The sequence below is a fragment of the Macaca nemestrina genome, chromosome 18, assembly GCF_043159975.1.
Source record: "Macaca nemestrina isolate mMacNem1 chromosome 18, mMacNem.hap1, whole genome shotgun sequence".
NCBI classification, from domain to species: Eukaryota; Metazoa; Chordata; class Mammalia; order Primates; family Cercopithecidae; genus Macaca; species Macaca nemestrina.
This window is the reverse complement of record NC_092142.1, coordinates 3,170,352-3,238,267: the sequence shown is the minus strand read 5'-3', so window position 1 is coordinate 3,238,267 and position 67,916 is coordinate 3,170,352. Positions and strand designations below refer to the sequence as shown.

Genomic DNA, 67,916 nt, shown 5'->3' with positions numbered 1-67,916 from the left:
CTCTGCAGGCCTCGGGGAAGCTGCTCCAAAGCCCCTCAGGACCAAGTGCTGGGGGCCATCATCTCCCAGCTTCCAGCCTTTCCCAGGCCACCTTCCCATCCCCAAGGCCCCTCACCCCAGGCTGCAGCACATCAGGGGCCATCAGAGAGGCTGTCCTTCACCTGCCCCTCCCACATCTTTCTTTCTGATGGCTCCGATGCGGGAGGCAGCCACAGAAGGCTGGGGCTGAGGCCAGGGAAGGCAGCCAGTCCCACCTGGCCCGACCTGGCCAGTGGCTGCAGTCCTTGAGTGCCAGCTTGTCTTACTCATTCCAGCATCAGCCCTGCCTGGACTCCTCCCAGGGCCCCTCTGGACCTGGGGGATGGCAATCGCTCTCTCTGGAGTCAGGCCCTGAGCCTTCTCAGCCCTCCTGACTCCCTGTCACCTGACCTACCTTGCAAACAGTCTGTCCTCTGTGAGTGCCTGCTGCAACTACCAGACCCTAGGCCTTCTTCACTGCCCCTGCTGTCCCCCTTAGCCCCTGCAGCTGCTCCCATACTGAGCCCCAAGCCTTGGCCCCTTACCCCTCTCCTCTACTCCCTGGGCCCTCAGAAAACAGCTGTCAGTCTCCCAACCCCCATTCTTGTCCCCAGCCCATTTCCTCTGTGGCCCAGGGTCCTGACCTCACCACTCCCTGCTTCTGCAGAGCCCAAGGCAGGACCTGTGGGTGCTGAGGACCTGTTGTGGGACAAGCCAGGACAAGCCTGAGGTGCCTGTCCTCCTGCAGGGGACAGCGGAGCAGGGCCAGGGCCACCCCAGGGGGAGCTGGGAGCTGGGTGCAGGGAAACGGACAGACTGGCCCTCACCCTGCTCTTGGCCACTGCCTCCCCGGGATCCCTTCCCGGGTCCCCTCCAGCCTCACCTTCCTTACCCGCCCTTTCCAGGGGCTGTCCCTGCCCTCTCCCTTTGGTCCCTGTGGCCCTTTCTAGAAGGAAAGCTTGATTTCCTCCCTCCAAACAATTCCCTGCTGCACTTAGGCCTGCCCTTAACTGAGAACCCCATGCCTCAGTCTCCATCCCCAGAGACTCCTCATCCTCGCCGACTAACCCGGCTGCTCAGCCCCGACCATGCACCACCTGTGCTGTCCCTGCTGGAGCAGCTCACCCACCTGGGGCCCCTGATGGTTTCCCCACGCTTGCCCTGGGCAGGAGGCTCCCTCTGTTCCATCACTGGCCCCCATACACTCTGGCTTCAGTCAGCCTGGAGGGGCTGGATAGCAGCTGTTTCCTGGCCCCACCCTTCTCTATGCCAGGAATGGCTTCATAGCGAAGGTGTGGCTTCTCTGGAAACACGTGATATGGGCCTACGCCGAACTTTCTTCTCAGGTAATCATGATATTTCATTTTATTTTGTGTATTTTTTACCTGCTGTGACATCGAAGCGGTGAGAATGCTCCTGGTTCTGAGGCTAAGGGACAGAGTACTGGCCGCTGGGCGGGCTTTCCTTGTGGCTGGTGGGGAAGGAACTTGGTGGAGTCTCAGGTGGCAGGGGCAGTACCAGGGACAGAGAGGAGGGGGCATCCAAGACCCCATAATGTCACCAACCAGGAATGTTAAGAGGAGTCTGAGCTTGTTGTGTGAACCCAGTTTCAGGTCCAGCCCCTGCACCAACCTCCGCCTCAGGGTCTGCAGTCCTCTCCAAACTCATCATTATCGCTGCAGCCATGACTTTTGGTGGAAGAGCCTTCCCTTGGGAGTTTTGTGTCTGAGGCCAGCAGTCCTGGGAGGCTTTCTGGAGGAGGTGAGACTTGGACCTGGGAGGGTAGTGACCACAGGGCAGCCTAGGAAGGGCCCCTTGAGGGAAGCTCTGGGAGGTTTGGGGTCAGGCTTCTCAGAGCTCAGGACGAGGCTCCTCTGCCCCCTTGCAGGCCAGGGACAGCAGGAAGGGGAAACCTCAGTGATCCAGGTGAGTTTGTCCCAAGGACTGGGGACCACATCGTGACAGAAAAGCAAAGGAAGCTGCCAGCCAATGCCCTCGAGCTCAGATGAAGCCACCTCCTCCCTAAGCTAACTCTGACTCTAGCCCCTAGCAGGGGGTCCCAGGTGGAGCTTCTTGGTGCGGAGAAGTAAACAGTGACACTACAGCAATGGACCTACTGGCCACCCCTCACACCACAAGCCAAGCCACGTGCCCGGGGCTGTTCCATCAACAGAGAAGCTTCAGCTGCCTGGGAATGCTGTGTGGCCACGGCCTCCACCGTGCTGGCCCTAGGCACAAAACGAAGCTGCAGAGTTTCTTTCTTTTTTTTTTTTTTTGAAGCTGCAGAGTTCTTAGAACCACATGGTGAAACCCTCTCTCTACTAAAAACACAAAAATTAGGGCTGGGCGCAGTGGCTCACACCTGTAATCCCAGCACTTTGGGAGGCTGAGGTGGGCGGATCATGAGGTCAGGACATTGAGACCATCCTGGCCAACATGGTGAAACCCCATCTCTACTAAAAATACAAAAATTAGCTGGGTGTGGTGGTATGTGCCTATAGTCCCAGCTACTCAGGAGGCTGAGGTTGCAGTGAGCTGAGATCACACCATTGCACTCCAGCCTAGCGACAGAGCCAGACTCTGTCTTTAAAAAAAAAAAATATTAGCTGGGTTGGTGGTGCACCTGTATTTCCAGCTACTCAGGAGGCTGAGGCAGAAGAATCGCTTGAACCCAGAGGTGGAAGTTGCAGTGAGCTGAGATCACACCACTGCACTCCTGCCTGGGCAACACAGTAAGACTCTGTCTCAAGAAAAAAAAAAAAAAAGATTCCTCAGACCCAGGAGGCAGACACTGGCAGCAGGGAGTCCATCCCATGGAGCTCATGGAGCTGCTGGCCTGGGCTTAGCAGGTGCCATGTCCAAACCAACTAAGGGCTGGATCATGGGCCTTGGCAGAGGGCCGGGACACCTGGCGTGGGGGGAGGGCACCATAATCTAATCCTCACAAAGATGCCACTGGAGTGGGGGCCAGGAGACCCAGGGCCTGGATAGACTAGAGCAGTGAGCAGAGGTCTCGGACAGGCTGGCCTGGACCCTCACGATGGCCCTGTCCCACAGAGTACAGGCTCCATACCAGATTCTGCCCTCTCTGCCCTTTGCAGGGACCTGCTGGTGGCCTCCGGGCAGTGACTTTGCCCCTCTGAGTTCTGTCTCCCAGAGGCCTTGGACCCTCCTCCCACCCTCTATCCCTGGGTTGGTCGGAGGAGCCAGGGGGAGACATGAAGGCTCTCAGAGCAGAAGTGGCCAGTGTAGGCCTCATAGTGAGGGCCGGGCATGCCGCACACGGGTCTAGGCTCTGGGGTACAAGGTCCCAGAGGGTCCCCCAGCGCTGCTCCTGCTGGGCTTGGGATACCAGCCCATGGATGGCGCCTGAGGGGTCCACAGACGCCTTTCTCGTGGAAGGGAGGCTTTGCATTTTCTGTGCTGGAGATTATCCTTCATTCTAGAGCTGTGCAGCAGCCAATACTAGGGTATGGCGTAGCTGTGTTAGGAGGAAGGAGATGATTTCACTGTAAGTATGCAGCTTATTTAGGAAAAGTGTAAAGCGTCCTTAAAACTTTGCCGGCCAGCTGGACGCTGCAGGAGGCTCTGCTTCTCCAGGCAAGGTTGTGGAAATGCCTGACAGGACCGCAAGCCTTCTCCTGAGGCGCGTGGTTCTGCCACCAGCATGTCCACAGGCCTTCGCAGAATGGAGGCCCAGGGTGCATGGAGCAGGGAAACTGCTGCTGGCCACAACCCCTTGGCCGGGATACCCCCACCCCAGCACTCTGTAGGTGTCTGGACCAGGATCTGCCCCTCAGAGGACCCCCACCGGGCTCCCGCCCTGATGCTCTGAAATCTGCTCCCTCCTGTACGACCCCGTGACCCTGTCACAGGACTTCATCCCAAGTCACCTCACCCTGGCTCCTCCACCATTAAGGTCCATGGTGCCCCCATGGGCTGCCAGAAGTCATTCAGGGGGTGGGGCATCTAGGGAGTGTGGGAAAGCCGGGCCCCAGTCCTCATACCTCACCAGGTGCCAGCAATGGATAAAGATGGAAACATCCAGAGTGGCCATCCAGACAGTGGAGGAAAATCTGGATGGATTCCTTTCTAGTTTGGGAGTGGGGAAGGCTTCCTAAGCATGGTACAAAGCCAAGATGATTGCTTTCACTACTTACGAACTGAAATCTTCTGCAACAAAAATAACAAACACCATTGGTAAAGCGTAAAGGGATGCTGTCAACTGGAAATAAACATTTGGCAGGTCACATGACAAACAGACCCAGTTTCCTGGATATTTGCAGGCCTTTTGGAAAAAGAGAAGAGGAAGGCTAAAGACCCCAAATAAACAGAATGAAGGGACCTGCGGCAGGGAGATTCCCTTGTGAATGCCACTACCCCCTGGTGAAGGGGAATCGAGGTAGAATGGAGGATGCTACTGCTGGTTTTCAGATGGGGAGAGTGTCCTGAGGATCTGGGGCCCCAGTGTGATCACAAGGGCCTGGAAATGTGCAAGGTCAGGCAGGAGCCTCAGAGCATGGAGAGGCAATGGGGGAAAGCCGTGTCTGCCACTACTGGCTTTGGGGATGAAGGCAGCTGGGAGATAAGGGTCTTAGGCAGCATTTGAAGCTGAAGGCAAGGACATGGCTTCTCACTGAGAGTCTCCAGGAAGCAACGCAGTCCTGGGGCACATGTGTTCCAGCTGGTGAGACCCCTGTTGGACTTCTAGCCCCAGAACTGTCAGGTCCGATGTTGGAGTTGTTTATAGCCACTTGGTTTGTGGGAATTGGCTGTTGCAACCACAGGAATCTCACGTGGGGGCTGCACACACAGTTCATAGGAAAGGAAAGTAAAACGACCTCTCTTGTACAGAGGATCCTCAGCCTCACTTATAACAGGGAAACGTAAACTTCTTGGGGAGAGGGGCAAAAAGCAACATGCCCTGAACTAGTCATGGTGACTCATGCCTGTAATCCCAGCACTTTGGGAGACCGAGGTGGGTGGATCACTTGAGGTCAGGAGTTTGAGACCAGCCTGGCCAATATGGTGAAACCCTGTCTCTATTAAAAATACAAAAATTAGCCAGGTGTGATAGCATGTGCCTGTAATCCCAGCTACTTAGGAGGCTGAGGCATGAGAATTGCTTGAACCCGGGAGGCAGAGGTTGCAGTGAACCAAGATCGCGCCACTGCACTCCAGCCTGGGCGAGAGAGTGAGACTCAATCTCAAAAAAAAAAGCAACACGCTCTGGCAGCAAAGTTTTGTTGAACAGGCATCTGGGCACCACAGGCAGGGAACAATTAGTACCTGTCTGTGGAGGGCAGAGTGACCCCATTAACCAGATCACAGATGTAATTATGCTGTGACAGAGATGTCCCTCCCAGCCAGGGCAGTGCAGCATGCTCCCGACACAGCTTGGCCTGTGCCATAAGGAAGGCAGACAGCCACAGTGGGGTTTGTCCAAAGATACACAAGGCATGGGAGAAACCAACCCCAGGCTGACCTCCTGGGGTGAGATGGGTAAGGGGGAAGGGCAGCAAGCCAGACTCCTCCCAACACGCTTTGTATTTTGAACTATTTGGAGTCACTCCCTATTAGAACATTTTCTGCTCAAAACACAGTGACTGGTCTGTCATCAAGTAATGGTATTGGAGCCAGCCTTCTCTGTGGGCAGCAGATTGGGCCACTCAGGAGTTCACAAGACCTCCTCAGCCCCGCAGGCACCTGCCTGGAGGGGTCTCTGCGCGGGGTATTCCTGGGTAGGCAAAATCAGCCACATTGGCTTGGAGGGAAGCTGGGGCTAGAGGAGGCAGGAATTGCGGCTTTGTATCACCGAGGAGGACATGAGCACTGACCACTGGAGCTGACCTGGAAGGTGCATAGGGCTCTGGGGTAGACCCAGTCCTGGCACACAGGGCTTCAGGCACTGGAGACCTCACCTAGCAAACCCCGCACAGCACAGATGGAGAGGGAGTCTTTAGTGTACAAGGGTCGATGAGACTCCTGCAGGAGCGGGACTGCATCTTGGCCTCCCTTGTGTCTCAGCCCCCTACTTCCCGCCCCTGCCTGGCTGTGCAAGCTCTCCTCTCCCCACATCTGCCTCCCACTGCTCCTATACCCCAGGTATGGAAAGGTCCCCTCTCCAGGGCCCCCGAGGACTAGAATCCACATTTGCACCTACAGCCTTGAGTGGTGCTGGGCATGCAGCCCACTAGACGATCTTCTTCCCAGGTTTAGGCACCTCGGGCACCCAATCCTGCAGACAGCAGCATGCTGAGCTGGGGGAGTGAGGACTCCCCTGAGGCTGTGGGTGCTTGTTACTTGCAGAAGGGCACTTGGAGGGATGGGCTCGGGCCCTGTGCCTCCTTAAGAGGCCCATAGGTGCGGATTTGTGTGTTGGGACCATAAGCTCTGACTGCAGACAAACAGAATTTTAAAAACCCCGCTCACAGAGAGCTAAGCTGACAGCTTCCTAGCTCCTAGAAAGAAAAGCTGAACTGTGTGAAGGCTGCAGGCACTGTGCTGAGCGCTGTCCCTGCTGAGGGGAAGTGCATCGTATCCTGGCCCATGAGCCAAACCTGAGCCAAACCTGAGTCACAAACGTTTCCACAGGCTCCTGGTGCAGCATCGAGGTGGGGGGGTGTCCGGCTACGGTCACCAAGATGGAGCAGGGAAGCCGTCAGGGCTCCCGGGCGCTGCCTGGATGTGTCTGCCATCCACCTGCCCCCGGATCTCTGCACCCACCTACCAGCCTGATGACTATGCAGCCTGACATGGTGCCTTGAGCACCAGGAGAATGCAGAGCTCCTTTTTTTTTTTTTTTTTTTTTTTTTTTGAGACACAGTCTCGCTCTGTAACCCAGGCTGGAGTGCAGTGGCATGATCTCAGCTCATTGCAATCTCCACCTCCCAGGTTCAAGAGATTCTCCTGCCTCAGCCTCCAGAGTAGATGGGATTACAGGCACTCACCACCATGCCCAGATAATTTTTGTATTTTTAATAGAGACAGGGTTTCACCATGTTGGTCAGGCTGGTCTCCAACCCCTGACCTCAGGTGATCCACCTCCCTTGGCCTCCCAAAGTGCTGGGATTACAGGCATGAGCCACTGCACCCAGCCGCAGAGCTCCTCTTTATTCTGTGATTCATAAGTTAATCATGTCATCATCCAGGTGGGCCCAATTTCATAATTAATGAATTTCAAATGAATTTAACTCATTTCCTGTAGATGGGCATTAGGCTTTTTTTCTGGGGGGGCGGGGACAGAGTCTCACTCTGTCACCCAGGCTGGAATGCAGCAGCATGATCACAGCTCACTGCAGCCTCAACCTCCCAAGGCTCAGGTGATTCTCCTGCCTCAGCCTCCCAAGTAGCTGGGACTACAGGTGCATACCACCATGCTCGGGTACTTTTTGTATTTTTAGTAGAGATGGGGTTTCGCCATGTTGGCCAGGCTGCAATTTTTTTTTTTTTAGATGGGGAGTTTTACTCTTGTTGCCCAGACTGAAGTGTAATGGCGTGATCTCAACTCACTGCAATCTCCTGGGTTCAAGCGATTCTTCCGCCTCAGCCTCCTGAGTAGCTGGGATCACAGGCATGCGCCACCACGCCCTGCTAATTTTGTATTTTTAGTAGAGATGGGGTTTCTCCATGTTGGTCAGGCTGGTATTGAACTCCAAACCTTAGGTGATCCGCCCGCCTCGGCCTCCCAAAGTGCTGGAGTTAAGGCGTGAGCCACCGCGCCCAGCCTGCATTTTAAAAATCTGATGAAGGCCGGGCGCGGTGGCTCAAGCCTGTAATCCCAGCACTTTGGGAGGCCGAGATGGGCGGATCACAAGGTCAGGAGATCGAGACCATCCTGGCTAACACGGTGAAACCCCGTCTCTACTAAAAAATACAAAAACCTAGCCGGGCGAGGTGGCGGGCGTCTGTAGTCCCAGCTACTCGGGAGGCTGAGGCAGGAGAATGGCGTGAACCCGGGAGGCGGAACTTGCAGTGAGCTGAGATCTGGCCACTGCACCCCAGTCTGGGCAACAAAGCGAGACTCTGCATCAACAACAACAACAACAACAACAACAACAAAATCTGATGAAGTTGTGCCAATAGTGCACGAACACGGACGTCTCTGAGTGGCTCCAGTCCTGCAGGGACACTCTGAGGAGGCTGCACTGGAGGGGCTCCTGTTACGGCTCCTGTTAGTGGCTGCTGCAGAGTGGGCTGAGACATCAGGCAGTTGAGGAAACATGTCTTTATATATTCATTACTTTATAACTTTAAGTGATGGGTTTGTCTGATACATCTTTTATGTGTTTTTTTTAAAGAGGTAGTTTTACATACAAAAATGCCAAGCTTGGCAGTCATAATTCAGTTGGATTTTCATAATTTACTTACTTTTCGTAGTGATGGGGTTTTGCTATTTTGCCTAGGCTGGTCTCGAACTCATTGCCTCAGTCAAGCGATTCTCCAGCCTCAGCCTCCCAAGCAGCTGGGATCACAGGTGTGCCATTGTGCTAGGCTTTGAAATTTTGTAAATTTCACTCTGGGAGGCCAAGGCGGGCGGATCATGAGGTGAGGAGATGGAGCCCATCCTGGCTAACATGGTGAAACCCCATCTGTACTAAAATAAATACAAAAAATTAGCCGGGCGTGGTGGCAGGCACCTGTAGTCCCAGCGACTTGGGAGGCTGAGGCAGGAGAATGGCGTGAACCGGAAGGGTGGAGCTTGCAGTGAGCCGAGATAGTCCCACTGCACTCCAGCCCAGGAGACAGAGCAAGTCTCCGTCTCAAAAAACAAAAACAAAAACAAAGAAATTTTGTAAATTTATGCCTGTAACCTCTTTGAAGAGAATAGGAATCTTAAGAAAATAAAATGAGTGCTTTTCTCTGTTTTTTTAAGAGTTGGAGGGGTGGGGAGAGTCTCACTATGTTGCCCAGGCCTCAAGCATCCCAAAGTGCTGGGATTACAGGCATGAGCCACCACACCTGGCCCCAATTAGTGCTTTGAACGCTGTCTAAATCCTTACATCACAGAGAACATCCCTCCTCCTCCCGCAGGAAAGAAAGGAGTGGCTGGACGGTATCGACCTCACCAGGTGTGCTACACCAAGGCCAGAAAGAGCCGCTGAAGGAGGTGGTGCCCACAGGGCTTGGACACGGGACATGCCAGCTGCACATGGAAGGCCATTTCTCACAGCACTCTGCTTGTCCTGGACACAGGAACCAGATGTTTCAGGGGCTCAGAGCCAAGTACTTTTGGGGTCTGGGTACTGCACAGAGAGGGCCCAGGCACTTGTTCTGCGTGCCGTGTACCCCACCACGCCTGCGCTGAGGACCAGCCTCAGTCCATCCTGCCCAGAGGGCTGGGAGCACACATTGGGCCTGGAAGCCAGAAGTCCTCTCAGAGACACTGCTTGCAGCCCTGTGGGAGGGGATGGATGGGGGCTAGGGTCTCCAGATAAAACGGTAATTCGAGAAACCCTCCCAGGCAGCTGGGAGGTGGGAGGCTATGGCATTAACCCCAGGGAACTGTTCTTCCTGAAGGTCTGGACTCCCTCTGGAGGGCAGGATGCTTTTGCAGACATGGTCCTCACCCCTCTACTCTGTTCCCATCCTCCCTGGCACCTGTTCTGGCTGGTAATTGTCTAGTTATTTGTAATGTAAGCTCCGGGAAGTCAGTGTGCAAATGGGAGGGGCTCCACTCACCAAAGACTTCCCAGTCCTGGGCCCCAGGCCAGGCGGGTCTGGAGAAAGGCTTGCACCACAGGGTCCCTCACCAGGCCATGGAACTGGAAGCTGAAGGCCCACACAAAGCCACTGCCTGGGAGAAAAAGCATAGGCAAGTGTGCCCGTCATGGGTTGTCACAGAGCGTTGGGAAAAGAAGCCACGGGAAGGACCAGCCCTGGAAGATCCGACGAAGGAGTTGTGATGTCAACCTGAAGGTGTCTGGAAGAGTTTTAAGCAGTTCAGAAGTTTGCATTTCAGGAACATTACTCCGAGGTGACAGCCACTAGGATGTCAACGATGGCTGTCTCTGGGGGTGGTGCCCCTGTGCGCTTCTTTTCTTTTTGCTGATCTGTGTGTTTTCTGCAGTGAACGTAGTTTACCTGTGCATGTCACTTTCCTAGGGCTGCCATAACAAGTCACCACGAACTTGGTGGCTTCAAACCAAAAAAGTGTGTTCCCCCACAGCTCTGGGGGCCAGAAGGCGGAGACCAAGGTGTGGACAGGGCTGTGCCCCCTCTGAAGGCTCTGGGAGAGGATCTGCAGGGCCTCTTCCAGCTTCTGGCTCCTCCTGGAGATCCCTGGCATGGGCACCGCTCCAATCTCTGCCTGGGTCTCCTACGGCCTCTTTCCCCGGGTGCCTGTGTTCTCTTGTCTTCTTGTAAGAATGTCACTCATTGGATTTAGGACCTACCCTAAATTCATGATGATTTCATCTTCAGATCTTTAACTCAACTATATTTGCAAAATCCCTTATTCCAAATAAGGTCACCTTCTGAGTATCTAGGTGGTTGTGAAGTTTTGGGGCACCACCATCCACTGCACTACAATGAATAATACAAATAAAATTTAAAGGGAAATTAAAAAATCATTCTAGGGCTGGGTGCCATGGCTCACACCTGTAACCCCAGCACTTTGGGAGGGTAAGGCAGGAGGATAGTTTGAGACCAGGAGTTCGAGACCAGCCTGAGCAACACAGGGAGACACAATCTCTACAAAAAACTACACCCACCTCTATCAAAAATACAAAAATTAGCTGGGCGGTGGAGTGCACCTGTAATCCCAGCTAATTGGGAGGCTGAGGCACAAGAATTGTAGTGCGTGGAGATCGTGCCACTGCACTCCAGCCCGGGTTAGGAGTGAGACTCTGTCCCCAAAAAAGAAAAAAAAAAATAGACAAAAGACACGAAGAGAAATTTCTTCAAAGATGCACAAATGGCCAACAAGCACATGAAAAGATTCTCAGCATCATCAGCCATTAGGATACTGCAAACCATGTTTTGTCACTATTCACGGGCATTAAATGTGCTGATGCACGCACTAAACAGTTCATAAAGATATCAGTGGGGGTACAGGAAAGGGTCTCATTGGAGGTGCTGGGGTCTTTAACCAGTAAGGCAAAGCCTTTGCCACTTTGCTATGCCACTCCCAAGGTGCGCCCGGCTTACAGAAGCACCATCCACAGATGCAGAGTTCAAGCACTCAAACCAGCGATCAGAGCTCCTGCAGGAGCTGGGGGTGGAGGGGGGAGGGTCTCCCGGCTCCAGCATCTGAGATGAGTACATCCTCCCACGGGCAAGTGAAAAACAAAAGTTAAAGCCGGATGTGGGCCGGGCGTGGTGGCTCACGCCTGTAAAATCAGCACTTTGGGAGGCTGAGGAGAGCAGATCACCTGAGGTCAGGAAACTGAGACAAGCCTGGCCAATATAGTGAAACCCCGTCTTTACTAAAATTTACAAAAATTAGCCGGGCGTGGTGTCACACGCCTGAATTCCCAGCTACTCGGGAGACTGAGGCAGGAGAATCACTTGAACCGGGGAGACAAAGGTTGCATTTAGCCGAGATCACGCCGTTGCACTCCTGCCTGGGTGACAAGAGTGAAACCACGTCAAAACAAAAGAAACAAAAAAACAATTGCCAGATAGGGTGTTGTGCACGGCTAGTCCCAGCTACTTGGGAGGCTGAGGTCGGAGGATCGCTTGAGCTCCATATTCGAGAACAGCCTGGGCAAGACCCTGCCTCTTAAAATCACGCCCAAATCGTAATATCAAATATAAATCTTTGCACTCAAACGGACAGTTCATTACGTGGCACCGCGTCCTGTTGCGGATCAAGGCCACCTGAGTTGGTTAGGACAGCTAAGCCCACGTCTTGGGCTGCTCGCCAGCGGTGGGGCTAGATATGACCTTGTGCCCGAGCAGCCCAGCGTCTTACAACTCTGCTGTGAGGGACGGGGGCTGATTATCAGGTCCAGAATCACGAGTTTAGAAACATTAACAGGAAGTACGGTACCGAAAAGTGGAAAACTTTAAGGTGCTTATTATTTTTCTCCTGACTTGTTCCTGCATGTGCCGCTCCACGGGTATCACGTCCCGGGTCCGGTGGGACCCTGGCCTGGCTGCCCTACCGGAAGCGAAGCGAACTGCACCCCCAGGGGCAGCCGTCGGGCCTCAGTCCAGTCTACATCGGGAGAGCGTGGCCCATGCCACAGGCAGCTGGTTGGGCCCCTGGTACAAGTCTAGGGCCTGCAGCCAGGCTCGGGGGCTCCGGGGGTGCCCGCTGGCTGGGGTCTGAGGCGGCTTCTCTCGGGTAAGAGAAGGACGACTGCTGTGCAGCCGCGGGCTCGCTCGGGAAACCCACACTTACACAAAAGCGGCAGCACCACTGTGCCTAGGCTATCGACTCCCAACATGGGGAGACAAAATGGCCGCCGCGCCCAGAGCCGAAATTACATCCGGGCTCCGCGACACGTACGAACCACAACTCCCAGAATGCTCTGCCTCGACGGCGGGAGGCGAGACTCGCTCGGGCCCCGCTTAGGTGGCGCTAGGCCCTGTGGCTCCTCCCGGCAGCGGAAGGCCTCCGAATACGCGGCGTCTTAGGTCGCTTCCTCCATTCTTCGTTGCACTGGCCAACGGGACGCTTAGTCTTTTGGCAACGTGGTGAAACCTGCCTTGTGCCTGAAGAAACGATAATTCCCGTTGTGGTTTCGGCGCCTGCGCAAAAGGCTGCGGGACGCACTCCAGTTCCCGGCAAGCCCCGCGACGCGCGTTTGCGTGCTGACGCACGGAGTTAGTCGTGCTGACGTGCATCGCGGCCCAGGCGGGGTGCGAGTGGCGCAGTCGGAGCCCGCTGCGGCCCCTGAGGAAGCCAGGAGGCGTCGGCGTCGGCTGAGGCGGGCGGACCGGCGAGGCGAGGCGGCGGCCTCAGGCCCCGAGGGACTCGGGAGCTCGCGCAGCGGCGGCGGCAAGACCTCTCCCCCTCGGAGGCGGCGGGCGGAGGCGGCGGGTGAGAGGGTGAGGGAGCCAGCGAGCCGGGTGGGGGAGGGGCGGCGGCCTCGGCGCGAGGCCAAAGCGCGCGGAGAACGGCCCAGGCCGCCGAGCTCTTCCGCGCGCACGCGCGCTCGCCGCCCTTCGCTGGCGCGGACACCTTCGCCTCCCTTCCCCCTTCTCGCCGTTCCTGTCGCGCGCGGGCTTCGACCCCCCCGTCCCTCCCCCATGACAACGGCGCTCGCAGCCGCCTGTACTGGGGTTCGCGAGCGCCCTTGGCGAGGGGGGAGCGCGCCGCCTCGGCTTCACTCCTCCCCACCACACGTGCGGCCGAGGTGGCCTTCCCGCAGCTGCCGCTTTCGGCCCTTAAGTGGCGGGGAAGGGGCGGCGGCGGGGGACGTGCTCCCGGACCCTTGCCCCAGGCTCTCGATCTCTTGTTCTCGGGCTTCTCTTCAGCGTTGGGCTGCCCGTGCCAGGGGCCTCCCAGACTGCGGGACGCCGCGCAGCCCCCTCCCCCATTCCGCAAGGCCGAAAATAGGCCCCCGGCGCTGCGAGGAGGGCCTTGAACTCCGTGGGCCCGGTTTAAATGGTTTGGACTGTGCTATCAAGCCTTTGAGTTGTTAGTGGCGGGGAGAAACCCCAGATCTTAAAAATTGTGAAGGAAGTGAAGGCATTCAGTTTACATTTGTAAGGTAAACTGTTCCTTTTTTTCTTACACTTTTTTAACATTTCCCGAGAATTCGCGTTAAAACTAAGGAGGCTTCTGGAGACCTTCGTTGGGAAGAAAACGCCAGACTCGTATATAAGTTTTCTGGTTGGTTTCAGGCGTTATTTGGCACACAGCTCTTCTGAAGCTTGGTTTCCACTCGCCTTCAGTTAGGACGAATCTGGATCAAAATTTCAGAATGTTTTGTTGCCTTTCATCCTAAGTGCGTGGGCTTAGGGCTCTTCTAAAGCTACTATTTTAGCTTTCTGGGTTCTTTGTGTCCACTCAGCCGCGCTGGAGCGCCCCGGTGCTGAGCTGGCTGTGCTTCCTGAGGTCCATTTTCTTGGACAACCCTTGTGTCCCCTTTTGGTACCGTTTCCTTTTTTGCATATTTTAATGTTGAATTTAAGGATGTCTTTCTACTTCCTTGTTAGCTTGGCACTCTGATAGTTTCCCAACAGAAAAGGGTCTTTTTGTCTTTCTTTGTACCTTTTATTTTCTGCTTTTACCTTGGTTAACTTTTGCATATCCGCTGTCTATGGCCCCCACTTTAAGAGTTTTATAAAATCGTTTGGTTTGGTGATTTGTGTGTGGTGTCGATGTTCCTACTTTCCGTGTCTTAGCACCCCCTTAGATGCTGTGGGGTCGTCGTATTTTTTTGTGAGGTAGGGGTGGCTCATTCCCTAAAAGTTCTCCGAAACATTGTGACCTAATATCCTTTGCTTAGCACCTACTGGTTTTCCTTTTTTTTCTTTTTTTTTTTTTTTTTTTTCTTTTTGAGACGGAGTCTACCTCTGTTGCCAGTCTGGAGTGCAGTGGCGCGATCTCAGCTCACTGCAACCCTCCGCCTCCCGGGTTCAAGCGATTCTTCTGCCTCAGCCTACGGAGTGGCTGGGATTACAGGCACGCGCCGCCCCCCAGCTAATTTTTGTATTTTTAATAGAGACTGGGTTTCACCATGTTGGCCAGGCTAGTGTCGATCTCCTGACTTGGTAATCTGCCCACCTTGGCCTCCCAAAGTGCTGGCATTACAGGCGTGAGCCACCTTACTCGGCCTGGGTTTCCCTTCGCTTTTCCCTTCTTAGGGAGTGGGAGGATTTTTGTGTGAGGTGGTATGGAAGTGTGGGTGAATGGTTGAGCTGAAGAATTAATTGCAGGTCAAAGACATGCCTGCAAGGGAAGCAGAAATTTGGTGGGGTAGGGAGAGGCAAAGAAGGACCTAGTTTTAAACTGTGGGGAGGATTGGAACTAGAAGATGAAAATGAGGATTGGGGTGTAGAGAAATTGATTTTTTGAGTCACAATGTTTTTCATTTTTTCCTGGATTTTTGCTTGCCTTTTCCAGGTTTAGTTTCCTCTGTCACCTTCTACTTTCGATATTGGGTCTGCTACTGGGATTGGGTAGGGACCCATCCTTAGTCTAGGGTGAGGAAGTATGGGCTAGCACCCTTCTATATACTCTGTGTGCGTGCATGCACTAGTATATTTTTCCAAACATTTGTATGATGCTTCTTCATTCTGGAATTTTCTAAATGCATCCTTCCCTTTTATCCAGTTCTTTTACGTCTTTGATCACTCTCTCCACTTTGTCTATTCCATAGGGTTTTTTCTGGGTAGTTTTTCCTCATACGTGTATGTTCTAGGAAACTATCTTGGAGAGGATAAGGATGAGAAAGAGAGTATGTGTAGCCAAGGAATCTCACTAGAAAAGCTGGGACTTGAGAATTTTTCAGAGTCACATCAGGGTTGGGACTAGTTGAAAGGCTAGAACTTGGGACGAGGCATGGGGTTAACACAGGAAAGAAGGAAGCGGCAGGGCTGGGAGAAAAAAAACTAGGAAGTGCTATCCAGGGGATTGGTGGGGAAGGCCAACAGTTGGAGATTAATGAAAGTGGGGTGTAGAGAGGGTTTCTAGATAGATTTAGAGCAAGGAATATGGAGAAGGTATGGGAACGGTTGGAACAGAGACTGATTTGATGTGTTTAAATAGAGCAGAGTTGAAAGCAGATAATATCTGACAGCTGGCAAGACTTGGAGGAACTGCAAATTGTAGTAAATCCTATTGAGAGGAAAGAAATTGGAGGAATTGGAGGAATAAAAGATCAGGATGGTTGATAGGATCTTTAAATATTTGGAATCAAGGAAATGGCCCTTACCTGGGAGGTGAAGTGTATGAAGATTATCCAAGGTTCATGTGTGTTTCTGATGTGCGTGCTGACCTTTAGTTGGGGTGTGAGGCTGCACATTCTGAACCAACTAGTCTGCTGTTCAGATACCTAGGGACTGTGTAGTTTATTTCGTATTCATATAGGGTGGTCTGAAATCCGTAGGTCAGTTTTTGGGAGAGTCTTTGGACATGGAGTAGAGGCCCTTGGGTGCCACAGATCTATGTCTGGTATTTGTTGTGCCCAGGAGGCCTTGGTTGGTTACTAGAGGTTAGAAAGTAGAGTAGTTGGTAAGATGCTACTTGTGCATTTTGGGGCCAAAGGAAAATGAAAAGGGACAGTGTGGAGAGATTTTAGAGGAACAAGATCCTTGTTTGCCTAGGGTGGAAAAAGAAGAAAATCTAGGTGCAGGGAGGGATTATTTAGAATTCTGTGCAAGGGCATTGAGAGAAAGGTTGTAAGAACTGGGCTGTGATTTGGTAGAAAGGAAATTTGGAAGGACGAAGAAGTGGTTTTTTTGGCAGACCAGGAGGATGGTGGAGTATTATATAGTGAAGACTTAGTGTGAAGATAAATGTTGAAATAGGGATGAAGGAGAGCAGGGACTTGGGTGTGGGGTGGTAAGTGGTTAGTTTGGGGCCAGGGGCCTGACCCGTGTCTCCCCGCTCCCCCTCAGGAGCGGTGGTGCCCCCCCCGGGCACGGGGCCATGTACAACGGGATCGGGCTGCCGACGCCCCGGGGCAGCGGCACCAACGGCTACGTCCAGCGCAACCTGTCCCTGGTGCGGGGCCGCCGGGGTGAGCGGCCTGACTACAAGGGAGAGGAGGAACTGCGGCGCCTGGAGGCTGCCCTGGTGAAGCGGCCTAATCCTGACATCCTGGACCACGAGCGCAAGCGGCGCGTCGAGCTGCGATGCCTCGAGCTGGAGGAGATGATGGAAGAGCAGGGGTGAGGGAGAGCTGGGGGAGAGTCAAGCACTGAATGAGTGCAGAGCTGGGGGTGTTAGGTGGGATGTAGGGAGCTTAGGGTGGTTGAAAGAGTCCTGGCAAGGAGTTGTGGTAGGGGAGGAGGCAAATGAGCTCTAGAGAATTGAAAACAGTTAAGGGACAGTGCAGAGTGGGAAATGAGAAGGCTGTGTGTCTGAGGCATAGATGGGAGCCTGAGGGATTAAATGGAGGCACATGGGAGAAGGGAGGGGCCGTTGAGGAACAAAAATGTGTTTCAGGGGAGAGATGGGAAAGCAGAGACCAGATAGAGGAGCTAGGTAAGCTGATAGGTGTTGTCATTGGTAGAAAAGAAGAAGAATGGATATAAGGATTGAGACCTTGGAAAGTAGCATGGGCAGGAAAAGAGGAATTAGAAGAACATTTGAAGAGGGAATCATGGGCTGGGAAGGGAAATTTTGGAAAAGGAGCACATTAAGGCAGAAAACTCTTTTAGAGCAGTGGTTTTAAACTTCAGCAGTGGTGACCCTTTTATACAGTATCCCTCACTTTGGAATCCCAGGAAATAAAAGGCACGTTCTTGTTGAAGTTGGGGAGGAGCACTTGAAACCCTGCTTGCTTAATTTTTTTCTTTTGGCCCCTGAAGTGTAGCATATTTAAAATCCACTGTTCTAGCGGGAGTAGTAGGTAGAGGGAAGAAAGATAATGGGAAAAGATTAGACTGAAGAGAAGGAACTTTTGGGTGACAGCGAGTGAAAACTTCTGTGTGTGCATGGAGAGGGAAGGGCCCCTTTTGGGAATGAGGGAAATGGAAACCTGGGACTGGGGAAAGTGTCCTGTCAAGCTTAACCCTGAAGGGATTTGTTCTTCAGGTACGAGGAACAGCAAATTCAGGAGAAAGTGGCGACCTTTCGACTCATGTTGCTGGAGAAGGATGTGAACCCTGGGGGCAAGGAGGAGACCCCAGGGCAGAGGCCAGCGTGAGTGTTGCACTCTCCCTCGATGACTCTGGACTCTACTCTGGCTGCTGGCTGCCGCTCCCGTCCTTTTCCTTACGTGGGACTTCCTGCTTTCGTCTGCCTTTTCCATGTCTTATTTGGCTCCTGCTTATACTTGTGTTCTGAATATGGCTCTGTCCTTTATATTTCCTTCAGACTTTTGCCCTTCTTTTCTCTAGGGTCACGGAGACTCACCAGTTGGCAGAATTGAATGAGAAGAAGAATGAAAGACTCCGTGCTGCCTTTGGCATCAGTGATTCTTACGTAGATGGCAGCTCTTTTGATCCTCAGCGTCGTGCCCGAGAAGCTAAACAACCGGCTCCTGAGCCTCCCAAACCTTACAGGTATACAAGGCCAAGAAACCACTGTCAGCTTCTTTTCTTGATTGTAAGATCCTTGCTCTATTTTTTTCTTTTTGTGGACTGATTTCTTCCCAAACTCTTCAGATTTTGTTTTTCTGAAGTTGAGGTGTCCAAGAAAATTTGTCCAAGGGCTAGCCACAGTGGGTCACGCCTGTAATTCCAGCATTTTGGGAAGCTCAGGCAGGAGATGACTTGAGGCCAGGAGTTTGAGACCAGCCTGGGCGATATAGTGAGACCCCCTTTCTACAAAAAGAAAAAAAGCTGGGTGGTGGCACGTGTCTGTAGTCCAAGCTACTTAGAGAGGTGGAGGCAGGAGGGTCTCTTGAGCCCATGAGTTGGAGGTTACAGTGTGAGCTATGATGCTGCCACTGCACCCCAGCTGAGGCAACAGGGCGAGACTATTTTTAAAATTTTTTTAAATATTTTTTTGAGACTGTCTTTTAAAGAAAAGAAAGGAACGTTTGTCCTAGTGCTCATCTCTGCTGCTTTTCATCTTTCCCCAGCCTTGTTCGGGAGTCTAGCAGTTCTCGCTCACCAACCCCAAAGCAGAAGAAGAAGAAAAAGAAGAAAGATAGAGGACGGTAAGTTAGTTGGAAAGTTACTTTGCTAGCCAGAGGACCAGTCCTGTGGTGTACTCTCTCTCTGGAAGTGGACAGTTCTGGCTTCCACAAAGCAGGAGATAGTTGTCAGGGAGGAGGGAGTTACCATTGAGGCCTCACCTTGAAGAAATATCTGAGTTTTGCAGTGGGGACGTGTTGAGTTTGCAGTGTTGCCAATTAAGATCAGCCAGCAACATTTTGGATTCTGGAATTTCCTTTTTCATTTTGAGGTTTGTTGACTTAAGGAGTTACTTGTTGGAGAAGAAAGAAAGAAGTCCTGGGCTTAGGTCTGGGGCATTAGTGCTATTAGGATGTTCAAGTGTTTTAGAAACCTTTTTAGGGGAGAGATTGTAAGTGGGAGGGCCAGGAAAGAAGCCAAGCAGAATGATCTTGCTTCTGAATCCATCTTTAGCAGGTCAGAGAGCAGCTCTCCTCGACGGGAGAGAAAGAAAAGCTCAAAGAAGAAGAAGCACAGGTACGAGGTGTGAGTACTTGAGTGATTGGAGAAGGCTTGCTGAATTCAGGCAGAGGTGTTTTTTATGTTTTTTCTTCTCTTTTTTCCGACAGGTCAGAATCCGAGTCCAAGAAGCGTAAGCATAGGTAAGAGCTCTTTAACTCATTGGGGGCACAGTGGCATGTAGAGTGGTGATTTCTTTTTCTTGAAGTGAAGCTCAATACCTTGATCTTTCTCCTGTTAACATTCCCTAACTCTTTCCATTTCACTTTTGGTTTTATTTCCTTTTTTAAAAAAGTTACTTTTAACAATCTTTCCTTATTTCTCAGGTCTCCCACTCCAAAGAGCAAACGTAAATCTAAGGACAAAAAGCGAAAGCGGTGAGTGAATTTGTGGGGAATTTGCTTAGAAAGTAAGTGAACACCACCTTAGTGGGAAGGGGTTGAGTCAGTTATGTCCCTAACTGGTAAAAGGTTGAGGGGTAGGTGAGGAAAATCCAGGGCAGGTACAGCAGTACCCTGAGCTGTGGCGGTGGTCTTCCTTCAGGTCTCGAAGTACAACACCAGCCCCCAAGAGCCGCCGGGCCCACCGTTCAACTTCTGCTGACTCTGCTTCCTCCTCTGATACTTCCCGCAGTCGGTAAGGGGTAGTCCAGGAGGAAGGGAGGGAGAGGGAATGATGGGTTAATTAATTTAATATTTATTGAGCGCCCACGGTGTGCTAGGCGCTGCACAGACCATTCGGAAGACACGGTCCCTGCCCTCTAGGAGCTGACAGGCTAAAGCAACAGGATGGACAGACATATACATTTCCCCTTCTCTTTTTTTTTTGTTTTTGTTTATTTGTTATTTTTTGTTTCGTTCTGATGTATATGGACTGCCAGAATAGGGGGGGTGGTGGTTTGTTCGTGGTGTCTGGGGGAGGAAGGAATCCTTACCCTGGCTTCCTTAATCGGGGAAGGCTTCCTGAAGGAGGTGGGCTCAGAGGTGAGTTGTGAATGAAGCGGGTAGGGAGTGGGCTGGGTGGATGGTTTCGGGATGTTTGGGGGAGGTGAGTGAAGGGGTAGAGGGAGAACACTGTTTGGGATTGTGTTGGGAAGAGAAGAACCAAAGTGGACTGTACTTGCATTTCAGTGAATGATTTGAGTTATGCGACTAAGCAGGCTTTTTGGAAGAGGGTTGTACAGTTGGAAAAGGTGGATGGGAGTTGGGGAGGGGGTTTCCTCTTCTCCCTTTGAGCTGATTTCCTTCCTCTCCCCCATCCTCAATTAACTCCTGCAGGTCTCGAAGTGCTGCAGCTAAAACTCATACAACTGCCTTGACTGGGCGAAGTCCTTCCCCTGCTTCAGGGCGACGAGGGGAGGAAGATGCACCTTTTAGTGAACCAGGTACTACCAACACACAACGGCCTAGTAGCCCGGAGCCTGCTACAAAACAGCCTAGCAGCCCTTATGAAGACAAAGATAAAGACAAGAAGGAGGTATGTTCCTGAGTTGGTGATGTTCATTGGATTGCAAGTATATAGATTTAGGATAAACTTGTGACATGAAAGGGAGAGGTAGTAACTTACTAAAATAAATTCGGTTATTTTTTCTGCATTGATCTCCCAGTTTTCTTACTGTATCTGCAGAACTTGTGGTATTGTTACTAGACTGAATTGTGAACCCTTTAGAATCAAATCTCACTGGATACTAATAGGTTTTATATTGTATCTTGTTTATACACAGAACTGGAACAAAAGTTGTATTTTATCTGTGTACGCCGTGTAATGCCTCTAGTTTCTTTTCTTTTTTCATTAAATGCTCGTTGTGTCTCACTAAAACTTTAATCCATTGGGGTGCCACCAATAGTTTGAATGAAACACTGGAATAGTCTTCAGTAGTTTTCTTTTCTAATTTTAAGCATTAATCATTTCCTCTTGCTTTAGTGATTACAGTGTAAATTCTTGGCCTCTGTCATCAATTTTCCATGTCATCCAGGGTTACCTTTCCAAATTACAAGTTGGTTGACCTCAGAAACTTAACTGCTTCCTTATTGCTTTTGAATTACATTTAAGGCTTTTAATAATTTGGTCTTTTTCTCATTTCCTGTACTCTTTCCATCCTGGTCTGCTTTTCTACTCTTCAAACAAATCATGTTTTCACATCTTTATTCATGTTGTTTCTTTTCCTTTAATAGAGTTATTCTTTTTTTTTTTTTTTTTTTTTTTTTTTTTGAGACGGAGTCTCGCTCTGTTCCCCAGGCTGGAGTGTAGTGGCCGGATCTCAGCTCACTGCAAGCTCCGCCTCCCGGGTTCGGGCCATTCTCCTGTCTCAGCCTCCTGAGTAGCTGGGACTACAGGCGCCCGCCACCTCGCCCGGCTAGTTTTTTGTATTTTTTAGTAGAGACGGGGTTTCACCGTGTTAGCCAGGATGGTCTCGATCTCCTGACCTAGTGATCCACCCGTCTCGGCCTCCCAAAGTGCTGGGATTACAGGCTTGAGCCACCGCACCCGGCCAATAGAGTTATTCTTAAAAGGTGAAGTTGCCATTCGCTTTAGGAAACTGCTTATTTTTCCATTTAAAGTATTTTTTTCCGCTTTGATAACATTTCGTAGTGGTATTTGTTGTTAAATGTAGTAGTGTGTTAGTTATTTGCGTTTAGTGTTTCTTTCAGTTTTAAGATTCTCAGACTATCCATATCTTCATATGTTTTCCCTACTGTTCTTTATATAATTCCTTGTTATTGAATGAAAGTGATTGCTTGTGGTCAGGGGATGTGTAAAAGAAAAGTTATTGGAAAGGGTGTTGGGATCTTAGGAGTGATGTGAAGTCTTGGCGTTTATGAATCCCTATCCCTACTCTCTCTTTCACTCTTAGAAATCTGCAGCTCGACCTAGCCCCTCTCCGGAAAGGAGCAGCACAGGCCCAGAACCACCTGCTCCCACTCCGCTCCTTGCTGAGCGACATGGCGGCTCCCCACAACCACTTGCAACAACCCCCTTAAGCCAGGAGCCAGTGAACCCCCCATCTGAGGCCTCTCCCACTCGGGGCCGTTCACCACCTAAGTCTCCTGAGAAACTTCCCCAGTCTTCTTCCTCAGAGAGCAGCCCACCATCCCCTCAACCTACCAAAGTTTCTCGGCATGCCAGCTCTTCCCCAGAAAGTCCTAAACCTGCTCCAGCTCTGGGGTCCCACCGAGAGATTTCTTCTTCTCCCACATCCAAGAATCGCTCACATGGCCGAGCAAAACGGGATAAATCACATTCTCATACCCCTTCCCGTAGGACGGGGAGGTCCCGTAGCCCTGCCACCGCTAAGAGAGGGCGATCTCGGTCTCGAACCCCTACAAAGAGAGGTCATTCTCGATCCCGATCTCCCCAGTGGCGTAGGTCCAGGTCTGCACAGAGGTGGGGAAGATCTAGAAGCCCCCAGCGACGTGGCCGTTCTAGGTCTCCTCAGCGACCAGGCTGGTCTAGGAGCAGAAATACCCAGAGAAGAGGCAGGTCTAGGTCAGCAAGGCGAGGGAGGTCCCACTCTAGATCCCCAGCCACTCGGGGCAGATCTCGTTCTAGAACACCAGCCCGGCGGGGCAGGTCACGCTCTAGAACACCTGCCAGGCGGAGATCACGATCCAGAACACCCACCAGGCGTAGGTCTCGGTCTAGAACACCAGCCCGGAGGGGCAGGTCTCGGTCTAGAACACCTGCTAGGCGCAGATCTAGGACCCGATCGCCAGTACGACGGAGGTCTCGTAGTAGATCACCAGCCAGGAGAAGTGGCAGGTCACGCTCTAGAACCCCAGCTAGACGTGGCCGCTCACGCTCCAGAACCCCAGCCAGACGTGGCCGCTCACGCTCTAGAACCCCAGCTAGACGCAGTGGTCGCTCACGCTCCAGAACACCAGCCAGGAGAGGGAGGTCTCGATCTAGGACACCAAGACGAGGAAGATCCCGCAGTAGAAGCTTAGTTAGACGTGGAAGATCTCACTCTAGATCACCTCAAAGAAGAGGCAGGTCTGGCTCATCTTCAGACCGGAAGAACAAATCCAGAACATCTCAGAGAAGAAGCAGGTCCAATTCAAGCCCAGAAATGAAGAAATCACGCATTTCTTCAAGGCGGAGCAGATCTCTGTCTTCACCACGGTCCAAAGCAAAATCTCGTTTGTCTTTGAGGCGCAGCCTTTCAGGGTCTTCCCCATGCCCTAAACAAAAGTCACAGACGCCACCCAGGCGCAGTCGCTCTGGATCCTCCCAACCTAAAGCTAAATCTAGAACGCCACCTAGACGCAGTCGCTCCAGTTCTTCTCCGCCACCTAAACAGAAATCTAAAACACCATCAAGACGAAGTCATTCCAGTTCGTCTCCTCATTCTAAAGTGAAATCTGGAACACCACCAAGGCAAGGGTCCATAACAAGTCCCCAGGCCAATGAGCAATCTGTAACGCCACAAAGACGGAGCTGTTTTGAATCATCACCTGACCCTGAGTTGAAATCTAGGACCCCTTCGAGACATAGTTGCTCAGGGTCCTCTCCTCCTAGAGTGAAATCTAGCACACCTCCCAGACAAAGCCCATCTAGGTCATCATCTCCACAACCCAAAGTGAAGGCGGTAATATCACCAAGGCAAAGAAGCCATTCTGGCTCCTCTTCTCCAAGTCCTAGTAGGGTGACATCGAGAACAACTCCACGGCGAAGCAGATCAGTATCTCCCTGTTCCAACGTGGAATCCAGATTGTTGCCAAGATACAGTCATTCTAGGTCCTCCTCACCAGATACCAAAGTGAAACCTGAAACACCGCCAAGACAAAGTCACTCAGGGTCTATTTCACCACACCCCAAAGTAAAGGCCCAAACTCCACCAGGGCCAAGTCTTTCTAGATCAAAGTCGCCATGTCCCCAAGAGAAGTCTAAAGACTCACTAGTTCAGAGTTGCCCTGGATCCTTCTCTCTGTGTGCAGGAGTAAAATCTAGCACACCACCAGGTGAGAGCTATTTTGGACTCTCATCTCTGCAACTGAAAGGACAATCTCAAACTTCACCAGACCACAGATCTGATACTTCAAGTCCAGAAGTGAGACAGAGTCACTCAGAATCACCATCTCTGCAGAGCAAATCTCAAACATCGCCTAAGGGAGGTCAGTCCAGGTCTTCATCTCCAATCACTGAGCTGGCATCCAGATCTCCAATAAGACAAGATAGAGGTGAGTTGTCAGCGAGTCCTACATTGAAATCCGGAATGTCTCCTGAGCTGAGCAGGTTCCAGTCTGACTCTTCTTCACATCCTACAGTGGACTCGAATTCTTTCTTGGGGCAGAGTAGATTGGAGACTTCTGAATCAAAAGAGAAAATGGCCTTACTCCCTCAGGAGGATGCTACTGCATCACCTCCTAGACAAAGAGAGAAATTTAGTCCCTTTCCAGTACAGGATAGACCTGAGTCTTCACTAGTGTTCAAAGACGCACCTAGAACCCCGTCAAGGGACAGAAGTGGTGCTGGGTCATCTCCAGAAACAAAAGAGCAAAATAGTGCATTGCCTACATCAAGCCAAGATGAAGAGTTAATGGAGGTGGTAGAGAAGTCTGAAGAACCCACAAGCCAAGTCCTGTCTCATTTGTCTTCAGAACTTAAAGAAATGTCTGCAAGTAACTTTGAATCATCTCCTGAAGTAGAAGAAAGGCCTGCTGTGTCTTTGACGCTTGATCAGAGCCAGTCACAGGCTTCTTTGGAAGCAGTAGAAATTCCTGCAGTGGCCTCATCTTGGGGTGGGCCACATTTTTCTCCAGAACATAAGGAACTGTCTAACTCCCCACTCAGGGAGAACAGCTTTGAATCATCTTTAGAATTTAGAAACTCAGGCCCACTTGGTACAGAAATGAATACTGGATTTTCTTCTGAGGTTAAAGAAGATTTGAATGGACCTTTTCTTAATCAGCTGGAAACAGATCCATCTCTAGACATGAAAGAACAATCGACAAGATCCTCTAGACGCAGCAGTTCTGAGTTATCCCCAGATGCAGTGGAAAAGGCAGGGATGTCTTCAAATCAGAGCGTCTCTTCACCTGTGCTTGATGCTGTACCGAGAACACCCTCGAGAGAAAGAAGTAGTTCTGCATCTTCTCCTGAAATGAAAGATGGTTTACCCAGAACTCCATCAAGGAGAAGCAGGTCTGGGTCTTCTCCAGGACTTAGAGATGGGTCTGGGACTCCCTCGAGGCACAGCCTGTCCGGGTCCTCTCCTGGAATGAAAGATATACCTAGAACACCATCCAGAGGGAGAAGCGAATGTGATTCTTCGCCAGAACCGAAAGCTTTGCCTCAGACTCCTAGGCCAAGGAGTCGTTCTCCATCATCCCCAGAGCTCAACAACAAGTGTCTTACTCCCCAGAGAGAAAGAAGTGGGTCAGAATCATCAGTTGATCAGAAAACTGTGGCTCGGACTCCCTTGGGGCAGAGAAGTCGTTCGGGATCCTCTCAAGAACTTGATGTGAAACCCAGTGCATCCCCTCAGGAAAGAAGTGAGTCAGACTCTTCTCCAGATTCTAAAGCCAAGACTCGAACCCCACTTCGGCAGAGGAGTCGCTCTGGATCATCTCCAGAGGTTGACAGCAAATCTCGACCTTCTCCTCGGCGCAGTAGGTCTGGTTCCTCCCCTGAAGTGAAAGATAAGCCAAGAGCAGCACCCAGGGCACAGAGTGCTTCTGATTCCTCTCCTGAACCTAAAGCTCCAGCCCCTCGGGCCCTTCCCAGACGAAGCAGATCAGGTTCATCAAGCAAAGGTAGAGGCCCTTCTCCTGAAGGAAGCAGCAGTACCGAGTCCTCTCCTGAACATCCGCCCAAATCCAGAACTGCTCGCAGAGGTTCCAGGTCATCACCAGAGCCCAAGACCAAGTCTCGTACACCACCTCGACGTCGCAGCTCTCGATCATCTCCTGAGCTAACGAGGAAGGCCAGACTCTCCCGTAGAAGCCGTTCTGCCTCATCCTCACCAGAAACTCGCTCTAGAACTCCCCCAAGGCGCCGGAGAAGTCCTTCAGTGTCTTCCCCGGAGCCAGTCGAAAAGTCAAGGTCTTCACGCCGACGGCGCTCAGCTTCATCTCCACGCACTAAGACAACCTCAAGGAGAGGCCGCTCTCCTTCACCAAAGCCTCGTGGACTGCAGAGGTCCCGTTCCCGCTCAAGGAGAGAGAAAACCAGAACAACCCGACGTCGAGATAGGTCTGGATCTTCTCAGTCAACCTCTCGGCGAAGACAGAGGAGCCGGTCAAGGTCACGGGTTACTCGGCGACGGAGGGGAGGCTCTGGTTATCACTCAAGGTCCCCTGCCCGGCAGGAAAGTTCCCGGACCTCCTCTCGACGCCGAAGAGGCCGCTCTCGGACACCCCCAACGAGTCGGAAGCGTTCTCGCTCACGGACATCACCAGCCCCATGGAAACGCTCTAGATCTCGAGCCTCTCCAGCCACTCACCGGCGATCCAGGTCCAGAACCCCCCTGATAAGCCGACGTAGGTCCAGGTCTCGAACTTCACCAGTCAGCCGGAGACGGTCAAGGTCCAGGACTTCAGTGACTCGACGAAGATCCCGGTCAAGAGCATCCCCAGTGAGCAGAAGGCGATCCAGATCCAGAACACCACCAGTAACCCGTCGTCGTTCAAGGTCCAGAACACCAACAACACGCCGGCGCTCCCGTTCTAGAACTCCACCAGTGACACGCAGAAGGTCCAGATCTAGGACTCCACCAGTAACCAGGAGGCGATCTCGAAGCAGAACTTCACCTATCACTCGCAGAAGATCAAGATCCAGAACATCGCCGGTCACCCGAAGGAGGTCTCGATCTCGCACATCTCCAGTAACTCGAAGAAGGTCCCGCTCTCGAACCTCACCAGTGACACGCCGCCGCTCTAGGTCCCGGACACCTCCAGCTATTCGGCGCCGCTCTAGGTCTCGAACGCCACTGTTGCCACGCAAACGTTCTCGAAGTCGCTCACCACTTGCTATCCGCCGCCGCTCCAGATCCCGTACTCCACGAGCAGCTCGGGGCAAACGGTCCTTAACAAGATCTCCTCCAGCCATCCGCAGGCGTTCAGCATCTGGAAGTAGTTCTGATCGTTCACGATCTGCTACTCCTCCAGCAACAAGAAATCATTCTGGTTCGCGGACACCTCCAGTAGCACTCAACAGCTCCAGAATGAGCTGCTTTAGTCGTCCTAGCATGTCCCCAACACCTCTTGACCGCTGCAGATCACCTGGAATGCTTGAACCCCTTGGCAGCTCTAGAACACCCATGTCTGTCCTGCAGCAAGCCGGTGGCTCCATGATGGATGGTCCAGGTCCCCGAATACCTGACCACCAGAGAACATCTGTGCCAGAAAATCATGCTCAGTCCAGGATTGCACTTGCCCTGACCGCTATCAGTCTTGGCACTGCTCGGCCTCCTCCGTCCATGTCTGCTGCTGGCCTTGCTGCAAGAATGTCCCAGGTTCCAGCCCCGGTGCCTCTCATGAGTCTCAGAACCGCTCCAGCAGCCAACCTTGCCAGCAGGATTCCTGCAGCCTCTGCGGCAGCCATGAACCTAGCCAGCGCCAGGACACCTGCCATCCCAACAGCAGTGAACCTGGCTGACACTCGAACGCCAGCTGCAGCAGCGGCCATGAACTTGGCCAGCCCCAGAACAGCGGTGGCACCTTCGGCTGTGAACCTGGCTGACCCTCGCACTCCCACAGCCCCAGCTGTGAACCTAGCAGGGGCCAGAACCCCAGCTGCCTTGGCAGCTCTGAGTCTCACAGGCTCTGGCACCCCACCAACTGCTGCAAACTATCCCTCCAGCTCCAGAACACCACAGGCTCCAGCCTCTGCAAACCTGGTGGGTCCTCGGTCTGCACATGCCACAGCTCCTGTGAATATTGCCGGCTCCAGAACCGCTGCAGCCTTGGCCCCCGCGAGCCTCACCAGTGCTAGGATGGCTCCAACATTGTCTGGTGCAAACCTCACCAGCCCCAGGGTGCCCCTCTCTGCCTATGAGCGTGTCAGTGGCAGAACCTCACCACCGCTCCTTGACCGAGCCAGGTCCAGAACACCACCGTCTGCCCCAAGCCAGTCTAGAATGACCTCTGAACGGGCTCCCTCCCCTTCCTCTAGAATGGGCCAGGCTCCTTCACAGTCTCTTCTCCCTCCAGCACAGGATCAGCCGAGGTCTCCTGTGCCTTCTGCTTTTTCAGACCAGTCCCGTTCTTTGATTGCCCAGACCACCCCCGTAGCAGGGTCTCAGTCCCTTTCCTCTGGGGCGGTGGCAACGACCACGTCCTCTGCTGGTGACCACAATGGCATGCTCTCTGTCCCTGCCCCCGGGGTGCCCCACTCTGATGTGGGGGAGCCACCTGCCTCTACTGGGGCCCAGCAGCCTTCTGCATTAGCCGCCCTGCAGCCAGCAAAGGAGCGGCGGAGTTCCTCCTCCTCGTCCTCGTCCTCTAGCTCTTCTTCCTCCTCATCGTCGTCGTCGTCGTCGTCTTCCTCCTCTGGCTCCAGTTCTAGCGACTCGGAGGGCTCTAGCCTTCCTGTGCAACCTGAGGTGGCACTAAAGAGGTGAGGGAGCTTGACTTTAGCATCCTTCAGTGGGGAGGTATTAGGGATGGGTTGGGAGTGGGGAGGGAGAAACCATGTCACAGGTGCTTGACTCTTGGAGGAGGTATGGGGACCTTGACCCTCAGGCTGGGGGTAGAAGAGAATGCTGGGGCGGGGGCGGAGGGAGGAGGAGTGGGACAGATAAAAGTCTCCGAAGGTTCATTCTCTAGAGGATAATGATAAGTTTTCCGTCTCTACAGAGGACAGAACTAGAGGAAATGGACTTAATTTTACAGCAGGAGGGATGGCAGTTAGACCTCAAGAGGAACTCCCTGGGCTGGAAGGATCTTCAGAGGTCATCCCATCCCTCTCCCTGCCTCCAGGCAGGACGGCCCCTTCCCCAGCCAACCTGCACTCACAGGGGCCTCCCCAAGCTGCGGCTCTCCGAGGAAGGAGACTACCCAGCTTCAGCTTCCACACCTGAGCCCAGAGGCCTTATTCCTCCATCAGGGACATTCTTGAGGTTTAACCTTGATCCCTTATGCTGCGGGCCCCAGCCTGTTGCTTCTGTTAGCAGAGGTTGGGTCAGCTCGCACCACTGCTCTCCAGAGAATTGCTGGCTTACAGGGCTAGGAGAGCTCCCAGCGCCTTTCTCAGGCACCCCTCCCCCCACTGCCGTTCCTCCAGGCCAAGGAAGGTAGGGTTGGGGCTGGGGCAGCTTGTCTCCTTGTGACACTCTTCTCCTCCCACAGGGTCCCCAGCCCCACCCCAGCCCCAAAGGAGGCTGTTAGAGAGGGACGTCCTCCGGAGCCAACCCCAGCCAAACGGAAGAGGCGCTCTAGCAGTTCCAGTTCCAGCTCCTCCTCTTCATCTTCCTCCTCCTCCTCCTCCTCCTCTTCTTCCTCCTCCTCTTCCTCCTCTTCCTCTTCCTCCTCCTCTTCCTCTTCCTCCTCCTCTTCCTCGCCTTCCCCTGCTAAGCCTGGCCCTCAGGCCTTGCCCAAACCTGCAAGCCCCAAGAAGCCACCCCCTGGCGAGCGGAGGTGAGTGCTGCCTTGCCTGAGATGGAAGGAGGGTGGGGGAGTGACTTATCCAGAGACAGGGCCCTGGGGTGTGAGCTCCCGGCTGGGTGTCTCACGTGACCTTGGGCATCTGGTTGTGGGGGAAGAGGCGCTTGTTCTCTCCCCCGCTTGTTGCACCTTGTTCTGGCGAAGGGCTGCGCCATCCACAGGGGCGCTCAGGCCAGGACTGGGGGGTCCTTGGTTTCTTCCTCTCCCTCCCTCAACACATAGCCTGGTCCCAGGGTTCTAGCTTTGTCTCCCTGTTGCTACTGCCAGGGCTCTGGTCTGGCCACCATCATCTTCTCCCGACTCTGTCCACAGCCTCCTCCCTGTCTCCCCGCCTCCACGCCATTCTCTTCCACATGTAGCCAGAGGGACCTTTCTAAAACGCACATCTGGCTACTTCCCTCCACTCCACAAATCCTTCGGGACGCCCTGTGGCCTGCAGGACAAAGCCCCACCTCTGCGGGAGTGGCGTGTGAGGCTCTTCACCAACGGGCCTTGCCCGCCCTGTGTTCTCCTCCTGCCCGCCCCCACACATGCCCTGTGCTCCAGCCACACCCAGCGCCTTGCAGTTTAAGGAGAGCCCATGCCTTTGGACATGCTGTTCCTTCTGCCTGGAATTTCCTTGTCCGCCTGGTGAACTCCTCGTTCTGCAAGACTCCGCTCAAACAGCACCTTCGAGAAGACTGCCCTGCCCCTTCCCTGCCCTGCCCCATGTCCTCCTTCCTTGGGTCCCCAGAGCCACGCACATCCAGCCCTGCTTCCCACACACGGGGCCGTGCGTGCCTTCCTTCACCACTGAGCTCCTTCAAGGGCAGGGAATGTCTTTTATCTTTGCATCCCCCGCTGCACCCTGTGCCTGCCCACTGGGCACTCGGTGGATGGTGTGCGGGCGGATGGGTGAGTGAGCGGACAAAGGTGGGTCTGAGGCTGGCCCTGTGTGGTGTGAGGTTTGGTGGTCAGGACCTGGGTGGGTGGTCCTGAGTGCTGGCCGCTGTGCTTGAAAGGGCGTGGTGCTATTGGATCCTACTGTGTTCCCCAGGTCCCGCAGTCCCCGGAAGCCAATAGACTCCCTTAGGGACTCTCGGTCCCTCAGCTACTCGCCTGTGGAGCGTCGCCGTCCCTCGCCTCAGCCCTCGCCACGGGACCAGCAGAGGTAAGGCCAGCTGCAGGTGTCAGCACCCAGCCCTGTCTGGCTGCCACTGCTTTCTACCAAGAAAACTGTGGATCTGTGGTGCCTGAGGTGGTGCCACTCTGTGGCCTGATGTCTGTCCTGTGTTGCAGCAGCAGCAGTGAGCGGGGTTCCCGGAGAGGCCAGCGTGGGGACAGCCGATCCCCCAGCCACAAGCGCAGGAGGGAGACACCTAGCCCTCGGCCCATGAGACACCGCTCCTCCAGGTGCGCATCCTCCTGGAAGGCTGAGGCCGCCTTCTGGGAGCCAGTTGTGGTGGTGGTGGGTGGCAGCCCTATTTTGGGAGTGGCCCAGAAGCTGGCCTTGAGGACTAGGGTCAGAACTCCCTGTTGACCCGTATCTTCTGTTGCAGGTCTCCATAAATTGTCTTTGGGGGATTCCACCACACCCCATGCTCTGGAGCCACAGGGAGTGTCCCTTCTTCCCCAGCAGAGCCGTGGGAGGGTCCTTGTCTGCTCTCCTTTGAACCTTAGCAGCCCTTGGATGAAGGGCTCCCTTTCCCTCCCTTTTTTTTTCTTTGTTCCTGTGAAATGTTAATCTCCGTGAGTTCTTCCTGGTTCACGTGTTCTGGGGGGTTTGGGGTGGGAGGGAATGCAGATGGGAGTTGGGGGAGGGGAGGATACAGTTCAGGACACCCCAGCCTGGAGTCAGGGCCAGGGAGGCATGGCCCCAGTTGTATCCAAAAGTTCCCAGGGGTGACTGTGATGGTGGTTGGGACTGGAGGTTGTGTAAGGTGTTCTTGGAAGGAAGGGGCAGGAGTTGGAATTAGTTGGTCCCTACTGCCCCCCATGAGGTTGTGTACCCCTCCCCCCAACTTTTCACGTTTCTTAAAGGCATTTTGGTTTTTTAAAATCTGTACAGCAAGAGCAACTTTTTCTGTCAAATAAAAATGAGAAATGCAGGAACTGGGTCTGTAGACTGTTTATTAAAGGTGTGGTAAGGGGGCAGCCACCTCCCTCCCTGATTGCAGCCCCCAGTGTGGGTGGACCTGTGTGCGTCCACTTTGGGGTTCCCTCATTGAACGTGCTGTCAAACCAGGACACAGGCTCCAGCTTGTATTTCTGCTCTTGGCCATTGTCCTCAGGACAAGAGGCCCCTGGGAGTGGACATGCAGAGTGTGGGGGTGGGGGGCACTTAGAAGGAAAAAGGCCTAAAACTGGAATGTGTTGTCCCTGAGGCTTCCTGTGGTCTTTGTGTCCCTCCCAGTCCTCCCCTTCCCCTGGAGTGGTTGGTGTAGCTGGCTAACTGCTAACAATGGCTTGGGTCTCAAGGCAACCCAGGTACCCATGGTGTCTTTAAGCAGCAGGCTGGGACAAGTTCTCAGCCAGGGTCTGGGAGACAGGACAGCACAGGAACTGCCAAGAACAAGCCCCAAAAGGAGCCCACAGGGAGTGGGACCCATCCCAGGGAGGTTTGGGAAAAAGAGGCAGCAACCAGGAAGACTCCCAAATCTCTTTTATTGGGGGGAATGGGCCTCTTGGGGGTCCTCACTGCACGGCTTGTTCATTGGCACTGCTTCCCGAGTCCTGGGGCTTCATCACATCGGGCAGCTCAGGTGGGCTGGAGAACGGCTCGATGCACAGGGCCTCAAAGGTGTCATCTGTGGAGGAAGGAGCAGAGCTGGAAGGGGATATCCCAATTCTTGCCCCAGCTGGGTCCTTGGAGTTCATAGGTGATCATCTGCAGCTTTGGGGATCTCCATGCGAACACTCGTCCACACAGCTGGTCTCCACAGAGCTGACCTCCCTGTTCCAGCTGCCCCATGGCCCCACAGCAATGTCTCCTACCCCTGTGGGCCCAACCTGAAGGTCCCCAGCCCTTTCCACTGACCATGCTGGGGCCCCTTTCCTCATCTTCCATGTCCACTAGTGAGTCTGAGGGCTGACCACCTGCAGCCAGCATCACCCTTCACCCAGAATGTATATCCTTGTTTCCTTCACACACTTTGGGAGGCTGAGGTGGGCAGATCGCAAGGTCAGGAGCTCGAGGCCATCCTGGCTAACACTAAACCCCGTCTCTACTAAAAATACGAAAAAATTAGCCGGGCATGGTGACAGGCACCTGTAATCCCAGCACTTGGGTAGGCCGAGGTGGGCAGATCACAAGGTCAGAAGATTGAGACCATCCTGGCTAACACGGTGAAACCCCGTCTCTACTAAAAATACAAAAAAAGTAGCCGGGTGTGGTGGCAGGTGCCTATAGTCCCAGCTACTCAGGAGGCTGAGGCAGGAGAATGTGAACCCGGGAGGCGGAGCTCGCAGTGAGCCGAGATCAGCCACTGCATTCCAACCTGGGCAACACAGCAAGACTCTGTTTCAAAAAAAAAAATCAACTAGACTATTCCTCCCCTGCTTAAAACCTTCCAGTGGCTTCCCATCATGCTCTGAATACCATCAAGTCCTTGCTGTCTGTCTCTCCTTCTGCCTCCCATGCTCTCAGGCTCTGGCTCTCTATGTTCTTTCCTAACTCAGACCTTCGCACTTGCTGGTCCCAGCACTCGGAATGGCTGGTTGCTTCTGGACTTTCAGGGTCCAACTCAGGTCCCCTCCTCAGATGAACCTCCAATCCACCCACCCCCAAAAGTCAAGACATCCTGACATCCTGGGCGTGGGGGCACTTACCACTGGACAAATTGCCCTTTTGACTGGCTCCAGGAAGGCAAAGGCCTTCCCTGTCTTGTCCCTACTGTCACCCCAACACACAGCAAACAAACCCACAGCTTTTCTCCTGTGCTTTCTTCCAGCTAGGAGACCCATCTCTGCTTGGCTCAGGGTTCTCAACTGATCAGGCATCCCAGGGAAAGCTGGCATGCCTGATGACAGTTCTGGCTGTCACAACTGGGGAGGTGGGGTGTTCCAACGCTGTCTAGTGGGTAGAGGCCTGGGATACGGCTCCACATGCTATGGTGCACAAGGCAACCCACACAGTAATCCAGCCCAATGTGCCCACTGTGCCAAGGTTCAGAAACTGACGCAGCTTAATCTAATGCATCTTCCAAGCCACAAACCTGTGACCATTCGTGCCTTCACTACCTCCCTCATTCTTTTGTGATGAGCCTGGACAATGCTCTTTAACATTTGATTTGAAACACTGTCTTATCTTCTTGAGTGGTAAGCTTGGGGGAGGGGAGAGGTGGAGGGCGGGGCACCCATTCAAGGCCTGGGAACAACATGGTGATGGGTTGAGTTGCACCCAGGAAGTGTGTTTCTGCAAGCAGTCCATGGGGAAGCAAAGAGCTCACAGCCCATGCTGTGCCCCATCAAGATAGCCCTCACCTGCAAGAGGGCTGATGTGACCTGGGCTCCAGAGTCACCACCACATTCCATGCCATACTAGGGGCTGTGGGAGAAAAACAAGTCACCTTCCTTAGCCTTGACTTTCTCACCTGCAAAATGGGTCTATCAGTATCTTCCAAGTCACAGCAAACCTCTAGCGTACCACTGTTCAAATTAGAGAAAGTGACACTTCTGGGGGAAGCAGACCAGATATGCTCTTGGCACTCACTTGCTCTCTTCAGAAAGGCACCCCTGGGCCAGGAGCCAAGGCTCAAGCCTGTAATCCCAGGAGTTTGAGACCAGGCTGACTTAACAAGGTGAAACCCCATTTCTACTAAAAATACAAAGATTAGCTGGGCGTGGTGGTGCATGCCTGTAATTCCAGCTACTCAGGCCACTGAGGCGGAAGAATCTCTTGAACCCGGGAGGTGAAGGCTGCAGTGGGCTGGGATGGCACCACTGCACTCCAGCCTAGCCAACAGAGTGAGACTCTGTCTCAGAAACAACAACAACAACAAAATGCACCCATGTACAGGGCACGACCTGTATGTCTGTGCCAGCCCTGCACCTAACTCTTAACATCACCATCTGGCAGAAAGAGCCCACAGAAAGGCTCTGAAGCTTCCTATCTGTTGGGCACTGGCAGCAGGCCAGACCTGGGGTGCATGAGGACTCATACCACCTTGCTGTGAAGCCAGTCTCATCACACCCGTTTAAGGAGAAGGGAAAACCGGGGCCAGGAGGGCCAGGAGGGCAAGGTAGCTGGCTAGAGGATATAGATGCTGAGACTGAGGCCTAGCCTGAACTTATGGAACGGAAAGGTGGAGCTAGGACTATATTCTTCCTCTTCAGCCTCTGCTATGTTTCCTTACAGGCAGAAAAATATTAATAATTCTTTATAACTTGAATAAAGTTTTCTCAGCCATCCACACAGCTGCTGGGTCCACGGCTGTGAAAACACAGCTCTATAACCTCTGTTCAAATTCCCAGAGACAAAACATTTAAAATCCCCCCTCCCTTTCTCTTGGATGGAAGAAGATACCCTGGCGAGTAGTAAACCACTCCCTAATCCCCAGGTTTCTAAAGCTTGGGCAGGGGTGGGGTATGGCTGATGGAAGCACAGGCTCTGGATCTCAATCCTAGACGTGGCAGTCCCAGCAGGTGACCTAACCTCCCAGGGCTCACTTCACTGAACCTGAAAACAGGCAAAATCCAAATCTCAACCACACAGAGATGCAGAGGGATTCAGTGATACACAGCATAGAGCTTGGCATGATGTTTGACTCCAGCAAGGGCCCGGCAGCCAGCATCCTAACCATGGCTCCCTGTGTGACTGCCGGTAAGGTGGTGTCCTCATCTGCAGAACAGGGATGATGGTATGTGGACCTCCCGGGGCTACTGAGAGGATGAGACAGGGCAGTGGAAGCCACACACAGAGTAACACACAGAGCACAGAGCCAGGCACTCAGCGCCTGTAAATGTGAGCTAGCTTCGGGAAATAAGCTTCGGTTTCTATAAGCATCTCATTTGGTTGCTTCTTTAAAAAAAAAAAAAAAAAAAAATGAGGAAACAAACACATTGTGAAAGGATATTGCCAGCTCTTTAGGGGCGAGGAAGACACTGCCCCGAAGGTTTCAACTCCAGGTTCCCTGATGACCCTCTTTGGAACGGTGTCCCCAACCTGCTTGGCTGCCACCCAGCCCAGTCCCCTCTCACCTGCCCGGAAGGCCAGCCCCACTGTGGCTGGGGCCTGTGGCCGTGCTGTTTGACTGGTGAAGCCACACTCGCCCAGGGTCTTGCCATCATCCAAGAGTTGGTCATCCTGAGGAGAGAAGCAGGATCTTGGGAGAGGCCCCATGTGGGGCAAGTCCCAAAGACCTCTGACCAGCAACTACACAGGAAGTCAGAGGAGGAAGAGAGTTCCCTCAGTGTGGCCCAGGACCACCGCTCTGCTTGTCAAATACACAGATTCCAGGGTTATATCCAAGAACTTCTAAGTCAGAACCTCCCAGGGTAGGGTTTAGAATCTGGTTTTATCCAAATTCTCCAGGCAAATCTAATTTGAGGAGCCAAGCTAATCTGGAGATAGGCAGACCTGGGTTTCAATCCCAGCTCTGCCACCTTGGACAAGTCATTCGAACGTTTTTTTATTTTAGAGACAGGGTCTCGCTATGTTGCCCAGGTGTGTAGTGGCACAGACCCTACATAAGCGCTATCATAGCACCCTCCAGCGTGGAACTCCTGGGCTCAAGCAATTCTGCCTCACCCTTCAGAGTAGCTGGGACTACAGGACCATGCCACCGCTGCTGGCTAGTAGTTGAGCCTTTTGATGCAAAGTTTCCTCATCTGTAAACTAGGAATTACCAGACTTTCAATTCATAGGGCCACCAGAGGGTTTCAATGAGCTAGGAAGGAACATAAAGCACTAAGTAGATATGTGGCACATGGGACATGCACAGGCACGGCCATTTAATATTCGCTAAGTGCCAGCAGTTATCAGTGAGGAAAGCCCTTTAGAGACCATGAGAGCTGAGGCTTTGAGCCTGGAGCTAAAAGTCAGTTGCCCAGTTTCCAGCTCTAGAATCTGATCAATGCACTTAGGCGACAACCTCACAATGTTGGGACACGTAAACCGGAGGCTGATGCATCTGATTCCCCAATGCAGACCCCAAACCCCAAGCCATTCTAACTGAATAATCTCAGTTCGCTTGCAAGGGGAAAGGGGGTCTTCTAGAACATCAGCAGGAAGTAGGTAGGTAACAACGGTTGCTTGGTGAAGAACGAGTGGGACCAGACTTTCTTTGCATTAACTGAGTCCGCCACCCTCCACCCCAAGGAGTGTCCCGGGGGACAGCGTGATTCCGATGGGCCTGCGAAGAAAGCTGGGAATTAAGGGGTCGTGGTTCGAACCCTGGCGCTGCCAATGACCTTTGGCTGGTTAAGAGACCAAGCCGAACCTCAATTTCGTCAACTGCACGGCGCGGGCGATACCGTTGCAGGGGTTGGATGCCACGGTGCCCTCGGCGCCCGGGGCCCAGCACGAGGTCTAAACATCGCCCCTGGACCAGAGATCCCCGCGGCGAGCGCAGCTCGCGCTTCACCCGCACAACGGATGTCCCAGCCCGCAGCTCGGGCGCCCGCAGGCGTCGCCGGCCGCCACTGTTTACATCGCAGACAGCGTCGGCGTCAGCCCCGTGCCCGTCGCCGGGTACCCGCTCCCCTCGGCCCGCCCGCGGGACCCACCTTGTACAGCCGCTGCTCGTCAGGAGGCCGCTTGAGGATGCCCTCGACGATGCGCTTCAGCTCGAACACCGTGCTGGACTCCTTGGCGTCCGTGAAGATGGTGGTCTTGTGGCGCCGGATCATAAGGAACACGTCCTGGGGGCGGCGGGCCGGCGTGAGCAAGAGGCCCGGGCCCCCCGCGCGGCCCAGCCGCCCCCCGCCGCCCCCGGCCCGGCCCGGCCGCCCCTCCCCCACGCCCGCTCACCATCGCGGCGGCTGCCTCTCCCCTCGACGCGCCGGCGCGGCCGCGCTCCGCCCCGTTCCCGGCAGCCCGCGCGTGGCCCGGCATGCCCCGCGCCGCCCCGCCTTCCCCGGCGCTGCCCCGCCCCGTGTCACCCCGCAGCCGCCGCCATTTTAAGTGATCTGGAAGCGGGCGGTGCCGGCGGGCGGTGCCGACGGGCGTGCGGACGCCATCTCCACCCCAGGGATGGCCGTCGGAGGCGGTGGCGCCCTCTCGGGAGTGGCAGAGGCGAGGTCCCCGTGTTAGTGCGGTTCGGCAGGCTCCAGGCTCGGGCACAGCGAGCCCGGGGCCGCGTTGTCGCGGGATAGTCGTGACCGCCATCTTGGGCAGGCTCCGCATTTTGGGCTTTCTGGCCGCCGTGTTGGGGACAGTCGCCCCCGCTCCCTGCCCCGACCTGGATGCGAGGACTGTCGCGGCTCAGAGGGGCTTATGACCTGTGAGGAGCCCTGGGGGCTGCTGTTGGGCTTAGGGGTGGCCCAGGCGAACTCCTTGGGCTAGGAGGCACGGGAGCGGTTGGCTACTGCTTTCCCCAGGAGGAGGGAAGGGGCAGCTCCTTGCCCCAGGGGTCCTGGGCGCCTGTTCGCCTTCCCGCTTGGCTGCATTTTGGCTCTGAAAAGGCCTAGAGACTTGATTTTCCTGGCTGGCTGCTCTTTCCACCAAGGCCCCCTTTCCTGAATGCTGGACACTATCCTGCATCGCCCCAAGTTGCATTTACATGAGACCGAGGGTCCCCCACTTGACCTCTCCCTTGCAGAGAGACACCCCAGGCTGGGTCGTGCTGGGCGGGTGTCGGAGGCGGCGTTCGAGAGAGGAGCCAGAGAGTGACCCTGGACGCCAAACCGCCCTGCAGTCCGAGCTGCGCTTTGACGGCTGTTGAGAGTGGGCGGAACGTGGGGGGTGCCGCTGCGTAGAATCTCGGCAAGTCTTAGAGCTGCATTTGTGTTTTCTAAGCTGTAATTCTAGTTATTGTTACTTTTGACTTGTGTCCCTTCCCTCCTGTGACTTCACTGCAGCCCCTACCCCTGCTCCCAGGGTCCTCAGCATCCCAGTCCCTGCAGAACCTGTCTTGCTCCATGACTTGTGTCGTGAGGCATTGGACAGGTAATTGTTGGGAAGAGCTCTTGGCCAGGCTAAAAAGATTTATTTTGGCTGGGCGCAGTGGCTCATGCCTGTAATCCAGCTCTTTGGGAGGCCGAGGCGGGTGGATCACGAGGTCAGGAGATGAGACCATCCTGGCTAACACGGTGAAACCCCGTCTCTACTAAAAATACAAAAAATTAGCCGGGCGTGATGGCGGGCGCCTGTAGTCCCAGCTACTCGGGAGGCTGAGGCAGGAGAATGGCGTGAACCCGAGAGGCGGAGCTTGCAGTGAGCTGAGATTGCGCCACTGCACTCCAGCCTGGGCGATGGAGCGAGACTCCGTCTCAAAAAAAAAAAAAAAAAAAAAGATGTATTTCTTAGTCCCAGTGTCTGGCTGGCCGTGGTGGCTCCCACCTGTAATTCCAGCACTTTGGGAAGCTGAAGGAGGTGGATCACTTGAGCCCAGAAGTTCAAGACCAGCTTGGCCAACAAGGTGAAACCCCATCTGCACTAAAATACAAACACAATTAGGTGGGTATGGTGGCGCACGCCTGTGGTCCCAGCTACTCGGGAAGCTGAGGCAGGAGGGTTGCTTGAACCCGGAGGCGCAGGTTGCAGTGAGCTGAGATCGTGCCACTGCACACCAGCCTGGCCACAGAGTGAGATGCTGTCTCCAGTTAATCCCAGTGTCTTTATGTACATAGAACTGGCAACTTTAAATCCTGTACCTCTGTGGAGGGAGAGTGAAGGAAGGGTGTGGACAGTGGGAGCCAGGAAGTTCTCAGGTAGCGCAGCAGCCCACCCGGAAGTCAAAGGGTGTAGGTACAGGAGGGGCCATCTCCACAGGGAGATGCCTGGATCCCTACTCCATCCAGGCCTTATCGGCAGAGACCAGGGGTAGACACCTTACCTGTGGGGGCCGTCACAGCTGATGCCCCAGCTCAGGATGTCCACCAGAAACCAGTGGTGCCTTGGAGTCACCATCCTCTTAAGGATGGTGCCTGTCCTCCAGAGAGCAGAACACTAGGTTCAAACCCCAGCTCCTACTGGCAAAGCCCAGGGCCTCCACCTGGTTGTTCCCATCCGTGAAGTGGGGATACACAGTGTGGAGCCCTTAGGACGTTGGGGAGTGTGCCTGTACTCGCCGCGCATCAGCTCATAAGTATAACAACAATTGCATTCATTCGCTGATCCTCAGTGAGCAGTGGCACAGTTCCCCAGCTGGCGCGGTGAATGGTGTCTGTCTGCTGTCAGAGATCACCTGGACCCAGCATGAGTCCTTGCCCCCAGAGGGGGTCTCCGCACACCCCACGACGCTGTCCTCCCTGTCTGCTAACTACATGAAGAGATGGCAGGCCGTCGTGTCATTCAGTGCAGTGTTACCTCCTGCGGTGGGAATGGGGTCAGGAGGGATTTTCCGGGAGCAGAGCCACTCACTGGCCTAGCCTGGGGTCTCCACTTTTGGAAGTGTGGTCTTGTGGAGACCAGGTTCTCCTTCCTTAAGGGCCTTTACAAGGAATGGGAGCGTCCAGTGGTGGAGAGGAGCTGGCTGGCTGCGCCTACTGCTCCACACAGGAGTGTCCTCCTAGGCCCCTTTCCTCAACTGGCCTTCACCTCTTCGCCTCACAGACTTCACTCTGAGAATCCGCCTTGCAGCCTGTCTTCTGCTCCCTCCCATCTACCTTTTGTTTTTTTTTGAGACGGAGTCTTGCCCTGTCACCCAGGCTGGAGTGCAATGGTGTGATCGTGGCTCACTGCAGTCCCCGCCTTCCGGATTCTCCTGCCTCGGCATCCTGAGTAGCTGGGATTACGGGCATGCACCACCATGCCCGGCTAATTTTTTTTATATTTTGTAGTGACGGGGTTTCACCATGTTGACTAGTCTCAAACCCCTGAGCTTGTGATCCGCCTGCCTCAGCCTCCCAAAATGCTGGGATTACAGGCGTGAGCCACCATGCCCAGCGTCCGTCTGCCTTCTATCTCCTTCACTCCCCACCGCAGACAGGGTGTTGTGTTATGATGGGGAAGGCCCTTGTGTCTTTCAGGTGTGTTAGACCAGGGAAACAATCTGTCTTCTTTCACGTGCCCCAAAGCAGGACTCGAATCTTCCCTGGGTCTTTCTGATTGGGAGTCTTAAGACTCTCCCCAGAGAGGGCCCCGCCCTATTCCCTGGGAAAGGAATGCTGACAAAACCCTACAGGACAGAGTTTGGAGCGTTTCTCCATAGCTCAACTCGTGTGGTCCCCAGAGGGTGACACCACAGGGATGAATGGGAGCTCCGGGCCCCTCCCCAGCACCTCAACCTGCACTTTGCTTCATCTTGATGCTTTGTAACATTCTTTATGATAAACCAGTGAATGTTTTTCCCTGAGTTCTCTGAGTCGCTCTAACAAATTAATTGAACCCAAAGAGGAGAGTCATGGGAACGCCAACCTGAAGCCAGTCGGTCGAAAGTTCCGGAGCCCAAACTTGCAGCTGGGGAATGGGGAGGCAGTCCTGTGAGCCCCAACCTGTGGGACCTGAGGCTGGCGCTGGGCAGATAGTGTTGGAATTGAATTGAGGACACCCTGCTGGTGTCCAGTGCTTAGTGTGTGTGGGGGGAACCCCACAACTGTTTGTCACAGGAGTCTTCTGTGTTGATAATTGTGGTTTTGGTATGAGAGTGTTGGGGACCTCTGCTTACCAGGGCTCTAGTTTAATAAAACAACTAGAGTGATCCATCTTAAAATGTGTAGCTAAGCACTCACAAGGCATCTATAAGGCTCCTGCTGTCTGAAAATAGCCACATTCTTTTTGTTTTTGAGACAGGGTCTCCCTCTGTCACCCAGACTGGAGTGCAGTAACCTGATATTGGCTGAAATAATCCTCACACCTCAGCCCCTGGAGTAACTGGGACTACAGGCATGCACCACCACATCCGGCTAATTTTTGCAGTTTTTGTAGAGATGGGGTTTTGCCATGTTGCCCAGTCTGGTGTCAAACTGAGCTCAAGCAATCCTCATGCCTCAGCCTCCCAAAGTGCTGGGACTACAGGCGGGAACCACCACATCCGGCCTAAAATGATCACCTCTTAAGCTGGCCGCCAATTATGATTACAAAATGTTTATGGCCGTACAGGACATCTCCCACAAGGCCCTAGAATGGCACATGTCCTGAGAATGCAACCCGCTCTGCTAAGATAGCGTCAGTAAGCAGGCTAAGGCAGAGGATGCAGAGTCACGGATGGCACCAAAAGCCCCGACCTTCAGTGAGCACATCTGCACATTCCAGGTTTATTTACCACTGCTTGTAGTTTCTCTCTCTCTTTTTTTTTTTTTTTTTTTTGAGACAAAGTCTCACTCTGTTGCCCAGGCTGGAGTGCAATGGCGTGATCTAGGCTCACTGCAACCTCCGCCTCCCGAGTTCAAGTGATTCTCCTGCCTCAAGCCTCCTGAGTAGCTGGAATTACAGGTGTGAGCCACCACACCTGGCTAATTTTTTTTTTGAGACGGAGTCTTGCTGTGTCACCCAGGCTGGAGTGCAATGGCCAGATCTCGGCTCACTGCAAGCTCCGCCTCCCGGGTTCACGCCATTCTCCTGCCTCAGCCTCCCGAGTAGCTGGGACTACAGGCACCCGCCACCTCGCCCGGCTAGTTTTTTTTTGTATTTTTTAGTAGAGACGGGGTTTCAACCGTGTTAGCCAGGATGGTATCGATCTCCTGACCTCGTGATCCGCCCGTCTCGGCCTCCCAAAGTGCTGGGATTACAGGCTTGAGCCACCGCGCCCGGCCAATTTTTATATTTTTAGTAGAAACGGATTTTACCATGTTAGCCAGGCTGGTCTCGAACTCCTGACCTCAGTGATCCCCTCCTTCTCGGCTTCCCAAAGTGTTGGGATTACAGGCGTGAGCCACCGTGCTGGCCTGTAGTTTCTTATAAGCAGAGACACTAACCAAAGATGGTGAGTTCTTCCCCCTGCTCTCTGAGCACGCTGCTCTGTGATGGAGTCCTTTCTAATCTACTTGCTTCTCTCACTGTGCTCTGTGGCTCACCTTGAATTCCTTCCGCGTGAGATCCAAGAACCCTCTCTTGGAACCCTCTCTTGGGGTCTGGATCAGGACCTTCTTTTCTGGCAACAGGAATAGAGGAAAAACATGATTTGAGAGAGAGTTTCCCTACACACAGATCTTACTCTCTAGCCCAGGCTGGAGTGCAGTGGCGTGATGGTTACAGCAGCCTTGAAATCCTGGGTTCAGGTGATCCCACCTCACCCCCCCGAGTAACTGAGACTACAGGCATGGGCTACCATGCCTGGCTAATTTAATTTTTTGTAGAGTTGGGGGTTTCACTGTATTGCCCAGGCTGGTCTCGATTTTCTGGCCTCAAGCAATCATCCTGCCTTGATCTACCAAAACACTGAGATTACAAGCATGAACCACTGTGCCTGGCCTACTTTCCTTGTTTTTGTGTTATACGTAGTAGTTATTCATGACCACTAGTTAGCAATGTGCTTTATTTGTAGAGTGTTTTATAGGTACTTTTGTCCCCAAAAGGGATATAACATAACTGTTAGTGTGGGATTTGAGTTCAAATGTGGCTCCACTACTTACCAGCTGTGGGCCCATGGCCATGTTACCTAACCTGTCTGGACCTGTTTCCCTTCTGTGAGATGAGTGTCTCCTTCGAGGGCTTTCAGGTCTGCTGAGAGCATGTACATACCTGGCACAGTGCACACACTCAGCAGGCATAACAGTGACCGCCTTGGCCGACATCTGGACCGCTAACAGCCATGGGAGAGCAGGTGTTATCAGTTCAGATTACAGAGGGGGACACGGGCCCCATCCTGTGGCGTCAGTGGCACGGGGCTGACAAGAGCTGCCGCCCGTCTGGCACCACAGGCTGTTGTGCCAGGAGCAGGCCGGAAGGAGGGGTGTGGGGAGGCTGCCCTGTTGGGGTAGGAGAGAGTGGAGGACCTCTGCTTTTCCCAGAATCAGACCGCCTGGGCTGCAGTCCCAGTCTACCAACCTTGCCGGCAGTGTGATTTTTGGGACTTGTTTTTCTCATCTGACAAATGGGGACAAGCCACCTCACAGAGCCTCCTGTGGGATTCAATGAGCTGATGGAATAAAGCCCTCCCTCTGCATGATGTCTGGTGAGGGCTTGACTAGGGGCCGTGATTTTTTTCTCATTAATGATCCTCCCTTCCCTGCCCAGCTCCACTCCCTTCTGCCTCCTTAGCTGGGCCTGCAGGCTGGCCTGCCACAGCCATGCCCTGACGTCCTGGGCACCTGGTCCCTGATGACCCCACCAACGGTGGCCAATATGTACTGCAGTGTGGTGTGTTCTCCACCTGGGGGACAGAGCAGCCTTGAGCACCCTTCCTGCCCCACTTGGCCCGGCCTACCCGTGACCATCTAGTACAGCCCACTTCCCCGGCTCCCCAGGAGAAAAGGAGAGGGAAGCAATGGCTCAGGCCTGTGCCTGGACCTAAAGGGGCTGCGCCTTGGAAGTTTACCTTCCCTTGTCTTCCCTTCTCTTCTGCCGACAGCCGCTGTCAGCTCCAGAGTAGGTTTTGAGTTTTCCAGGTTTTGTTTCTTTTCCTTCTTCAGCTGTGGAAACTGACCTCTATATATTGAAATGGGTGGTCCTGGCTCTGGAGACAAGGACATGGCAGAGAGGGGACAGGATGCCAGGTACCAGGCTGGAAGGGGACCCCAAGGGTGGGCAAGGCTGTTGGCGTCCAGATGCAGGAGTCAGTAGGGTGACCTGGGCCCCAGGCTCACTCTGGGAGTGAATGGTGGCCAGAAACAATGAGAACAGAATCTGGGCCTGCCCCAGGGCTCCTGACCCTTCCTCGGCTGAGCATCTGATGCCAAGTGCCCAGCCTCTTGGAGTACATGGGGAGGTGGCCACGCTGGCCAGCCCACCTTTCCCGCTGGGACACCTCCATCACAGTGGAGCAAAATCTGTATTAGTTTTTATTGCTGTATAAATGTCAGCACAAATGGAGCAGCTTAAAACACACATTTATTAAGTCACAGCTTTGTAGGTCAGGAGTCCGGGTGGCTCAGCTAGGTTCTCTGCTTAGGGTCTTTTTAGGTTGAAATGAAGGGATTGGCCGGCGGGGCTCTTATCTGGAGGCTGGTGAAGAACTTACTTCCCAGCTCCTTCAGGGTGCTGCCAGAATCCAGTTCCTTGCGGCTGTGGGTCTGAGGGTTCCGATTCCCTGCTGGCTGTCGGCAGTGGCTGCTCTCTGCTCCTAGAGGCTGCTCATGGGCTGTGGTCCCCGTGTCCTCAAAGCCAGCTATGGAGGATCTCCCTGGTGTGAAATCTCTGTCATGCTGTGAATCTGACTTTCTCCAGAAAAAGATGGGCACACAGGCCAGATGGGCAGCAGCTGGTCTGCCCACCGCTGCGTGCCTTGCACCCATCCCTGACCAGGGCCGAGAAAAGTAAATACAAGCCAGGAAGGGAGGGGGGAGTGTCACCCCCTGGGACTCATGGCAGATCCCTGGATGAGGGTTGGTGGAGTCAGATCTGGTGAGCCCCAAAGAGGAGAGGAGGCAGGAGGTGGGGGTTGGGGGTGACCTTTAGCTTTATTAGGCATCTTGGCCTCAAGGCAGAAGAGATGTGGGGTATGGGCAGGTCCCCGGATGAACCAGGAGACTGAGGGACCCCAGCAGCTGGCCCCAGGTCAGCCTCACTGGCTAGCATTAGAAGCTTACGTGAGCCTGAATCCAGGGGCTATATGTGGCCACGTTGGTGTAGACACCTGGACGGTTGGGCAGGGCACAACCCTTGCCCCAGCTCACCACGCCCACCAGGACCCAGCTCCCAGACTGCAGGCAGGTCAGGGGTCCCCCAGAATCACCCTGCAGGAGAAAGAGGAGCCTAGGTCTCAGCCCTCCCAGGACCTCAGAACAGTTCTCAGGGTTCCAAACCCCTGGGGTGGTGCCTCTGGGTTGGGGGCCAGGACCCTGAGCCTTCGTTGGTATGTCCTGGGTCCTGGAGTTTAGGGAGGCAGGGTGCTAGGCCCAGGGATGGGACTCCGGAGGCTGGGGAGGTGGGGTGCACACCTGGCAGGCGTCCTTGTGGCCCTGGGGGTAGCCGGCACACAGGCTCCCAGGCAGCACAATGGGCTTTGCCAGGGGCACCTCCGCGCCCACGTGGTAGAGGCGGTCGCAGGTGGGCGAGTCCAGCAGCGGCACCCTTACTCCCTGTAGCGGCCGCCACTCTGGGAGGGGCACTGGGGGAAGAGGAGGAACCTCTGAAAGGCAGGCGTGGAGCCGGGGTCAGTGGGAGAAGCTGAGTTCTGAGAGAGAGGAGATTTGGTTCCCGAGAAGCCGCGCTGGGTCCTGGATTGGGGCAGTGAGGGACTGGGATTTCCGGTCAGTTGGAGGAGGAGATAGGGGCTCCCCGATGCCTCGGAGCCCCGCCCTCCTGCCTTACCTCCTGGGCGGAGGCTGCCCCAGCCAGTGACCTAGCATGGTGTGCCGGGCGGCGGGCGGTCGCCGGGCACAGGCAGGCAGATGGGCTGGACGCGAGCGCTCAGGGGCACCGGGCGACACAGCTGCAGCAGTGCCAGGTCACCGCGGGCCCCGTCCTCGGAGTAGTCCGGGAGCAGCAGCACCCGTCGCAAGGGCACCGAGAGCGTGCAGGGCGAGGTGGGGCCCAGGTGCAGCGCCCCCAGGCGCACGCGGTACTCAACTGGCAGTGCCCTCCTGTAAGACAGGAGCGGGAGGCTACGTCCAGCACCTGGTCCTCGACCCCCTCCAGCCCGCCTCGACCCCAACGCCTCTGCCAGGCCACGCCCGGTCCTCCGCGGGCCTTGCCTTCCTTGCACACCCCGCCTGGGCCCTCGGTGAGCGCTGACCTGGGGAAGCAGTGCGCTGCTGTCAGCACCCACTGGGGGGCGATGAGCGACCTCCCGCACACGTGTGCTCCACGATGCTGGATGCTTGCCTGCCATGGCCACTCTCCGTCCCGTGCATCCCGGCCCCCTACGATCCCACTGGACACGCGGGGCTGCCCGCAGTCTACAAAAGGAGCAGGGGCGGTGAGGGTTGGCTGAGGACCTGGGGCCTGGGAGGCTGGTGTGTGCAGACTTCCTTCCCTGAGTCCCAGCAGCTCCTGGAGGAGGAAGCAGGGAAGGGACCAGATTATAGATTTGGTGTCAAATAACGGGGTTGGAGGGGAGGCCAGAGATGAGGAAGGAGAGTGAAACATAACGTTGCCCTGACCTTGTGCCAGGCTTTCATGCCGTCTATTATCTTATTTAACCCTTCCCAGAGCACTGTGAAGGTGCAGGGGGGAAGGGAGTATGAGCATGACACCGACAAGCACATCGTGGTGTGGTGAGGTCAAGGTCAGTGGCAGAGAGGATTGAGCCCTTGGAATCAAGATTAGAAAGCCCAAGAATGCTCCAGGGAGCCCGGCCCAGGGAGCAGTGAGATGGGAGAACTGGGAGCCAAGGTGTCTGCGGCCCTTACCCCCCAGTCCGTGTCCCCACTCACCCAGCACCAGAAGGAGCAGGATCTGGAGATAGGAAGCCCCTCTCATTCTGTCTTCAGGGCTGGGCTGAGTAAAGGTGGCACTGCCCAGGGCTTGGACTCTGGTCTGGAGCCAGCAGGGAGAAGAGAGGAGCGTCCTGGCCCAGGGGCACCAATCCTCACCCCAGCCCCTTACACCCTCTGTGGTCCTTCTGTCTGTCCTCACCTCCTGCTGGGTCCTGGACTTATCCTGGTGGCCCAGGCTGTATACTCTTCCTTCTGCCCAGGCCTCAGGTATGCAACCACCACCACCTAGATATTTGGGCATCCTTGGCCTCAACAGAAGCCCTGGAGCCTAACCCCCCTCAGTCATCCTCACTCCCTCCCTCACCCCCCTCCCCCATCCTCATCCCCCTCCCTCATCCTCACCCTCCTCCCTTATCCTCACCCCCTCCCTCATCCTTACCCCCATCCTCACCCTCTCCCTCATCCTCATCCCCCATCCTCACCCCCTCCTCCATCCTCACCCCCTCCCTCATCCTCACCCACTTCCTTATCCTCACCCCCTCCTCCTCACTCCCCTCCCCCATCCTCACCCACTCCTCACTCCCCTCCCTCATCTTCACCCCTCCCTCATCCTCACCACCTCCCCCATCCTCACCCCCACTCGTCCTCACCCCTCCCTCATCTTCACCTCCTCCCCCATCCTCACCCCCACTCATCCTCATCTCCTCCCTCATCCTCACCTGCTGGCTGCACCTGCCTGCCCCCGCAGCCCCTGGCTTGCTCTCACCCTCACAGCTTGGTGCCCTCTCCTGATGAGTTGGGGGAGGGCCTCCGGGCTTAAAGGGCCAGGAGAGAGCCAGGCTCAGCCAAGGAGTAATTAACAGGGCCAAGGCGGGGCTGTGGCTTTACCGGAGCCTCAAACAAAGATGCTTTGAGCAGAGCTTTGGAGGTGGCAGGAAAGGGCCGCTGGGTTTCTGAAAGGAAGCCTGCCTTGGGCCAAGGTGCTAGAACTGGGGGCTGGAGGAGAGCAGTGGTGCGGGTGGGTGCTGGGAAGGGCTGCGGTCAGGTGGGGAAGCTCTGCAGGATTCCAGGCAGCTTCTCTCCAAACCTGACCTGGGCTCCCTGCAGAGCACACCTTGCTGGAGCTTCTGAGCTCCATTGTTCTGTCCAGAAATCCCATCTCAGACCCCAGGCCTAGCCAGACAGCTCCACCCAGAGACCCCAGCATGGCCAGCCCCCTTCCAGATCTGGGGTCTGGAGTGGCTGGAGGTGGAAAGGGACTGGTTCAAAGCTGGTGGCACTCCTTATTTGACCAGAGGCAGGGGGAGACTTGACCTTGGGGACCGGTGCACTCTGGTCTGGGGTGGCCAGGACAGAGCAAGATGCAAGGGTCTGGTCAGGCGCGGTGGCTCAAGCCTATAATCCCAGCACTTTGGGAGGCCCAGATGGGCGGATCACGAGGTCAGGAGATCGAGACCATCCTGGCTAACACGGTGAAACCCCGTCTCTACTAAAAAAAATACAAAAAACTAGCCGGGCGAGGTGGCAGCGCCTGTAGTCCCAGCTACTTGGGAGGATGAGGCAGGAGAATGACGTAAACCTGGGAGGTGGAGCTTGCAGTGAGCTGAGATTCGGCCACTGCACTCCAGCCTGGGCGACAGAGCGAGACTCCGTCTCAAAAAAAAAAAAAAAAAAAGATGGGAGGGTCAGGAGACAGGGCCTCGCCTTCTCTCAAGTCCCATGGAGGACCAGGGCCTGGATGGTCCAGGGCCCTGTAGTTCTCTCTTGGGCTCACACACAGTGCTCGCTGCCCAGAAGTCTCTCAAATCCCTCTCTGCATAGTCAACTCCTCTTGTCCCTCAGCCTTCTGCTCTGCCACCTCCTCCTGCCTCCTTTGCAGCCCTGCCATAGTTGTACTTTTTTATTTTTCTTTCTTTTTTTTTTTAAATAGACACGGTCTTGGCCAAGCATGGTGGCTCACGCCTGTAATCCCCGCATTTTGGGAGGCTGAGATGGGTGAATCATTTGAGGTCAGGAGTTTGAGACCAGCCTGGCAACATGGTGAAACCCCGTCTCTACTAAAAATACAAAAATTAGCTGGGCGTGATGGCAGGTGCCTGTAATCTCAGCTACTCGGAAGGCTGAGGCACAAGAATTGCTTGAACCCAGAAGGTGGAAGTTGCAGTGAGCCGAGATCATGCCACTGTGCTCCAGGCGACACGGTGAGACTCTGTCTCAAAAAAAAAGAGAGAGAGAGAGAGGCTTTCACTCTGTCACCAGGCTGGAGTGCAGTGGTACGATCTCAACTCACTGCAGCCTCCGCCTCCCAGGTTCAAGCAGTTCTCTGCTTGAATCATAAACTTATGATTACAGTCATAAGCCACTGTGCCCGGCTGGGACTGTTTTCTTAATTTCATTTTTGGATTGTTCATTGTTGGCATATAGAAACACAGCTGATTTCTGAGTGTTAATTTTGTATCCTGCAACTGCTGAATTTATTAGTTCTAATAGTTTTTTTGTGTGAAATCTTTAGAGACTGCTACAAACAAGATGTCATCTGCAAATGGAAATATTTTACTTTTTCCTTTCTGATTTGCACGTCCTTTTTTTTTTTTTTTTTAATTATTCTGGCTAGAAGTTTCAGTACAGTGTTGCATGGCAGTGGTAAAACCGTGCATCCTTGCCTTGTTCCTGATCTTAGAAGAAAAGCTTTCAGCTTTTCATCATTGAGTATGATTTTAGCTGTGGGCTTTACTGTATTAAGGTCCTTCCTTCCTTCCTGTCTTTTTTTGATGAGGTCTTGATTTGTTGCCCAGCCTAGAGTGCAATGGCATTATCACAGCTCACTGCAGCCTCTGTCTCCCAGGCTCCAGTGAGTCTCCTGCCTCAGCCTCTCAAGTAGCTAGGACTACAGGCATGTGCCACCATGGCCAGCTAATTTTTGTATTTTTTGTAGAGACAGGGTTTTGCCATGTTCCCCAGGCTGGTTTAGAACTATTGGGCTCAAGTGATTGGCCTGCCTGCACCTCTCAAAGTGCTGGGATTATAGGTGTGAACCACCATGCCTGGCTTAGTTTCTTTCTATTCCTAGTTTGTTTATCATGAAAGGGTGTTGAATCTTGTCAGATGCTTTTTCTCCATCAGTTGAGATCATCATGTGATTTTTGTCCTTTGTTCTGTTAATAATGGAATATTTCATTAACATTTCTTGATTTTCATATGTTCACTCATTCTTATATCCTAAGGATAAATCCCACTTGGATATGGTATAAAATATTTTTAATGTGCCATTGAATTTGGTTTGCTAGTATTTTGTTGAGGATTTTTGCATCAATATTTTAACTTTTTTTTTTTTAAGAGACAGGGTCTCTCTCTGTCACCCCGGCAGGAATGCAGTGGCGTGATCTCTGTAGCCTGGAACTACTGGGCTCAAGCAGTCCTTCTTCCTTACCCTCCTGAGCAGTTGGGATCACAGCCACATGCCACTGTATCTGGCTATTTTTTAAATTTTTTTTAGACAAGGAGTCTTGCTGTGTTGCCCTGGCTCATTTCAAACTCCTCAAGGGCTCAACTCATCTTCCCGCCTCAGCCTCCCAAACAGGTAGAATTACAGGCATGAGTCACTTCGCCCAGCTTACATCAATATTCATCAGGGACGTATTGATCTGTAGCCTGTGGCTTTTTTTTTTTTTTTTTCTTTGAGATGGAGTCTTGCTCTGTCACCCAGGCTGGAGCGCAGTTGTGCGATCTCGGCTCACTGCAAGCTCCGCCTCCTGGGTTCACGCCATTCTCCGGTCTCAGCCTCCCGAGTAGCTGGGACTACAGGCGCCTGCCACCATGGCCAGTTAATTTTGGTTTTGTAGTTTTTTAGTTAGAGACAGGGTTTCACCATGTTAGCCAGGACAGTCTCAATCTTCTGACCTCGTGATCCACCCGCCTCGGTCTCCCAAAGTGCTGGGATTATAGGTGTGAGCCACCACGCCTGGCCAAGGTTTCTTTAAATGTTTGGTAGAATTTACCAGTGAAGTCATCTGGTCCTGGTATTTTTGTTGTTATTGGGACTTTAAAAAAATTACTGATTCAGTATCCTTACCAGTTGCAGATTTTCTTTTTTCTATTTTTGAGACGGAGTCTCGCTCTGTCACCCAGGCTGGAGTGCAGTGGCAAGATCTCAGCTCACTGAAACCCCCGGGTTCAAGCGATTCTCCTGCCTCTGCCTCTCAAGTAGCTGAGACTATAGGCGTGCGCCACCACGCCTGGCTAATTTTTGTATTTTTAGTAGAGACTGGGTTTCACCACGTTGGCCAGGCTGGTCTTGAACTCCTAACATCAGGTGATCCACCTGCCTTGGCCTCCCAAAATGCTGGGATTACAGGTGTGAGCCACCGTGCCTGGTTGAGTTACAGATTTTCTATTTCTTCATGATTCAGTCCTGGTAGGTGTTTTGTGGTGAGCAGGTTTATGCAGAGTTACCCCAAAGTTCAAGGTAGTTGAGAAGCTGAAGAAAGAGGCTAACATATCCAGTTTCTTAGAAAGTAACATTTGTTTTTAAAAAAATTTTGGTATTTTTATTTTTGGAGATGGAGTCTCATTCTGCTGCCCAGGCTGGAGTACAATGGCGTGATCTTGGCTCATTGCAACCTCTGCCTCCCGGGTTCAAGTGATTCTTCTGCCTCAGCCTCCCAGGTAGCTGAGATTACAGGTGCGTGCTACCACGCCTGGCTAATTTTTGCATTTTTGGTAGAGATGGGGTTTCACCATTTGGCCAGGCTGGTCTCGAACTCGTGACCTCAAGTGATCTGCCCAACTTGGACTCCCAAAGTGCTGGGATTACAGGCATGAGCCACCTTGCCTAGCCTGGGTGTGAGTTTTAAAGAACAGCTCATGGATGATGGTGATTATGCTAATGACAACTGCTGTGACGTCTTCAGATGATATTATTGTGAAACTCACTGCTCTGACCTAGGAATTCTAGGAATTCTCAAACACCATTTCTGAGACCAAACTCAAAATAAATCTCAAGCCACTGTTATGTGCCATCATCCCTGAAAGGCATCTGTGAGTCACATGAAACTTTGGTTTCTTCTGAAGTCACAAACATTGATGGTGCTGTTAATGGGAATGCTTTACGATTTTTCAAGTATTCCAGAGAGTGTGTTCCAATGTATGTATTCCAATAAGTAGAAGCTTAATGAGGTAGTTAATAATTTTTTAGAAATGTCTTTCTATTATTTTTATATTGAGTCAAAAATATATTGGTGAAACAATTTGCAAGCAGAATGAAAGCAGATGTGGAAATATTAACATCAGATAAAACAAGACCCAAGCTAGCAGTCTTAAGTATGAAATATAGGCGTATTTTACACTGATAAAAGTCACATTCCACGAGAACATGTGAGAGGCAGAGGCAGAAGCTGTTGTATCCCCATTAGAGTTCTTAGATATCCATAAACAAAAAATATTCTAAATACTCAAATTAATAATTCACATTTCTCTTAATGAAATCAAGAGATTAATTTGAGCACAAGAATAGGTAAGAAAAATGGAAGTAGCACCAGAATATTCTCCAACTATGACCTCAACTTAAGTCAAACATCTAGGGCTGCTAAGAAAGCCAGAGTGTCCTGCGAGACCTGTCTCCAGGGGTCATAAGCCCATCGGAAGGGGGTGTCCCTAGGTTTTGGGGGCATCTGAAAGGTTGGGGAGTTTATGAGGAGCGGAAAAATCTGAGGAGTCAGGAAGGGTCACTGCATCCCGTCTCCCTGACGCCCCAGGCTGACGGCTCTTCTTTTTTGCCTGCACGGCCTCTGTAAGGCCCGGATCCAGACAGCAAGGGCCACGGCTGCCCCTTAGCAAGGCAGGGAGGGTTCCTGCCATCTGTGTGGTCAGAGAAAGACAGCAGAGGCATCAGTTCTTCTTGCTGAGAATCTGGGGTCTCCCCTAGCTGCTTTACGTCTTTGAATAAAAAGTTTTCCCCTCAAGACTCAGGCACCCTCGGCCCCCCTCCAGCCTGCTGGGCCCCAGGGGGAGAGGTGAGTGGCAAGGGGGCAGGTGGGGTGTGCTTGGCAAAGGAGCCTCCCATCAGGCCCTGGGGTCTGCAGCTCCCTGCCCTACCCATGCAGGTCTTCTTTTCTGTCTCTTGGGAGACACTCCCATCCTGATGCCCTGTGGCCTCATTGTAACTAATTGCATCTGCAAAGCCTGTGTTTCAAAATCAGGTCAATTCTGATGTTCCAGGTAGACACGAATTTCGGGGACATGTATTCAAACCACTCCACGCCACTTTTCTTTTCTTTTTTTTTTTTTTTTTTTTTTTGAGACGGAGTCTCTATCTGTCGCCCAGGCTGGAGTGCAGTGGTGTGATCTCGACTCACTGCAACCTCCTCCTCCCAGGTTCATTCCATTCTCCTGCCAAGTAGCTGGGACTGCAGGCGCCTGCCACAATGCCCGGCTGTGTTTTTGGTAGAGATGGGGTTTCACTCTGTTGGCCAGAATGGTCTCGATCTCCTGACCTCGTGATCCGCCCACCTCAGCCTCTCAAAGTGCTGGGATTACAGGCGTGAGCCACTGCGCCTGGCCTCCATGCCACTTTTGACCTAAGACTTGAAAAGCCACGAAGAGCAAAGTCATGGGTGGAAGTGACATGGCCACAGTCCATGGCCAGAGCCAGATCGTGGCTCTTACCTGTGCCCCAGGTCCCCTGTGCGTCCATGGCACCCTGCTGCCCCCACAATGGGAGGGAGGCTGAGACCCACAGAGCTTCCTATGTCTGTGTGTGTCTCACTGGGGAGGAAGGGAACCAGTCTTCCTAGTGTCAAGTGAAAAAGCATAAGGTTTATGAATTTGGAAAGGAGTTTATTTCTTCTTTTTTTTTTTTTTTTTTGAGACAGAGTCTCGCTCTGTCTCCTGCCTCAGCCTCCTGAGTAGCTGGGATTACAGGCGCTTGCCACCATGCTGGCTAATTTTTTGTATTTTTAGTAGAGACGGGGTTTCACCACGTTAGCCAGGATGGTCTCGATCTGCTGACCTCACGATCTGCCCGCCTTGGCCTCCTAAAGTGCTGGGATTATAGGCGTGAGTCACCGTGCCCAGCCCAAGGAGGCTATTTCTCATAAAGGGTTGCAGGCAGGGTGTGGTGGCTCATGCCTGTAATCCCAGCAGTTTGGGAGTCCGAGGTGGGCAGATCACTTGAGGTCAGGAGTTCGATACCAGCCTGGCCAACATAGTGAAACCCCATCTCCACAAAAATTAGCTGGGCATGGTGGTGTGCACCTGTAATCCCAGCTACTTGGGAGGCTAAAGCAGGAGAATCGCTTGAACCCGGGAGACAGAGGTTGCAGTGAGCCAAGATGGTGCTACTGCACTCCAGCATGGGTGACACAGCAAGGCTTTTGTCTCAAAATAAAAATAAATAAATAAACAAATGGTTGCAGCCTGCAGGCTGGCCATTCCGCAGGCCATAAGTGCAGCATCCGGCAGAGACTGTTAACAGGTACTTCGAGGGAGGAGGGGATAAGACAAGAATTTATTCTGAAGCAGTTGCCACATATACATACTCAACAGGATATAGGAGGAACTATATTTATGAAAGGGAGTTGCGGCCGGGCGCGGTGGCTCAAGCCTGTAATCCCAGCACTTTGGGAGGCCGAGACGGGCGGATCACAAGGTCAGGAGATCGAGACCATTCTGGCTAACACCGTGAAACCCCGTCTCTACTAAAAAAATACAAAAAACTAGCCGGGCGTGGTGGTGGGCGCCTGTAGTCCCAGCTACTTGGGAGGCTGAGGCAGGAGAATGGCGTGAACCCGGGGGGCGGAGCTTGCAGTGAGCCGAGATCGCGCCACTGCACTCCAGCCTGGGGCACAGAGCAAGACTCTGTCTCAAAAAAAAAAAAAAAAAAAGGGAGTTGCACGCAGTTGTGACAAGCAAGCACGCATGTTGCATTAATGCCATGTTCACACTGGGGTGGCAACTTAACATTTAAATGCATTACATTAAGTCCTATATATCAAAAGGTCTTTTCAGGACATCAAAGCACTCAAGCGCACAGCCTCTGGAAACCAGTCAGAACCAACCCTTGATTGGAGGCCTCTTATCAGGAGAAAGTGACTGAAATCAGTTTCTTGTCCAATCAAAGCTGTAGTTGTGGCTTGTGGAACAGGGAAGTCAGTTATCTAGTGTCTGTCAATGGATGAGTTGTAATTGTTTTAATATTGCTTATCTCTAGGCCAGCACTTGCTTAACTGCCAGAGAAAAAGAAAAACCTTGTTGCAGTTAGAACATAGTTTATATAGTTTATTCTTTTTTTTTTTTTTTTTTTTTGAGATGGAGTTTTTGCTCTGTCACCCAGGCTGGAGTGCAGTAGCACCATCTTGGCTCACTGCAACCTCTGCCTCCCGGGTTCAAGCGATTCTCCTTCCTCAGCCTCCCAAGTAGCTGGGATTACAGGCGCCCACCACCACGCCTGGCTAACTGTTGTATTTTTAGTAGAGACAGGATTTCACCATGTTGGCCAGGCTGGTCTTGAACTCCTGAGCTCAAGTGATCCGCCCACCTCAGCCTCCCGAAGTGCTGAGATTACAGGCGTGAGCCACTGCGCCTAGCCCAGCCATGCTATTATTTGCATTCCTAGTCATGGAAACTCAGAAAAATATGATCCTTTTGCTATAAGAGCCACGGGGTAGCCTTATAGCAGACGGTTAACTCAATAGACTTGGGGTGTTCAGATGCTACACATCCAAACCTCTAAGATCTTGAATGTCTTGCCTGATAAGAATGCCTCTGCATACCTGGATCCCTGGGCCCCGCCAGACAGCTGATGCTCACAACATGACTGATGGCAGGGCCTTGAGCCAGGTGGTATCAGGGGACCTCTGGAGGGGCTGGAGGCTGACTAACTAGCGTCAGTCATGCAGCTGCTCCAGGCACCGCCAACCTCCAGTAAAACCCTGCTGCCAAGGCTCAGGCCAGCGTCCCTGGTTGTCACACTTCCATGCTGGGAGAATGACGGGCATGCATAGGCCTCCCCTGGAGTGCTCACTGCAGCCTTCCTCCTGGTCTCTCCTGCACTCTGCCCTGTGTGTCTTTTACTTTGCTGATGTTAACCTAAGTCTTTTTCACTCTGTAAACTCTAAACCCTAACCATGAGTGTGATGGTTTTTCTGAGTAGCGGGAGCCCTGCAGGAGGTCTTACGCACCTGGACTCAGTGGCCCATTCACATCTAGTACTGTAGGGCCTGCTTGGTTACCTTGGTTCCCTGAAACATCTCCCACAAGGCGGGAGACGCCCGCGGTGGGCTCCAGGTAGCTGTGTGGGCCCTGCAGGGCAGCAGGCAGGGAGTGGGGCTGAGAGCCCCTGGGCGGTGCACAGTCTGCGGGTCTGTACAGGACGAGCATTGCCAGCAGCAGGTTCCACGCTGTCAGGCCCCACCCCGCCCTCAGGAAGGCCTTGCCTGCCTGCTTTAAGGGGACTCCCGGCTCAGGGCCAGACCCTTGGTGCTGGAGGAAGTCATGGGTGGAGGACAGGGGGCACCAAGCGGGCAGCCAGGACCCCCGGGCTGCAGACAAGAAAAGGACTGTGGGGTCCACCAGGTCTGGGCCACATCAAGGAATGTGGTTGAAGACCCGCCAGTAGGAGCTGAAAACCAGGGCGCTGCCAGGCCTGAGAGTCCCCAGACAGCCCTGGGGCCCGGTCTGGGAGGATGAAGCTGGAGCTCCCACCCTGCCCTGCCTCCAGGGGGCGGCCCGGGCCTGGAGCGAGAGGAGGCAGAGGGGGCGCCAGGCCACGGGAGAGGAGGCCATGGGCGCGCACGGGGCGCTGCTGCTGGCGCTGCTCCTGGCGCGGGCTGGACTCGGGAAGCCGGGTGAGCTCGGGGCGCTGCTGGCGGGACGGGGGGCAGCGGGGAGGACAGGAGGTGGGGGCTGCGGGGGGCTCACTTCTTGTCTCCTGCAGAGTCAGATGAGGCGGAGCTTTTGTCAGGTAGGGCGCCCGGGACGCGCTATGCCTGCCAGGGTGGCTGGGCCCGGGTGCACCGGGGCCCATCTACTGCTCTCTGTTCCGGGTCCCAAGAACGTGATGCTCTCAAGTAACTAATGGCCCCTGGGGGTGGGACCGTCCCCAGCGTCACCTTCTTGGCGCGCGGTTCCCCGGGGAGCCCCTCGCTGCGCGCACCCTGGGGCAAGGCCTGGCGGGGCGGGCCTGCCCCACCCCCATCCCTCTCAGCTCAGCCGCGTGCGTCTGTCCATCCCAGAGGCCTGCGGCCGCCGGGAAATTCACTCGCTGGTGGCAGGCGGAGTGGAGTCCGCGCGCGGGCGCTGGCCATGGCAGGTCAGCCTGCGCCTGAGGAGACGCCACCGATGTGGAGGGAGCCTGCTTAGCCGCCGTTGGGTGCTCACGGCTGCGCACTGCTTCCGAAAGTGAGTCTAGGGGCCGTCGGGGCCGCAGACTTGATAATGGCCTCCAGGATGAGCAAACAGTAGCCACTCCACCTCAGGGACTGGGCCTCCAGCGTGCTCAGGCGGCCAGCGCCCAGTTCCAGGGCTCCCTGCCCTCTCTCCTTTTCTGCCAGGCACTACTATCCTTCCGAGTGGACGGTCCAGTTGGGCGAGCTGACTTCCAGGCCAGCTCCTTGGAATCTGCGGGCCTACAGCAATCGTTACAAAGTGCAGGACATCATTGTGAACCCTGACACCCTTGGGGTTCTACACAATGACATTGCCCTGCTGAGACTGGCCTCCTCTGTCGCCTACAATGTGTACATCCAGCCCATTTGCGTTGAGTCCTCCACCTTCACCTTCGTGCACCGGCCGGACTGCTGGGTGACCGGCTGGGGGTTAATCAGCCCCAGTGGCAGTGAGGCTGGGGATAGACCGGGTGGGGCGATGGGGGTCTGGGGTGGACATTACCCTCTACCCCTCTTCCCGCTACACAAGCACAGCAGCCCCTCCCTGGTCTGGGGGTGCAACTGCACCCCTCCTGCTCTCATTCTCTCCTCACCTGCTTTTCTGCTCTCAGTGCCACCTGCCAGGGCAGGGACCAAACTCCCAGTTCTCCCCGCTTCCAGGGACTGTGGGGGCCAGCAGGACAGTGTGAGAGGGAGGCCAGCTTGCCCGGGGTCTGAAGGAGTGAGGGGGAGTTCGAGAGGACCTGGTGACAGAAACCTCAGGCAACGATTTTTAAAAATTGAGGCAACTCACAAACCATAAAATGTTCAAGTGTTCAGTGTTGAAGTACACAATTCAGTGATTTTTAGCCTACAGTCCTGTGTCACTTAATGACCGGGGTATGTTCTAAGATATGCATCATGAGGCAGTTTCACTATTATGTCAACATCATAGAGTGTAGTTACACAAACCCAGATGGCAGAGCCAGTAATACTACATACCCAGACTGTATGGTCTAGCCCTTTGCTCCTGGGCTACAAACCTGTGCAGCTTGTTACTGCGCTGAGTACCAGAGCAGTCGTAACACACTGGTAAGTACTTAGGTACTTAAGCGTATCTAAACAGAGAAGAGGCACAGTAAAAATATGGCATAAAAGATAAAAACCAGGCTGGGCAGATGAGCCTGTAATCCCAGCACTTTGGGAGGCCGAGGCAGATGAATCATCTGAGGTCAGGAGTTCGAGACCAGCCTGACCAATATGGTGAAACCCTGTCTCTACTAAAAATACAAAAATTAGCCGGGTGTGGTGGCAGGTGCCTGTAATCTCAGTTCCTCAGGAGGCTGAGGCAGGAGAATCACTTGAACCCGTGAGAGGCAGAGGTTTCAGTGAGCCAAGATAGTGCCACTGCATTCCAGCCTGGGTGACAGAGGGAGACTCCATCTCAAAAAAAAAAAAAAAAGATAAAAACAGTATACCTGTGCCCTAGGCACTTACCATTAGTGGAGCTTGCCAGACTGGAAGTGGCTGTTGGTAAGTGGATGAATGGTGAGTGAATGTGAAGGTCTAGGACATGACTTCACACTACTGTAGACTTTATAAACACTGTACACTGAGGCTACACCAAATTTACCCCAAAACCTGTTCTTTCTTTAATAGCAAGTGGAACTTAGCTTACTGTAAACTTTTTACTTTTTAAAAATTATTACTATTTTAACTTTTTTACTGTTTTGTAATAGCAGCTACCTTATTTCAAGACACAAACAAGTTGTATAGCTATATGAAAATATTTTCTTTCTTTATATCCTTTTTCCGTGAGCTTTTTTTCTGTTCCATACACACGGAACATACAACATATGATTTTTTAGGGGTCTAGATTCTTTCATATAGTGTCTCCAAGATTCATTTTGTGGGATGTATCAATATAGGGTTTCACTATGTTGGCCAGGCTGGTCTCGAACTCCTGACCTCTGGTGATCTACCCACCTTGGCCTCCCAAAGTGCTGGGATTACAGATGTGAGCCACCACGCCCGGGTTCCAGCTAATTTATTTTTTTTGGGGGGGTGGGTAGAGATGGGGGTCTCACTTTGTTGCTCAGAGTGGTCAATTTTTTTTTTTTTTCTGAAACAGAGTTTCACTCTTGTCACCCAGGCTAGAGTGCAATGGCACGATCTCAGGTCACTGCAACCTCCGCCTCCTGTGTTCAAGTGATTCACCTACCTCAGTCTCCCAAGTAGCTGGGATTACAGGCGTGCACCACCATGTCTGGCTAATTTTTATATTTTTAGTAGTGACAGGGTTTCACCATGTTGGCCAGGCTGGTCTGGAACACCTGACCTCAGGTGATCTACCTGCCTCTGCCTCCCACAGTGCTGGGATTACAGGCGTGAGCCACCGTGCTCAGCCTGAGTTTTTTTGTTACTTTTTTTTTTTTTGGTCATCTTGATTTTTAGATGTTAATTTTGCATATTGCAACTGCTGGGTTTCTTCATTGGTTCTAACAATTTTGTGGAATCTTTAGTGATTTCTACAAAAAGAATCATGTCATCTGTGAACAATGGTAATTTTACTTCTTTTTAAATTCAGAAGACTTTTATTTTTTACCTTGCCTAATTGCTCTGGGTGACACTTCCAGTGCTATGTTGAATAGCAGTGGTAAAAGTGGGTGTCCTTGACTTGTTTCTGATCTTGAAGGAAAAGCTTTCAGTTTTTCACCATTGAGTATGATTTTTGCCATGGGCTTTTCTTTTCTTTTGAGAAGGAGTCTTGCTGTGTTGCCCAGGCTGGAGTGCAGTGGCACGATCTCGGCTCACTGCAAGCTCTGCCTCCCGGGTTCATGCCATTCTCCTGCCTCAGCCTCCCGAGTAGCTGGGACTACAGGTGCCCGCCACCATGCCCGGCTAATTTTTTGTATTTTTAGTAGAGACGGAGTTTCACCGTGTTAGCCAGGATGGTCTCGATCTCCTGACCTCATCATCCGCCCACCTTGGCATCCCAAAGTGCTGGCGTGAGCCACCACACCTGGCCCGATGTGGGCTTTTCTTATATGGTCTTTATTACATTGAGTTAGTTTCCTTCTATTCCTAGTTTGCGAAACGTTTTCATCATCAAAGCGTGTTGAGTATTGTGACATCCTTTTCTGTGTCAATGGAGATGATTGTGTGGCTTTTCCTTCATTCTATTAATGTAGTATTCCTTATCAACTGATTTTAAAATGTTGGACTACTCTGCCCTTGTGGGATGAGTATTACTTGGTCATGGTATACAGTTCCCTTAATATGCTGCTGGATTTGGTTTGCCCTATTTTGTTGAGGATTTTTACATGCATATTCATAAGAGATACTGGTTTTTAGTTTTCCTTTGTGTGTGTGTGGTATTGTTGTCTGGCTTTGGTGTGCAGGATAATGCTGGCCTCATGAAATGAATTTTGAAGTGTTTCCTTCTCTTCTATTTTTGGGAAGTGCTCAAGAAGGATTGGTGTTACTTCTTCTTCGTATGTTGGTAGAATTCAGCAGTGAAGCTACCTGAAACTAAGATTTTCTTTTTTTTTTTTTTTTTTGAGACGGAGTCTCGCTCTGTCACCCAGGCTGGAGTGCGGGTGGCCGGATCTCTGCTCACTGCAAGCTCCGCCTCCCGGGTTTAAGCCATTCTCCTGGCTCAGCCTTCCGAGTAGCTGGGACTACAGGCGCTTGCCACCTCGCCCGGCTAGTTTTTGTACTTTTTAGTAGAGACGGGGTTTCACCGTGTTAGCCAGGATGGTCTCGATCTCCTGACCTCGTGATCCGCCCGTCTCGGCCTCCCAAAGTGCTGGGATTACAGACTTGAGCCACCGCGCCCGGCCTAAGATTTTCTTTGTTGGGAGATTTTAAATTTCCGATTCAATCTTTTCACTTATCATAAGTCTGTGCAGATTTTCTGTTTCTTTTCTAGTCGGTTTTGGTAGTTTGTGTATCTCCAGGTAGGAATTTTTTCATTTCCTCTGGGTTACCTGATTTGTTGTTGTACAATTGCTCACAGTATTCCTTTATAGTCATTTTTATTTCTGTAAGGTCAGTAGTAATGTCCCCACTTACATGGTCAATTTTGTTGATCTCTCAAAGAACCAACTTTTGGTTTCATTGATTTCCTCTATTGTTTTTCTACCCTCTAGTTTGTCTTCCTCCATTCTACTCTTTATTCCTTTCTTCCTTTTTTTTTTTTTTTTTTTTTTTTGAGATGGAATTTTGCTCTTATCGCCCAGGGTAGAGTGCAATGGTGCCATCTCGGCTCACTGCAGCCTCCACCTCCTGGGTTCAAGCCATTCTCCTGCCTCGGCCTCCCTAGAACCTGGGATTATAGGCATGTGCCACCACACCCAGCTAATTTATATATTTTTAGTAGAGACAGAGTTTTGCCATGTTGGCCAGGCTGATCTCGAACTCTTGACCTCAGGTGATCTGCCTGCCTCAGCCTCCTAAAGTGCTGGGATTACAGGCGTTAGCCACCACACCCTGACTATTCCCTTCTTTCTGCTAGCTTTGTATTTAGTTTCTTCTTTTTCTGGTTCCTTAAAATGTAAAGTTACTGATTTGAGATTTTCCTTCTTTATTAATGTGGGCATTTATAGCTAATATTTCCTCCTGAGAACTGCTTTTGCTGCAACTCATAAGTTTTTATCTTTTGTGTTTTCATTTTCATTCATCTCAAAGTATTTTCTAAGTTTCCCTGTGATTTCTTATTTGGCCTATTGGTCATTCAAAAGTGTGTTGCTTAATTTCTATTTATTTGTGAATTTTTCCTTGTTCATTCTGTTATTGACTTATAGTTTCATTCCCTTGTGATCAGTAAAGATGTTTTGTATGATTTCAGCCTTGTCTAATTCTCTGCAACTTATTTTGTGACTTGACATATTGTCTATCCTGGAGAATGTTCTGCTTACACTTTGGAAGACTATATTCTACTATTGTTTGGGTGGCCTATTCTGTCTGTTAGGAATGATTGATTTATGGAGTTGTTCTAGAGCTCTATTATTATTGATCTTCTCTCTGCTTGTTTTATCTATTTATTATTATTATTTGAGATGGAGTCTCATTCTGTTGCCCAGGCTGGAGTGCAGTGGCTTGATCTCGGCTCACTGCAACCTCGGCCTCACAGGCTCAAGCGATTCTCCTGCCTCAGCCTCCTAAGTAGCTGGGATTACAGGCACCTGCCACTATGCCCAGCTAATTTTTTGTATTTTTAGTAGAGACAGGGTTTCACCATCTTGGGCAGGCTGGTCTCAAACTCCTGTCCTTGTGATTTGCCTGCCTCACCCTGGGAAGGCAAGTGTGAGGGGATTACAGGTGTGAGCCACTGCGCCCGGCTGTTTTATTAATTATTAATAGCGAGCTATTAACATCTCCAACTATTATTGTAGAACTGTCTATTTCTTCTGCCAATTCTGTCAATTTTGCTTTATATGTTTTGGAGATCTGTTGTTAGGTATGAAGATGCTTATGATTGGTGTATTTTCTTGATGATTTGATTGTTTTATCAATATGTAATGTTGTTCTTGGACTCTTATAACAAGTTTGTATTAAACTCTATTTTGTCTGGCATAGTATAGCAACCTCAGCTCTCTTTTGGTTACTATTTTTATGGAACTTTTTCCCAACCTTTCACTTTCAGCCTGTGTGTTTCACTGGATCTAAAGTGCATCTCTTATAAGGAGCACCGATCTGGATCCAGTGATTTTTTTAAAAGCCGTTATATCAGTTTCTGCTTTTTATTTGGAGCATTCAAGTCCTTTACATTAAAAGTAATTAATTACTGATCTGCAAAGAATTACTTCTGCCATTTTGTTATTTGGTTTTTAGATCTCATAATATCTTTTTTCTATACCTATGTTTTATGTTTCTTTTGTTTCTTATCTCCTCGTTTTTGTTTAACCGACTGTTTAGAGTACCATATTGATTCCCTTCTCATTTCCTTCTCTGTGTTTATTTTGCTTTGTTAGTGGTTGCTCTAGGGATTACAATTAACATCTAAACCTTATAACAACCTACTTTGAATTTATACCAACTTAGCTTCAATAGTATTCACAAAATCTCCGTTCCTATACGGCTCCATTCTTCCACTTTGTGTTGTTATTGTCACAATTTACATCTTTATTCATTGTGTAACCTTTAACCTATATTTATAATTATTGTTTTATGTATTTGTCTTTTAAATTATGTAAGAAAAAGAGGAGTTACACACCAAAACTACAATAATACTAACTTTTGTATTTGCCTGTGTAGTTATCTTAACCAGGGCTCTTTATTTGTTTGTCCGACTTTGAGTTACTTTCTAGTGTTCTTTCATTTTACCTGGAAGGATTCCTTTATCCACTTCTTGTAGGATAGGTCGACTAATGACAAATCTTCTCAGCTTTTGGTTATCTGAGAATGTCTTAATTTCTTCTTCATTTTTTTCCTGATATAAAATTCTTGGTTGACTGTTTCTGTTCATCTTGCTGAGGATCCCTTGTCCTTGATGAATCACTTCTCTCTTCCTGTTCATAAGATTCTCCCTTTATCTTTTGTTAGTTTTATTATAACGTGTCTCGGTGTAAATCTCTTTGTGTTTAACCTATGTGGAATTTGCTCAGCTTCTTGAATCTGTGGGTTCACGTCTTTCATCAAATATGGCAAGTTTTGACCTGGATCCCACAGCTGTAGTGTGTTAATCATAAACATTCTCATCTACTGTAGCCCTTCTTCCTGCTGTGCTTTACTGAGAAATCTCTCTGCTGACTCAGGCAGGGGCTATCATCTCCATTCTACAGATAGAGAAACCAAGTTTCAGGAGCCCTGCAACAGCCTGGCCCACCCACTGGGTTATTCTGTGATATTGTTGATTGCTGTTGATGCACTGGGTGCTGGGGAGTCAAGAGCAATGCTGGGTACTGTGGGTGTGTCAGAGATCCCCCACCACCACTATAATACATGCCCTTTCTCCTCTCCCTGCTCCAGATGGCAGAGGAGAGGTGAAGGGTGCTGCCTTTCTCTGTCCTATCTCCAGGACCTCTGCCACCTCCTTACAACCTCCGGGAAGTGCAGGTCACCATCTTAAACAACACCAGATGTAATTACCTGTTTGAACAGCCCTCTAGCCGTAGGATGATCCAGGATTCCATGTTTTGTGCTGGTGCTGAGGATGGCAGTGTAGACACCTGCAAAGTGAGTGCCTCTACCCCTCCAGGGAATCCCACCCTCTCCAGCTCCAAACCTGAGAGCGACTACCATTTCCTCCCCAACCACTCCCAACCCATTGCTTGGATTTCTTATGAGAAAACCAATGCAGTCTTAGTTTTTGAGCCTACAAAATGTGCTTTTCATTTTTCATAAATTCTGCCTGCATTGATTAACCCACCAACCCCTGGAGGCTGTTGCCCCACTTTGAAAGTGTAGAAACTGCAACTTGATTGATTCTATGGGAAGGAGTAAGGTTTGCATTCAGTCTGCCTAGCCCCACAGCCCCTCCTGCTCTCATGGCCTGTCTGCTACCCCACCCACTCTGCCCCAGGCTGGGCTCACCCATGCTGCTCCCCAGGGTGACTCAGGTGGACCCTTAGTCTGTGACAAGGATGGACTGTGGTATCAGGTTGGAATCGTGAGCTGGGGAATAGACTGCGGTCAACCCAATCGGCCTGGTGTCTACACCAACATCAGTGTGTACTTCCACTGGATCCGGAGGGTGATGTCCCACAGTGCACCCAGGCCAAACCCCTCCCAGCTGTTGCTGCTCCTTGCTCTGCTATGGGCTCCCTGACTCCTGCAGCCATTCTGAGTGCACTAGAAACTGTGAGGCTGCAGTGGGGACCATAGGATTGGCTCACCTCCCCTGGGCAGTGGGCACTTCAGGGACAGGGTTGGGACTGCCTGCTGGATCAGATTCCAGCCCCTTTTGTCCCATTTGCCAATAAATATGTGTGCATGTTCAAGCTGATGCCTTGCAGAGCTTTCTGTGGACCTAAGGGGCTTCATGGACAACTCCCTCCTCTTCACTCATGTCCAGTCCAGGCCAAGACCCCACCTGAACTCCTAAATTGTTATCCAGGTTTTTGTTGCAAACAGCAGGACCCTCTGGTTATTTCAATCGGGAAGATAATTGATGGAAGAACAGTAGTACTTCAGTGTGTCAGAGGGGTGGGAAGACATGGATTGGGGTACCATGGAGGAAATGCTCTCAGTGCTCCCATCCCAGGGTTTCCAGTCACACAAATGCCAGATGTTCCTGATCTTATTTTGGTCACTCCAATAGTTGACCTAAAACCAGGACATGGGTGCAGGTAGTTTATCTGGAAGGTGATCCCAGGAAGCAAAGACGAGAAAGTGGAGAAACCAAGGCAGGAAAGGCACAAATGCCAATGAATTTGCTCAAACTGGGAGAAATTGAGCCACAATTCTGTGGGGGCTTCAGCATTGGCCCACTGAGGACAAGGACACTAGGGGTGAGTGTTTCTCTCTTGCCCCCTGACCCCACATGTTGAGGGAGGTCCTGGGGGCATAGTATGATGCCCCAGAGCTGTAGCAGCCCCTAGGTGAGGCTGTGGGCACCCAGGCAGGGGCTGTAGCAGCACCATAAGGTGGCTGACATGGGGAAGGGGGGTATGTCTTCCCCCTGCTTTGAGGTTCCTGACCCCAGCATCAGCTTGGCCAAGGAACCAATCCAACAAGGTAGATGCTGCAGGCTCCCTGAACTGGGAAAGCGATCTGCATTTTGCCAAGATCCAAAAATGCTGTGAGCACAAGAAGGTGCGAGAAGCTCTGGCCTAGACAGCCCCTGATCTCATCCCCACCCCACAGCCTCTGCGCCTTTGAAAATGCATCCACTTGAAGCAAACTCTCCCTGCTCACTGTTAGCCTTGGGAGGAAGGCTGTAGAGGGGCCCTGGTTCCTCAAACCATGGAGGGTAGGCAGTCACAGGTGGTCCCTGCCTACAACGTCCTCCCACCCTTCAGGACCACATCACTCACCAGTGGGTGGCTGACCTATTAGCAAGTGGAATTGCCAGTCCTGCCAAATTGTAGAGGGAGTGTCATGATCCAGTGGACGTGCTATCCCCCATCCCATGCATGTGTTGGGGTCAGGGGAGGCTCTTCCTGCCGAGGAGACCTGGCCTGTCCACATAGAAGAAGATCGAAACTGGAAAAGGGTGGGCAGATTCCAAGATAGGACTGGAGTGGATATAGCTGGTTCTGAGGGACAGGAAGTGAGTCCAGCGACGCCCTTTCTAAGTTTGAGGGTGTTCTGCAGGTAAGTGGGTCCATGCAAACCTATCCTCAAAGGCCAAGGGAGCCAACAGGCCAAAAAAAGAGGCTGAGAAATCCAGTGTCTAAGAAACAAACATTTAATAAGACATTACAAACTGAAGTGATGCCTTGGTTGTCCATGAGATGGTAGATCTCCACACCTGCCCTGCAGAAAGTATTCTTTGTATCACAAGATTTTTTTTTTTTTTTTTTTTTTGGTAAAACAAGTGCAATTGGTTATGCCTCAGACGTTCTAGCAAAATCTTGACCACCGGGGAGGTGAGAGAGGCATCTTTCTGAGGAGTTATCTGTGTGACAGGGACCACTTGGTATGCCTGAGCGAAACATGGTCATCATGGGGTTTTCACTTCAAGACGGCGTCACTCTTGCCATACAAAAGGCTGTTTTCCTATAGGTCTGGGGACATTCCAGTAAAGTTGAACAAGTGAAGTAGAGATGGACTTTTTTTTTTTTTGAGACGGAGTCTCGCACTGTTGCCTGGGCTGGAGTGCAATGGCGCCATCTTGGCTTACTGCAACCTACACCTCCCGGTTCACGTGATTCTCCTGCCTCAGCCTCCCAAGTAGCTTGGATTACAGGTGCACACCACCACACCCAACTAATTTTTTTGTATTTTTTTTTAGTAGAGACAGGGTTTCCCTATGTTGGCCAGACTGGTCTGGAACTGCTGACCTCGTGATCCTCTCACCTTGGCCTCCCAAAGTGCTGGGATTACAGGCGTGAGCCACTGTGCCTGGCCTAGAGATGGAGTTTGGCCAGAGGGAATGACTTCAGAGATAAAAGGCGATGTCCACATCCCAGAGTGGCCCATTGTGGGTGACAGCAGGGCCCCAGGGTTCCATTGCCATATGCTGGCGAGGCAAGAGGAAAGGTAGAGACTGAGAGTGGAACTGGGATTGGAG

The 67,916-nt window shown here is 52.5% G+C and overlaps 4 protein-coding genes and 1 long non-coding RNA gene across 15 annotated transcripts; 3 read left to right on the top strand and 2 right to left on the bottom strand.

Annotated features, from left to right (window-relative positions):
- Positions 1-12,795: 12,795 nt before the first annotated feature.
- On the top strand, positions 12,796-31,910 carry LOC105467903 (serine/arginine repetitive matrix 2). Of its 9 annotated transcripts, none has more exons than XM_011717739.3 (15): positions 12,796-13,006; positions 16,534-16,806; positions 17,675-17,782; positions 17,980-18,144; positions 18,666-18,743; positions 19,174-19,236; positions 19,329-19,361; positions 19,545-19,595; positions 19,762-19,854; positions 20,496-20,694; positions 22,073-28,773; positions 29,505-29,792; positions 30,856-30,969; positions 31,098-31,211; positions 31,358-31,910. In XM_011717739.3, the coding sequence occupies exons 2-15, from the start codon at positions 16,565-16,567 to the stop codon at positions 31,365-31,367; spliced, it is 8,259 nt and encodes a 2,752-aa protein (XP_011716041.2). In that variant the 5' UTR covers positions 12,796-13,006; positions 16,534-16,564; the 3' UTR covers positions 31,368-31,910. The 9 variants fall into 9 exon arrangements, 3 of the variants coding, with proteins under 3 accessions (XP_011716041.2, XP_070940068.1, XP_070940069.1); XM_071083967.1 differs by having other exon boundaries at positions 12,840-13,006; positions 31,101-31,211; XR_011616246.1 differs by lacking the exon at positions 31,358-31,910 and having other exon boundaries at positions 12,840-13,006; positions 19,177-19,236; positions 30,132-30,969; positions 31,098-31,132.
- A 533-nt stretch (positions 31,911-32,443) lies between these two features.
- ELOB (elongin B) lies at positions 32,444-37,904 on the bottom strand. Its single transcript, XM_011717738.2, has 4 exons — positions 37,768-37,904; positions 37,524-37,658; positions 35,997-36,102; positions 32,444-32,605 (listed from the first exon to the last, which is right to left on the bottom strand). The coding sequence occupies exons 1-4, from the start codon at positions 37,849-37,851 to the stop codon at positions 32,493-32,495; spliced, it is 438 nt and encodes a 145-aa protein (XP_011716040.2). The 5' UTR covers positions 37,852-37,904; the 3' UTR covers positions 32,444-32,492.
- A 77-nt stretch (positions 37,905-37,981) lies between these two features.
- LOC105467906 (uncharacterized) lies at positions 37,982-42,205 on the top strand. The gene is made up of 2 exons (XR_979208.2): positions 37,982-38,239; positions 38,558-42,205. It is a non-coding gene; the product is annotated as an uncharacterized lncRNA (long non-coding RNA).
- Positions 42,206-44,902: 2,697 nt separating this feature from the next.
- Positions 44,903-47,679, bottom strand: LOC105467905 (serine protease 33). Its single transcript, XM_071083972.1, is given in 6 exon segments — positions 44,903-45,734; positions 45,939-46,108; positions 46,312-46,583; positions 46,736-46,898; positions 46,954-46,992; positions 47,376-47,679. Coding segments are annotated over 6 exon segments (1,107 nt in total). The 3' UTR covers positions 44,903-45,575.
- LOC105467904 (serine protease 41) lies at positions 47,583-65,682 on the top strand. 3 transcript variants are annotated; one of them, XM_071083969.1, is made up of 7 exons: positions 47,583-47,645; positions 57,094-57,220; positions 57,310-57,336; positions 57,608-57,773; positions 57,926-58,209; positions 64,761-64,918; positions 65,265-65,682. In XM_071083969.1, exons 2-7 carry the CDS (start codon positions 57,157-57,159, stop codon positions 65,508-65,510), a joined length of 945 nt encoding a protein of 314 aa, XP_070940070.1. In that variant the 5' UTR covers positions 47,583-47,645; positions 57,094-57,156; the 3' UTR covers positions 65,511-65,682. The 3 variants fall into 3 exon arrangements, with proteins under 3 accessions (XP_070940070.1, XP_011716045.1, XP_070940071.1); XM_071083970.1 differs by having other exon boundaries at positions 47,592-47,645; positions 65,292-65,682; XM_011717743.3 differs by lacking the exon at positions 57,310-57,336 and having other exon boundaries at positions 47,584-47,645.
- Positions 65,683-67,916: the final 2,234 nt, after the last annotated feature.

Bases quoted from the DNA above. Each gene is read 5' to 3' on its own strand.
- LOC105467903 (XM_011717739.3), top strand. From the start codon at position 16,565: ATGTACAACGGGATCGGGCTGCCGACGCCCCGGGGCAGCGGCACCAAC. The intron at 18,145-18,665 runs GTATACAAGGCC...ATCTTTCCCCAG, and splicing joins GAGCCTCCCAAACCTTACAG to CCTTGTTCGGGAGTCTAGCA. The intron at 19,855-20,495 runs GTAAGGGGTAGT...TAACTCCTGCAG, and splicing joins TCTGATACTTCCCGCAGTCG to GTCTCGAAGTGCTGCAGCTA.
- LOC105467904 (XM_071083969.1), top strand. From the start codon at position 57,157: ATGGGCGCGCACGGGGCGCTGCTGCTGGCGCTGCTCCTGGCGCGGGCT. The intron at 57,221-57,309 runs GTGAGCTCGGGG...TGTCTCCTGCAG, and splicing joins GGCTGGACTCGGGAAGCCGG to AGTCAGATGAGGCGGAGCTT. The intron at 57,337-57,607 runs GTAGGGCGCCCG...TGTCCATCCCAG, and splicing joins TGAGGCGGAGCTTTTGTCAG to AGGCCTGCGGCCGCCGGGAA.
- ELOB (XM_011717738.2), bottom strand. From the start codon at position 37,851: ATGCCGGGCCACGCGCGGGCTGCCGGGAACGGGGCGGAGCGCGGCCGC. The intron at 37,659-37,767 runs GTGAGCGGGCGT...CGCCGCCCCCAG, and splicing joins GAGAGGCAGCCGCCGCGATG to GACGTGTTCCTTATGATCCG. The intron at 36,103-37,523 runs GTGGGTCCCGCG...TTCTCTCCTCAG, and splicing joins ACGAGCAGCGGCTGTACAAG to GATGACCAACTCTTGGATGA.